The sequence below is a fragment of the Ziziphus jujuba genome, chromosome 3, assembly GCF_031755915.1.
Source record: "Ziziphus jujuba cultivar Dongzao chromosome 3, ASM3175591v1".
In the NCBI taxonomy this organism is placed as follows: Eukaryota; Viridiplantae; Streptophyta; class Magnoliopsida; order Rosales; family Rhamnaceae; genus Ziziphus; species Ziziphus jujuba.
In genome coordinates, this window is record NC_083381.1 from 30,730,852 (window position 1) to 30,801,263 (window position 70,412).

Sequence of the window (70,412 nt, forward strand, 5' to 3'; positions counted from 1 at the left end):
AAAAATTGGACAGAGACCTAAAGAAAAATCTTGTCCGTTTGACCTTAAGGCTTTATGTAAATTTCTCATAAAAAGCTCTACTTATTCTTACAATTATGAATCTAAAATTTCAACTTTTTTTCCTAAGATTAATAAGCTCCAACTTATTTTATAATTTCACTAACATAGTCTCTAAAGTTTTTACAACTTAATTGAAATTCAAATTTCTTTCTCTGAATTTTCTATCCAAATTCAATTTAAAAAAGATTCAAATTCCACAATCCAGCAATTCCAACATAAATCAATCTACATAAAAACCTTATTCCCAAAATCATTTCTTGCAGCAATTTCAAAACGAGAAACCATGTTGAGTTCAACCTGAAGACAGAGTTTTCTTCTCCAACAATTATATAGCAAATATCAAGTTGTTTCCATTCAATCCCAACAAAATTTTAGATAAATATATCAAAGAATTACTATATTAACTCTAAAGAATACAAACTTCATATAGAGCTGTGAGAAAACTCATGTTTCAATCAAAGACAATGAAAACACAAAAAATAATGATTCATATGAACCAAAAAAGTAGGAAAAGCATATAGAACAGAATGAAAAAAATAAAAATAAATAAAACCTATGCCATTTGCTGTCTCGAGAAGCACTGAAACCATTTTAATAGCTACCAATACAATCGAAAATACCCAGAAAGCAGCATTGAATCTCTTAAGCTGATGAAAGAAGCTCGACCCAGAACACAACTTGTCGAAACAAGTGGGTTATTGATAATTTCCTAATAATTCCTTTGACTTTCTTGCAATCTTCATTATTATTATTATTTTTCATGGCAAAGAATGGAAATTTTGAAAGTAACATAAAACCCAACAATGATATGCTAGAATATGATGGAAAAAATAAAATAAAATAAATAGAGGCAAGACAGCTAGAATAGATTAAATTAATTCATCACATCCACCATTTGCCTAGTTTCATAACCACAATAACCTACCATAAGACCTCTGCCCTTTGAATTGAATTTAACTCTACTTTAATTGAGAAAGGAAATTTTAGTGCCAAGCAAATCCACAACACAGAGCTGTTCCTAATTCATATTTATTGATTTTTTTTCCCCCACAGAGGAGTAACAAAAATGACTTTTTTCATATTTTGAAAAAAAAAAAAAAAGAGTGTGACTTTTTTAACCATGCAGCAATCAAACTTAGCATATTATATGTGTAAGATGTGCATAGGAGAGGCCACAGAATATTGCTTACCTAGCTAATGATAAGATGGAGCCTAGAGGCTCAAATAGGTAAATGTCTCCTTGTATATTCTTTCTTTGATTTCTATTCAAATGAACCAGAGCATATGCAAAATTTGGAAATTTTGCACCAACAGAAATAAACCACAAGAACTACTAACAACTAAATAACTACAAAAATATACAAATAATAAAAAAAATAAATTAAGGACAAAATCATTGCGTAAAATTCCCGAATGTTCTCACTTTTTATATATTTCAAAAGGCAATATAAAAGACTCTGATAGCTACAAGGAATTTATTTATTCCTTCTGGGGACATATACAGCAAGCTAGCTCAAGTATATCCCGTAAATCTAATCAAACTAGTACTACTGCTACATATTTTCTGAGCTCTGCCTAGTCAATGGCCAGTCAAAAGTGCGTGTTCTAAATACATTTCTTTTAACAAGATTAGCAAAAGTCACACATGAACAGAGAGGAAAAACTAACCAACAAGGAAAGCCTATTGAAATAACATAATTTCATCAAATAGAATCAAAACCCTATTGAAAAGGAAAGCAGAGAGAGAGAGAGAGAGAGTGAGAGAGATGTATGTTTACTTTAAAGCCTGACGGTGGCAAGAACACTTATGGTGGCGAGAAATGTTTGGGTGTCCTAAGAGGTATCAAAGCCAGTGAAGGGTGTAAAATGGGGTGGATAAAAAGCCTCATATGCCGTATGTAGGACTTTGGGTCTTCTAACCGTAGCAGATCTGCAGGACAGAGGCAAATTCGAAAGCAATCTATCAAAAACGCCGGTGAGGACGATTTTTCTGATGAATGAGATGGTGTTTTTTGGAAGGAAAGTGGAAGGGAAAGCCCTAGGTTTCTTTCAAACGGGAAAGGAAAGGGAAAGGAAAAGGGAAAGAAGAGACAAAAAAATAGAAGAAATAAAAAACCTACGTTTTGGTAGTGAAAAAACATAAAAAAGATTTAAAAAATTTAAAAATAAAAAGGGTATTTTGGTCTGAATGGGTTAAAAGTTGGCTATTTTTTTTAAAAAAAATTTTTTTGCTATTTTTCAAAAATGGAGTTGTACGGTGGCTATTTTTCGAAAAAACCCGACTCAGAATACTTATATCTGTTAAGCTTTAGCCCAGCTGTCATGTGGTAACCTTTTGGGTCAGCTTTTAGGGTTTTTTTGAAAAATAACCATTGTAAAATGTAAACTGGAAAAATAGTAAATGTTTTTTAAAACTAACCCATTTTTAACCAATTTGGACCAAAATACCCTTAATAATGATTTTTTGTTTCTTTTCTTTATTTTCTTTATCAAAATGCATGTGTTTTCTTCTTTTTTTTTTTCATTTTTCTGGTGTTTTTAGCTTTCTTTCTACTTTCTCTTTCGACATCTAGGGATTCTTTCTGCTTTCCCTTTCGAATACCGTCTTTGTGCTCTCAACACCATTGATATCACCTTCTCTATTTCCATAGATTTCCTCCATTTTCGAACACCGCCTTTGCAAAACAAACTATAAAAGAAGCAGCGAAATACGAGGTCATGAAACCATTTGTTTTCACCTTCACACTCGATATAGGTCTCGAATCGCTTTTCTTCGACAGATCTCGGCTCTTGGAGTCAGATTTCCTTCTCTTCTCTTCCTCCTCTTCTCTCCATTTACACCCCTACTCTCTCTTTCTCTCTCTCTCTCTAAAATCCATTTCTTTGGCTTTGTCGTATTCTGATTTTCGTAGAGAAAATTGAAACTGAAGAACAAAAATCATAGAGAAAGAGATAAAGAAAGAGGGGTGGGTCTTGTTTACAGGCCACTAGGTTCTATTTATTTGGATGCCTTTTGATCCGTCAGTTTCACCTTTGATATCATTTTTTTCTCACTTCTGAGGTACTTTCTTCTAATTCTCTTCCTTAACCCACCTTGTAATTTTTATGTTTTTTTAACTTTTTGCTTGAATATTTAATATTGTAAACCAGTAAGTACCAAAAGAAAAAAAGAATGACAAAGTTATAATGGATGGTTTAGGTCATTTAATATATACATATATAAAACTATTAATATCATATGTGGTACTAAAGGGGAACGTAATATCCAAATTGTTGACCAACCTTTTCCTCAGTGATCTTACAATGAACAGGGGTTTTTCCATTGTAAATTCGTACAAAGCAATCAACGAATTCCGACAAAATAGAAGATCTACGTGACCCAATTTTCCTGTTCAAAAGAAGACCTCTCTTCTTCTTTTTTTTCTTTGGCACATTCATGGAAGATGGTACCGGTTCCAATTAGAGCGAGAAGAGATCAATTCTGAGGATGTCCAATCAACTAGGAGGATGGGCCCTCGAAAAGATGTATTGTTTGTTTGTATAACACTCCAAAATTATGGAGGTCTCAATAAGAAAAGGAGAGGGGGAGTGTACTAAAAAATAATATTGAGGGAGGAGGTTAAGATATTCACAAGGTAACAGTGGCAAGGGTCTGAGCAGGTCCATGCTAAGCTCACATGCCCTATGAAACAGTGAGAGCTTTCATGTTCATGTGACTATAAATTCCAACGATTTTTTTTTCCAACTACTCACCTCCTCTTCTATGTGGCTAAGTAGCATGATTTATTTGGCTTTTTTCATTTTTATCTTTTCATGCCTTTTGTATATGCCTAATATCTTTTAAATTGAAAATATATTATCCACTTTGTCTTGCAATTTCATATTACAAAAGATTTCCAAACCTTAAATGGTAAAGTTTCACCATCTGTTTTGAATGCATTTATAGACATGCCCTACACTATGTGACTTTTGTGCAAAATTAGGACATAGAAGGTAGTTAAAACCCCTTGAATTTTTTTTATACCTCTTTTGTACATTGGATGATCATGTGGGGTCTTTAATTGAAATCAGAACTGTAGTTTTTTTTTTTTAATAATTTTTTTACAATTACAAATTTCATATTTTATGTATGTATAAACAAAAACATTAATATCATATCATTCTATGTGTATATATATTGTTGCTTTACTGTGGAAACTTTTGTGTATTTGTATGTGTATTAATTATTATAGACTTGTATTCCCTTCCAAATTACAAAAATCAATCCATATCAGCGAAGTTATTTTGGAGAATGAGGTGGCTATTGGAATTAGGAACCAAATTAGTAGCCATATCAGCGAATTTCAGCAACTTTTTCATGATTTAACACATGAATAGATCGACCATGCAATTTTTTATGGTTGCTAAATGTTTTTGTCCATTGTTTGAATGTAATTGAAAACAAGGTCCTATGAATGCTTTAATCAAGTGATTTACTCTGTTTTTCTATTTGTGTCCATTTATATGCTTTAAACAAATTGTGTCTCTCCCTTGTATTCCATTATTAAATTCCATGTGAATGCTTCCCTCCTTTTAAACATTATTCCCGGCATATAATAAAGGTTCAAAACTAAGCACTAGTGTGTTCCCATTTAAGTTAATCACATTCCAACCCTGGATCTTTAAATAAGATATAAAATTTATTTGCAATGTATCAAACTTTAGATTGAATATATATTTACTCCAGGAATCCCTTATATATCTCGTTATCTCCCACATCGTGCCTTCACTCTTCCTCTTAATATTATGTCTCTATAACAAGAGGCACATGCTACGTTCATTTTGATTCTCCTTCAATAATAGTGGTTTCTATTTCCTTTGTATTTATCTTCATTATTATCATTTTGTTTGCTTTTTAATTTGTTTTTTTTCTTTTGTCATTCCTTTGGCAGAAAAATGAATAACATCTCATAAGCCATAAAATACTGCATAATTCTCCTATGGCGGAATTCGTTTCCAATAGATACATAAATATCGTTTTGTTCTAAACTTTCAAATTGTACTTGTTTGGCGGAATTTTTGCTATATTTTTCTTTTTTCCTATTTAATATGTTTTTGGTCCTTTCGATTTGCTGTCCATATGCAAGCATATCTTAAGATTTGTTAGTTGTATTTGTTTTTCAGATAAATGGATTCAGACTATCAACCAACATTTGTTCAAAGGTTTTGGGACTCGAAGATATCAAGGACAAAGGTTAATTGTAGATCTAACTTCTGGAATGGAAGTCCAATGGATTTAAATCTAAAGATAATGAATGGAAGTCCAATGGATTTAAATGTAAAGATAATGATGGATATTTTGATGTTTATTTATCAAAGATAATGATGGGTTTTGATGTAAAGATATCTAATTAACCGTCTACAAAATATGGCATATTTATTATAATTCCATTTTACACAAACCCCTTATATGCAACTTAATTCAAGCTTTTGGATAATTTTCTGCAGGTTGGAAAATTTTTCCTTCAAGTGGAAATCATTTTCCTCCTGTTGGAAAATGTCAGAAAATATTTACTTTTGTGGGAAACTAATTTCCTTCACTTGGAAAATCAATTTCTAATAAATTATTTAAATTAATATTGGGGTAAAAAAAATTGAGAGTGGAAACAAATATTATATAGATGAAGATGGATTTAACAAAAAATGTATTGACTTTTAACATCAATAACCAATTAAAAGAAAAGAAAAAATTATATATATTTGTTTTTCTTTTCAAAATCATTTGGACATTTCATAAATAGAGATGTAAACTAAAGGTTCAAAATCAACTCCAGAATGCTTTTTTCATTTGGGATTAAATTCTTTAAAAAAAATAAAATTGCTAAATACGTACTATACTATTATCACAAGATACATAAATCATTACTGTCGAGTAGAAAATATAATATCCAAGATATGAAATAATTACCAAAAGATATTAAAGCATAACACTAAATTAAAACTTCCTAATTCGAAGCATAAGACAAAGGATTCGTACATCTTTGTCTATAATGTCCAACACCACCGCATTGGCTACATTCACGTCCAATAACATCTTCACCTTGAGATGGTATGCGTTGCATCCTCGCCCTACCGGCTCGCCTACATGTCCATCTTAGTGGAAGAACAATACAACTTGACACGTCATTCGGAGCATGCCACTGTTTTTCATCTAATACAGGGTAAATGGATTCAATATAAGCTGCACAATATACATCCACAGTGTAGTAATGAGAATACATGCCATAAGGAGTAATTTTGCATTCTCTGCAGGCATCAATACAATGATCACAAGGATATTGATCAAGATAGAAGACTTTGCATAAACATATTTTTGATTGGAGGTTAACTGTGCCCTTCAAACTCTCATCTTCCACAAGAAACTCATGCATATTAACGGCCTTCACACGTAGTCAATAAACTCCAAATTGCAGAGTTTGAGTTGCTCTTCCATATGGTCAATCACAATATCATCATCTTCTATTTTACTACAAAATTAAATGAATAACATTAAACTAAATCAATAAATATATAAAAATATGAATAATACTAAGCAAACATATAATCTGTCTTAAAAAAGTTGCTTCTATTTTTTTTCTGCTACCGTTTTTCTACTGGCTGAAAATTAGCTGAAACTGACGGAAAACTAGGGGAAAACTTGTGAGAACTAACAAATTGGAGGAAAATGTCAGAAGTTCATCTTTTTTGCTAATTTTCCTCCGATTTTACTGGTTTTCACGATTTTTCATTTCTACATAATTTTCCCTCCATTGTCACAACATTATCACCTAAGCATCTTTAAACTCAAATATAACAGTTCATAAACTAACACATGTTAAAAAAAAAAAAAATACAAAAGTGAGAAAATATGAGAATAAGAGAAAAAAAGAAAAAAAAAAAGTACCTGGCTTTAGCTTCAAAAATGAGAAAATACAAAAAAGAAAAAAAAAAAGAGTGAGAGCATATAAAATGTACGGGTTATTTGAGAAAAGAAGAAAAAAGAAAGGATAAGAGAAAAGATATTTCATAATTTTCAATTTAATCAAAAACATTTTTATCCATAATTGGCTAATTTTTTTAAAAAAAATTTACTATTTTTCAAAAATAAATTTATAATGCGGTTATTTTTCAAAAAAACCTCAGCTTCTAACCATTTTGCTCATTCATGGAGTTGTGTTTAGCACACACATATAAATATATATATATATATATATATATATTGTTTTTTCCCACTGAATATATACAAAATTTATGAGAATGTTTAAAAGTACAGTTTAGATTTTCTCATAATTGTTTTTCAATAATCAACACTTTCTTTTAAATAATAAACATAAATAGTTAAAAATTGTCATAACAAAAATTATTATATTGAAAAATTTTGGATCTTCGGATTAATCTTACAAATAAACTAACATTTATAGATTATCATACTTAACCAAATGAATAAATATGAACATTTATTTTTTAAAAAAATATGTGTGAACTTTTATTTTGCTAAATAAAAAAGAATGTGAACATTTATTACTTTACAAAATATGTTATTAAGTTTAATATTAAAAAAGTATGTGTTTTTGATATTATTAATACAAAAATTCTTTTACATCGCAGAAGTATATAGCGTTCAAGTCATTACCCAGAAAAAAAGTATATAGCATTCAAGCGTCTTTGGCGCTCTTCATTGCTCTCTCAACATGAAGCAAAGCAATGCGCAACCTCAACATCTCCATTATCGCATTGCTTGAATCCCACCTCAAAAATCGCCGCAATTTCCTTCAGATTCTCAGTTCTGCCATTGTTTCCGGCCACTTCTCCGCCGACCCTTTTGTGTCCAGCAAACTCCTCCTTCACTCTCTCTCCGACGCCGATGATGATGATGATGAAGCTGCTCTCGCATTCTCTAAGGCCCTTTTCTTTCACACACAGAACCCAAATATCTTCGCCTGGAATTTCATGTTCAAGGCCTATTCTCGGAGCTCTTCACCTCAAGAATCGCTCGCTCTTTACAATCTCATGCGACGCCGCGATTCTCCTTTGTTTCCCGACAACTATTCTTTCCCTTTCCTACTCAAAGCTTGTGGGCGTTGCTTGTTTCCTCAAAAGGGTCAAGAGCTTCATTGCTTGAGCTTCAAACTTGGATTTGAGCTCGATGTCTTCGTTCAGAATGGGCTCATTTCCATGTACTCTCTGTGTGGTCTCATGGAGGAAGCTCGAAGAGTTTTCAATTTGCTTCCGGTTTTTGTTCGCGACGTGGTGTCTTGGAATAGCGTCCTTTCTGGGTATTTACAGTGCGAGCGCAATGAGGATGCCTTGAAGGTGTTTGTGGAAATGATGGAGGATGGTTCGGTGCGGCCTGATCAGGTGACTTTTGTGGGTGTTCTGACTGCTTGTGCTAGGATTGGATTTCTTGATTTAGGGAGGAAAATCCATGGATTAGTTTTAGGAAGTGGACTGGAATTGGATGTCTTCTTGGGTTCATCTTTGATCGATATGTATGCTAAGTGCGGGAAGATGGAGGATGCGAGAAAAGTGTTCGACGGTATTTCTGACAGAAATGTGGTCTGTTGGACTTCCATGATAGTGGGTTATGCTCAGTCAGATTCATTCAAGGAGGCGATTGAATTGTTCAGAGAGATGCAATTACATGGGGTTGAAGCAGACGCGGCAACAGTTGCTAGTGTTATATCGGCATGTGGGAATTTGGGGGCATTGAGCCATGGTAGGTGGGTGCATAGCTATTCTGAAAGGTGGGGTTCTTTGATGAGCCTCTCAGTGAAGAATTCCTTGATTGATATGTACGCAAAATGTGGAGATATAGAAAGGGCTCTCCAGATTTTCCATGAATTGTCTAACAGAGATGTTATTTCTTGGACTGCTATGATTACTGGTCTAGCCCTGAATGGGGAGTCCAGCAGGGCTTTGCACTTGTTTTCACAAATGGCAATGTCAAGGGATGTCATGCCAAACGAGGTCACTTTTCTGGGAGTATTGTCGGCTTGTAGCCATGGTGGATTTGTAGAATTGGGTTTTGTCTATTTCAATGCCATGCCTCAAAGTTATAAGCTCACTCCTCGCATAGAACACTATGGTTGTATGGTTGATCTTCTTGGCCGTGCCAATCTATTAATTGAGGCTGAAAAGTTTATCAGGGAAATGCCAATTCAACCTGACACAGTTATATGGAGATCTCTGCTCTTTGCATGTAAGACGCACCAGAATATAGAATTGGCAGAGTTTGCTGCGAAGAAAATTGAGGAATTGAAACCAAGGAGATCGGGGGTGCACGTTTTGTTGTCAAATGTCTATGCTTCAGCATCAAGGTGGAAAGATGTGAATAAGTTGAGAAGATATATGGCTCTTCAGGGAACGCAAAAGCAACCTGGTTGCTCTTTTATAGAATTAGAGGGTCTTGTTCATGAATTCTTTGCTGCAGATTGTTCACATAGCCAAATTGATTCCATATATAAGACAGTTGATGGAATTAATAAAGTTATACGATTTGAAACATTAGACTTTGATATCTTAAATTGTCAGCAATAGTGAGAAGAACTTCAAAATTGAGTTCTTTTGGATCTTTACAATTACTAGATAATTGTTTTGGAACTAGTTTTGTTATCAATTAGATCTTACCTGAAATTGAAGGATGAAATAATTGTTAGTGGAACGTTGACTACAGAAAATCCCCGTGGAATGCAAGTGTCACAGACAGAAAATGGAATTATGATAACCCCAATGGAAACTATGGTCCAGGTCTCATGCTCATATGAGACAAGAACAATGTTTTGGAAATCCGGACAGTCACGGACTGGCTGCATATGTGTGTCTTGAATTGTCGAAGAGGCTGTGGTCTAAACCACTGGAGTTGAAGAGTATTAACAAAGTTTGGCTATGGACTTGGACTGCAGAAATTTGTCATATTGAGTGCTTAAGTGAGATTGGATCAGCTACCAGTTTGGGATTGTTGATGAAGAAACCACAATAAAGAATTTGATATACTAAAGGTATGCATAAAATTTTTCTTCTGTGGAATGGTTATTTAGTTTACAGACATAAAGAACAAAATGACTTACATTGGCCACTGTGATTAGTTTAGAAGTACATGCTTTAGGAGGTACCTAGTGTCAAAATACTTGAAAGAATCATATTTTTGCTCACCAAAGAAAATACAAATAGAGAAACAAATCTAGCAGGTGCCCTGCCTACTACTATTAGTCCAGAAACACTAACAACAACAAAAAAGTGATGGGGTGAGGGGTTATTCAACATTACTGGGATTCGTTTCTCTCTATCATTTACATTGAGCATTTGACATATGGTTAAAGCTTTAACAATAAAAATAAAGGGGAAAGTACGTAAGACTTTAGCGCTTGCTTGACCATGGGCTAAAAATTATATTATGATGTTAAATCTGAAATGGTAAAGTAAACTGAATAAAATAATTGCAGGATAAAAAGTAGAAATTGCAATGACCTTCAATAGATATTATATAAGCTGAAATTTGTACACTAAAAGTAGTAACAAAATTATATTTTAAATTATATTAAAATTGTACACTTTTGAAAGTAAAATATCTGACAGTATATTCTAGGAAAGAAAATCGCAATTATTGTTTTCAAAAAAGAACTTGTGAGTGAGTCTAGCTGTTATTTGTAAATTGAAGATGTATATGGAAAGAAGGAATGTTGAAAATGCAAGGAGTCCAATATAGCAATACCACAGGCCATGTAGTTGAGCTTCATCCAAAAAATGATGATCCTTTGCAAGGTACTTCCTGATGGAATTGCAATATTTGGAATATTTAGACCTCAATTTTTAAATTCATGTTGAAGATGAATATGTTAAATGACTCTTTTATGTATCTAATTTACAGTACTTGGACCTCAGTTCGGTATACCCTTATAGACTATGATTGCCTAGAAGTCATTAATGGGATAAATAGGTTATCCATCTTAAAGTTATTTAATTGTTTTCTTTTCTTACCACTGTCAACTACTGCTCCTTCCCTCATCAATGCTTCTGCAGTATCTCTTGTTATTTGGTTTTTCATCAAAACTATATTAGTGTTTCCACTTCTTCCACACTGTTTCAGAGGCTGCTTAAGTTTAATACCACCCCTGTCTCACTTGATCTCTCATCAAACAATTTATATAGTTTGATGCCTACTCTTTTGGAAATATGATTGTCCTTAAAGACCTCGATCTAAGTGATGTTCTTACTTCAAGGCATGATTCCCGGATGTAGAAGGCTAAGAAAGAAAGTTCCATAGCACGAATTCACATTAAAATTTAAAAAAAAAAAAAATGAAAATGAGAACTAAAATTGAAATAATACCTTTTTTTTCCTTTTTTTTTTTTTTTTTTTTTTTGTTCGTTGATGATGTTGTCATCTAATATATATATATATATATATATACACATATAGTTTAAACCTCCATCAAGAGTTATTATTATTTATTAACTTCTCACCTGTTCTGTTCGTGGTTGCTGTTTGTCCACTTACAACCTCTGTAATCTGGCTGTGTAAAGTGCCAACCACAAGAAGACCCAATCTTTTATTTTGTACAAGAAGAAGAAAGTATGCATGTCTCCAAGTACAGTTGAGAAATAAACCACCGAATATATGCATGTCTCCCAGTACAGTTGAGAAATAAACCACCGAATATTCCCCAAAATCAATAAAGACCCCATCCCCATTCCCAGATAACCGTCTCTTGAATTCATCTTCATCACCTTGAATTTGTTGAGTTTGACTGAGTGTGGCTTCAAGACAGTTTTGTGTAAGTGGAGAACAACAGAGTGCCTGATTCCTAATAAATGATATGGAACATCTTATGGTTTAAACAATGATATTAGGGAAAACAGAAAGGAAAAAAGATACTGTATAAGAATAGGGAAGATATTATTATTATTATTATTATTCTTTTTTTGGGGGTGACTGGGAAGATATTACTAATTGATCACACCATGTTTAGTGGTTGTCGCTTGTCTTGAACCTCCTTTGTAATCTTGCAGTTGAGAGTGCCAACATCAACAAGAGTCAGTCTTTTAATCTGAACAACGACAAGAAATATGCATGTCTAATATCACACGAATATTAACGCTCAGAAAATAATATTCTATAGCAAAATTATATTTATATATATATATATATATATATATTCTACCTTAACTAACCTTCTGGTTCATTCTTATTTCTTTGAGATTGACTGGAAAATAACTAAGTTCGCGGAATTGGACCTGGTTATTATTTTATACTTGAAATGTAAATGGATGGAGGGCTTTTAATAATGTACTGGTAATATATAATAATGAACTAATAAGAAAAATTGAAATTGTGCAAACAGTTTTAGAATATATTAGTATATATAATGATGCCAACTTTTCAATTTTAAGTTATCCTTAATTAAGAAATTCATAGTTTAATTTTTGTTATTTTTATTGTTTTTGGATTGAAATTTTCAATATATGTTTCATTAAAAAAAATGGAGGAAGGGATCACTTTTTGGATCAGATCGGGCCAGGCTGGGAACTTTTACATATGAGCCTGTTGATTAGGATCCAGAAGTCTACAATTGAGATACAAAAGCCGAAAAAAGTTATTTTAACGATCAAGATCAATTTTCGGTGTCAAATTACAAAGACGTCCTTGAATCTGTCCTGCTTATTTTATTTTCAAGTTCTTTTTCTTATAAATTTTAGCAACCATTTTTTCAATTAGTTACAACAGTTTCTAAGATATTTTGGCTTCTGTTGTAATTTTGTCCCTGTCGTTTTTCTTCTCCTTTTTTTTTTTTTTAAATGTTAAATCTATTATATTGTTATGCTTTTTATGTATTTATTTATTTTTGATAAAATATTGTCATGCTTTGGACAGCCTAGTCTAGTTTTATAATTGATAGCCTATGTAAATAGTAATTGTTTAAATCAAAATCAAAACCATTTTAGGTAAGGGAATTGACAACAAAATGAAATTAAATAGATTTACAATCAAATCTCCCATCAAATACAAACAATCAAAGAAAGTTAATCCTCTGTTCCGTCAATAGTCTCACATCAATTTCTTGGAAGTTGGAACCAAATAAAAAATGATCTTTTTCTTAGTCGTCAGCAAATCGGTAGCTAAGCCTACTTCCAAACTAAACTGCCCTTTGTCAAAGGGCAATGTACGATCATATAGAAGCCAAATGCCACACTTATGATCAAAATGGTTAATTATATATGGATTGCTTAAAATTATACTTATTAATTTAGTTGCACTTTGATACATATAAGGATTTTGCAATTTAGTTCTTCAATTTTCAAAAGTACTAGTTTAAATTTTTAACTTTTTAAATTTATCACATATTGATCAAACTCATAATTAAACCAAACAAATTAATAACAGTTTCATTCAAGAACTGAAAGCTATAATGGATTGGAAATAGTCAAGTGATGAGGAAAGAAATTAGAGTATTTATTATGGATGAAACTACTACCAATTAGTTTGAACAAACTGAGAATTGTATTAATATGTGAAATTGAAAAAATTGAAAGCCTAAATTGTTATTTTTTAAAGTTAAAAGGCGTAATTTGCAAAATTCTGAAGGTCAATGGTATCAAAGTGCAAATTAACCATTAATTCTATTAGCAAATTATTCAAATCCGCCAAAGTAATGAATATATATTTGATAGTTTTGATACAGTAAAGATGTAATAAAAACCTTATAGTAAGAATAATCTATATGATAAGACCATACTATTTAAATATTATTTTTTATAATAATACTTAATAAAGGGAAGTAACAACTCTGTTAGATATGTATAAGAGCCACTTAAATTGTTATAAAAAGTTAATTGGATTTTTTAAAAATTTGATTGATAAATATTTTTTCAATGTGGCAATCAAAATGGATGATATACTTCTCACATAAGATCTCATTATTGTAAGGTCCTTAAAGTGTCTTTGCTATATCAAAATTCATATAGACATTGCATATTTAAATTGAGCAAATTTCATTTACACCCCTTAAATTTTGGCATAATGTCATTAGACCTCATGTTTTTGAAAAATTATCATTTATCTCCTTTTAGTTTTATAAATATATCAAAAAAGATTTATCTATTAGATTTTATTAATAAATTTTAACCAGTAAATATCAAAATTTTATTTTTACATTATTATTCATTCAATCATAAAGTACTGATTTTTAATTTTTTTTTTATCTTTAATTGTTAAAATTAATTGATAAAAATTGAAAGATGGATATATTTTAATAAATATAAAAAAACTAAAAGAAGTTAACAATAAATTTTCAAAAACATGAGTTCTAAGTGGCATTATGGCAAAATCTAAAAAATATAAATAAAATTTTGCCAAATTTAAATTTATCATAAAATAAAAGTCCGCAAAGTACTATATATATAATTCTCTTAAATAATTAAATTCTTGTATTAAAATGTATCTGTTTAGCCATTAATTTATGAGGAAATAAATTTAAGGGTACCTTTTATTGCATGCTAAAAATATAATTAAAATTATTACAAACAAAATGTTGATGTAAACTTTGATTTCTATGAAAACAATCTCTATAGCCAGCAAGCAGAATCGCCAAAAGTTTATTGTAAATTACTTAAATCAAGTACTGCTACACGGAATAAGCCAAGTCAAGGTTTTGAATCAGGGCTTTCGCTATTACCACATTAGTACAGACCTGACTTCGTCACCCGAAGAAAGAAGTGTTGTGGGGATTATCATTGGATCTGATGAGACATGACGAAAGAGTAAAACTAAAGTCTGCAAGTTATTTGTTAAATCAATAATAATGAAGATTACCAAACTATTGGCCAAAATTATATACGAAATGATATAATATTTAATTATTATTTTTTTTTTTTTACTTATCTATTTTGATGCAAAAATTCATATGATAAAATATTATATGTTTCGTTATTTTATTAATTCATATTTAATTATATTTATTTTTTTAAAAATTTATTTATTAATATTTAAATTATATTAATATGTTAACTAATTAAATAATAATACATATAGATAGATATTTCAACAAAATAGATAATAACTCTAATATTATTATTATTATTATTTATTACTAACATACACAAGGGTTTTCATGGAAATTTAAACTTCAAATTTGAACATTTATTTTTGAAGGGTTTTACCATTAAACTGAAATTATGGATAAATTGACGACTCTACTATTAAGGATTATGATTGATTTGACTGCCTCTTTGGGGAGATGGAGGTGCAGGTGTCCTGGAATGATCTCCAAGTTTCCTTATCTTTAAATCTGCATTACAATAATTAAAGTTAGTGCAACTTGACAATTTTCATCCCATATATAGGATGTTGCAGCGAGTTTCACATTCAAAAATTAAATGCAAAGTCTCGTATCATAAATAAGACTTCAAAGCAGGATTTACATAAGAACCTTAAAGATAGAACTTTTCTCTTAAAATTTAAAATTGAACTTAATTGTATATAATTTTTTTAAGATATTAAAAAAAAAAGAATTTATTTAACTATATATACTAGGAAAATAATTTTAAGGCAAAATTGTTTCCTTAAATAATATTTTAGGAAAGAAGCCAGAAGATAAATATTAATTAATTGATTCAAGACAGAAACTTTAGTTTCCTTTCTTTTTTTTCTTTTTTCTTTGTTTTTGTTTTTGTGATTGTTTCTCTTCCTAATCAATTAATGTTGATTACCACTAAGGGTTTTTGCAAACTGAAATCGAATTCATAAAAGTACCTTCTCAATTCATCTCAAATTCATAAGCATAAAAAATTGTACAAACCTGCATAAACCAAATGATGATGGAAAGTGATGAGGAGGAGAATTAACATTAGATAACGAAAAGCATTAAAGATACCCATGCCTTCTCCTGCAAAAACAATCTTGCATATGATTTCTCTCCTTTTGTTTTCCCATTATATATAGGCAAAAAATAAGTATAAAATATATGCCATTTTGTTGAAAAATAAGTCATATAAATATATTAATTAATCAAAAGCAAGTCAAGTCATCGAAAGTAAAAGTGCCTTATAATTAATTATGAAATTGGGTTTTAATTAGTGGTGGACTAAGTCATACATGTATGTCCATTCCAACGTTGATCGACTTTTTTTACATCTATTTAAGAAAGTCACAATTATTGACTTTAGCTTGTTTGTTTTGCGTCTATTGAGTTGATATTTAACTAATCTATTTTGAAAATTGAATAATAAAATATCTTAATAGTTGCAAAATATATACAATTTTTTTTTCTTTTATTGTTGAATTAAAAAAAAAAAAAGAAGATATTTAAATCCATGATCGTTGTGGGTGGGCCGTGTCTTTGGAGTTGCTTTCGAATATCTACTTTTGAATTATGGTAGAATTTTTCATTAAATTTAGTGTTTGGTAAATTTATAGATTTTAGATTATTGAATAAATTAATGTCTCCAAAAGCTATAATATAAGAGGTATCTAGGGTAACTTTTCATATTCTCCTTCTAATATAATAAAATTAAAATTAAAATTACTATTATATTCTTTAACAAATAATAAAATTTATTTGTATATATTTAAATCTAGTAATAATTAATATATACAAAGAAATAATCATTTATATCTATTTTAATAATTATATACAATTAAAATAATTAAGAAGATTTTTATTAAATAATTAAATTTTAATTTTATAACTTTTAACAATTTTAAATAATAATTTATCAAATGTTGATCAAATTATCAGAAAAACTAATTGTTACTGTAACAAAAACTTTCTATTGTTTATTTTGTAATCTACCACAATTCCAGACTAAACTCATATGTCATATTTAATAACATTAATGGTTGTCATTACAAGTACTTGAGAGGGTTATAAATGGTAACTCATTATCATTTTTCTTTTCCTTAATAGGAGAGGATTTTATAACCATAAGAACAAAACCATTATTATATTTTAAAACAAAACTATTGTGGTTGTTAACGTGTCAAAATCGTTCCTTCTCGTTAGTCTTCTTTTTATATTGATCTCTTGATCATGTGAATTTCTGTTTGTTCCCATTAATTCAATTTTTCTCGTTTGTCTTATATGAGCCCCTTGGCTCATAAACTCCTTTTCCTTTCAAAAGATGCCTGTCCAGCCCTTAAGCTACCCTTTTATCTTACAGAAGGCGCCCTTTTTTTTTTTTTTTCCTTTGATTAAAATGTTTTGTTACAGAACATTTTTATATAAAATTACAAAAGGATCCTTTGATATTTTCTCCATGCCTTTCAAAAATTTAAATATTTTTTATTTTATTTTATTCCTAGCGATTGACTCCTTTCCATCAATCATCAACATTACAGATGAAGGAAACAATGGTCGGCCACGAACGAATACCAACTGTTTGGAGCCAGATATTAATTTTTTAATTAATATTTTAGTTTATTAAAATATTATTTTTTAAAAGATTAATTTATTGACAATAGTTTTTGACTGAAGATGAAAAAAAACATAACTTTCATGTGTATAAATTAGGATTTTAAAATCTCATATCGAAATTATATAAAGTAATTCGAAATTTTCTACATATATAAATAAAAACTTCATTGGCTTTGAGGACCAGATCCTACACACTTCTACATACAACTACAAGATGCTAGACAATTTAGTTTATTCTTTTCTTAGAATTTACTTCAATTAATCTATTGTCTTAGTTTTATTTTTTTTAGTTGAAATTTTATTTTTTAAAATCCTTTAATCATTAAGGTAATTGGATCTTATAGATTATTTTTGTTCTCCAATAATTTATATAACTGTTTGAGGAGTTTGATTCAATTGGGACATATTTTTTTCTTTCTTTGAATTGTTACACGTTTAAAATAGCACGTCCACATATTTAGGAGATGACAGATTGTGAGAAAGTTATCCAATATTATTTCAACATATCTTTTTGGCATGTCCAGTGGGATCCAAGATTTCAACTGAAGAAAATAGTTTAGACTCTATCAATGTCTCAGGAGTCCGACATATGTGACAACAATAAAGAGGAAGGAGGTAGCAAGTCTCTCGACTCGACCGAGATGTCTACATAGGAGTTGATCTGTAAGCTATTTCGAGATCTGAAGGAGGGTCAACAGAAAATGGAAGAGTTTCAGGTGATCCAACAACGAATGATGAAAGGCATTATGAATTTGTTGCGTCAATAATTATAGGTTACTTAATCCTCGCTGAATGGCACAAAGCCGTTTATTAGCCAAGAAGAATAGGTGTAGGCCTTTTCGGCCATGCTTGAAGGTAACACGTCAAGGATTAATGCATCAATTGTTCCGGCAAGAACGAATGGAAATGAAGGAAGGATCGTAAAGCCAGAACGACAACCTTATATTCACCAACCAGTTCGGAACCTAATTCATGGTGGATGACCAATTGAGAATCAAGGCCAAAATATCAAAAATAGCCGAGAAGAGCATAATGTACAGGCCCCTAAGATTGTACCTCATGCAATGCGGGTTTTTCAAGTTGCAACTTATGGCATGTAGGCCCCTCAGGTTGCAAATAATGTACATAGAGGAAGGATAGATTTTCAGCCCCATATTTTCCCACTTGTCCTAAATCAAGGTCATGGTAGGGGGCATGTTGAACAGTATAGCCAAAACTTTCCATATGGTTAAAATGAAGACCATCACTATCAGGTCGACTACCATTGTCTGGCATGGAGACACGAACATAATGTTCGGAACTAAATGAACAATGGCAAGAAGGTCTTATCCCGAGGCCATTCATCGGATAGAATTTCCAAGGAGATTTAGGTCTCATGAATTTACTTTGTTTTTGGATAAAGAGAATCAGTCCACTGTGGAGCATATAAGTGGCTTTACTATCCAGTGTAGAGAAGCTGCAACCAATGACCTTTTGAAGTTCCATTTGTTTGCTAACTCTTTGACAGGTTGAGGGATGCTTTTTGAGGGGGAAGGAAGAAAGCCAAGGGTAAAAATGAAAGGGCAGAAAGCAAAGAGTTTTTGTTTTGAATGCAACGGTTTGTAAAAAAGATGAAAATGTGCCTTAGTGGAATGGGATTGCACTTTGGATGAAGTGAAAAAAAAAAGATATTCACCTCATTTTCAACTTTTATTAAGGTTAGAATAAGTATAAAAGGGTAAAACAAAAACGACTGAAATGGGATGGATAGATTTCATTAAGGTCCTTCAAACATGGGTATTGGGTCAAATTTCCCTTGCTTTTAACACATACATTGCCCTCCCGATAGCAAAAAAACTGGATTTCAGACCCTTTTCTGACCCGACTGGTTCTACCATCTCCAGCCACCTCTTTTGGCCAAACCAGTCCTATTTTTTTCATCTTTTCATTCTTGACTAATACTCGATATCAATTTTGCTAATAGCAAATTTATAATAACTTCATTAAAAAAGCATAATTTAACATATATTTATCAAATTTTCATGTTTTAACCAATTTTCAAACTAAATAAATCGAATCAAAGTTTAAATTTATCACACAATACTCAGAAAATATTATGTTCCAACAAAATTTAAAGCACACTACATAAATTTCAAGTCTACAATATACACAGTAATAATACCCATACATATTTGTTTTTGCATATAACCTCATTAAAAAATAATAAATAGATAACACTTACCTAAGGGATGCTTTTTGTGCGAGAAGGAAGAAAAGCTGAGGGTAAAAATGAAGGGGAATAAAGCAAGGGGTTTTTTTATTGAATGGAACGGTTTGCAAGAAAGATGAAATGATGAGATAGTGGAATGGGATTGCACTTTGGACGAAGGGGAGCAAAAGGAAAAAAGGATATTCATGTCATTTTTAATTTTTATTAATGTTAGAATAGGTATATGAGGTTAAAACAAAAAAGATTGAAATCGAGTGGGTAGATTTCACTGTTGAAATGTGGTGATCTTGCCACAATGTGCAAGGTAGTTCGGTTACACTTGCACTCTTTATTTTGCAACATCAAAGACCAAACATTATTTATGTTTATCAATTTTATTTTATCTTGTAATGTTTAAGAACAATATCCTTTTTGTAATACCCTAAGCTCATTATCTAGCTTAAGGCCTTTTTTGTCTAGTTGTTGGAATTGTATTTCCAGCAACATAAGTCCACTTCCTTGGATGCCGTTTGAAGTAGGTTTTGTATTTGGACCTGAATTTTGGATATGATAAACTAGATATGCAGAGGAAGCATCAGAAAAAAGAATGGCCCAATTTGGAGCTGGGAAGGCTGAGTTAAGCCCAAAACAATCTGACCCTTGTGCAGTGTTGTTGCCCAGAAAACTGGGCAAAACTGCCTTGGGTTTGATTACTTTTGAATGGGTAAATGGAATTTTTTTTATCTGGTTTTTGGATAGAACATAGTTTAATATTGGAAAAGGCTTCCCTCCAATTTTCAAGTCAAATGGAGCTGGTTTTCAAATTCAAATGCCTTAGACAAGCTGAACTGCCCATTAAAGAAGGTTTCTTGCATGCCCAGCACATTGATTAGAGTTAGTTGAGGTAGTTTGGCTTGGTTGGTTACTTTTAATGCTTTTGTATTTATTGCTCAATATGGCAGCATGCCTTATTGTCTTTTTGATGTATTTAAAAGTATGAAAATTGTAATGAAAAATGTTGAGAAAGAAAATATTCAAAAACAGATTTTGAAAAACAACATTTTTGGTTCTCTTTCTCTCATCTACTACATTTTGGTTTCTTCTTCTTCCCAAAAGCTAACAACCTTCTCAAGAACCCTAAACCTCCATTAAAACCAGAAACAAAACCTAAACAAACCAAAAAAAAAAAAAAAACAAAATCAAGAACCAAGAACCAAGAACCAACAACAATCATTCTTGACTAACACCTTGAATGATTGTGCTCTAGGGTACAACAACATAAACCTACACCAAATTCCATCATGGTATCAGAGCATAGTGTAATTTCTTAGGACCTTGTGAGCTTTCAACCTAGACCATTTTATTTGTGAGAGGATCCCCCACCTAAAGCCTTCCAACCGAAACCAAAACCTCCCAAAAAGACTATTTGAAACTCACCAAAACACCACCACCCGAGAGCTTGTTCTTGTGTCCATTTTGCAAAACTTTTCAAAAACCATTTTTTCAAATGGCTTCACAATCCTTTGCTACCCCAACACCACCTAAGTTTGAAGGCCAAAACTATTCCATTTGGAGTATAAAAATGAAAGCCTACCTTCAAGCCTTTGGTTTATGGGAAGTCATAGAAGAAGGTTATGTAGTGGAGGAGTTGAGAGCTAATGCAACCCAAGCACAAAGAAATGCACATGAGGCCGAAGTTGCCAAGGGGTTCAAGGCCTTCACTGCCTTGCACTCCTCCATGAGTGATTCCATTTTTACAAGGATAATGTCATGCACAAGTGTTAGAGAGGTTTGGATAAAGCTTCAAGAGGAGTTCCATGGAAATACTAGAACTCGGCAAATGCAAGTTTTAAACCTAAGAAGAGAGTTTGAGACCTTGAAGATGAAGGAGAATGAGCTTGTCAAGGATTTCATGGAAAGGATGCTCAAAGTGGTAAATCAAATTCGGGTCCTTGGTGAGCAATTGACCGATCAAAGGGTAGTAGAGAAAGTATTGGTGAGCTTACCCGAAAGGTTTGAAGCTAAGATTTTCTCCCTTGAAGAATCTAGAAATCTTAGTGAAATAACCTTGAGTGAGCTCATCAATGCTCTTCAAGCAACCGAACAAAGGAGAGCCATTAGAAAGGAGGAGACCATAGAGAGTGCATTCTATGGTGGCCACGGCAACAAAAAGAAGAATAAAGGAAGGAAGAGCAACAATACTAACCAAACTGGTTTTACAACCAACAACAACACAAACAACAACAAAAATGGATGGAATCAACAACAACAACAACAAAGCCATCAAAACCGAGGAGGGCATCCACCTTGCCCTCATTGCAAGAAGCTTGGACATCCACCATCCAAGTGTTTTTGGAGGCCGGATGCATCTTGTGAAAGATGTGGAGAAAAAGGCCACATTGCCAAAGTATGCAAGCAAAGGAGACAACAAGCCACTATAGTTAATGAAGAAGCCGAGAACTTATTTGTGGCCACATGCCTTAAAGCCACAAGTAGTTGTCTTGGTTGGCTTGTGGATAGTGGTTGCTCACACCACATGAGTTTCCAAAAGGATGGCTTTGTGGAGCTTGACCGAAACTACAAAACCAAAGTGAAGATTGGTGATGGCCGGTTCATGAAAGTAGAAGGCAAAGGAGATGTGTGCTTGAACACCAAGGAAGGTACCAAAATTATAAAAGATGTGCTATATGTTCCTAGTTTATGTGAAAACTTGCTTAGTGTAGCACAATTGGTAGAAAGAGACTTTGCTTTAAATTTTGCAAAAGATGGATGTATCATATATGATGCTTGTGGTAATGAGCTGTTTAAAGTACCATTGAAGGACAAAAGCTATAGATTAGACCTAGTTAAGAATGAACAAGCCTTAAAAACCAAAGTGGAGTCCATTTCTCAACTTTGGCATAAAAGGCTTGGGCATTTTAGCTATGGTGCCATGAAAAACACCAATGCCATTGTGAAGGACATGCCAAAGATTGATGAAGATGCTGTTTGGGATTGGACAAAGGAGGAGCTTCTTGTCCATGAAGATAATGCTCGGTTGGATGATGGAGAAGAAGAAACCAATGACAATGACAATGAAGAAAGTGAAGATGATGAGGAGGATGCACTTGAGACCATTGGAGCCGAATTGGAGATTGGAGATGGTGTTAGAGGAGAAAGGCCATTGCTTGAAATATATGAAAGGTGCAATGTTGCCTTGAGTGATCCTATCAATGCTCAAGAAGCTATGCAAAAGAAAGAGTGGATGGAGGCCATGCAAACCGAAATGGATATGATAGAAAAGAATGAAACTTGGTCTTTGGTTTCTAAACCTAAAAACAAGAAACCAATTGGTGTAAAGTGGATATTTAGGACCAAGTTCAACCCGGATGGAACAATATGCAAGCACAAGGCAAGGCTTGTGGCAAAAGGCTATGCACAACAAGCGGGTGTAGATTATGGAGAAACGTTTGCACCGGTTGCAAGAATGGAGACCATAAGGCTCATCCTATCCATCTCGGCCTCAATGTCATGGAAGGTGTACCACCTTGATGTAAAGTCGGCTTTCTTGAATGGTGTGCTTCAAGAGGAGGTTTATGTCAAGCAACCCGAGGGTTTCATTGTTCAAGGACATGAGGACAAAGTCTACCATCTACACAAGGCACTTTACGGGTTAAAGCAAGCACCTAGGGTTTGGTATGGCAAGATTGATGGTTACTTGACCTACCAAGGCTTTAGGAGGAGTACAAATGAGCCAACACTATACATAAGGAATGAAGAAGGCATGATTGTTATCTCACTCTATGTGGATGATTTGTTGGTCACGGGTGAAAATGAAAAGAATGTGGAAGTTTTGAAAAATGAACTTGAAAAGGAGTTTGACATGTCAAGCCTTGGTGAAATGAATTACTTCCTTGGAGTGGAAGTGATGCAATGCTCTAGGGGTATTTTCATATCTCAAGAGAAATACATCAAAGATCTTTTGAAAAAGTTCAACCTTGATGAATGCAAGCCAATTTCAACATCAATGAGCTAAGGAGACAAATACAAGAAGGAGGATGGCACACTAAAGGTAAACCCGACCCTATATAAAAGCATGATAGGAAGTTTGCTCTATGTATGTTCATCAAGACCGGATATTATGCATGCCACATGTGTTTTGTCTAAATATATGCAAGCACCATCCCAAAACCATTTTGTAGGTGACAAAAGAATTCTTAGATACTTAAAAGGAACACAAGACTTTGGAGTTTGGTATGATAGGCAAAATGTGATGAGATTAAGGGCCTACTTGGATAGTGATTGGGCTGGATGCTTGGATGATATGAAGAGCATTTCGGGGTATCTTTTCTCACTTGGTAGTGGACCATTCTCATGGAATGCAAATAAGCAAGCAACAACCGCTCAAAGCACCGCCGAAGCCGAGTACATTGCTTGCTCTTCATGTGCAAATCAATGCATTTGGCTTAGAAAATTATTGGAGGACCTTGGTTATCCTCAAGAGGATTCAACCATCATCAAATGTGACAACACTTCAGCCATATCAATAGCCAAGAACCCCGTTCAACATGGAAGGACAAAACACATACCGGTGAAGTATCACTCTTTGAGGGAGTTTGAAGAAAATGGAGAAGTAAGCTTGGAATATATCAAGACCGAAGATAACCTTGCAAATTTCTTCACCAAGCCACTTCCAAAAGCAATATTTGAGACCTTGAGGAAGCTTCTAAATATTTCAAACAAGAACACCAAGGAGGAGTGTTGAAATGTGGTGATCTTGCCACAATGTGCAAGGTAGTTCGGTTACACTTGCACTCTTTGTTTTGCAACATCAAAGACCAAACATTATTTATGTTTATCAATTTTATTTTATCTTGTAATGTTTAAGAACAATATCCTTTTTGTAATACCCTAAGCTCATTATCTAGCTTAAGGCCTTTTTTGTCTAGTTGCTGGAATTGTATTTCCAGCAACATAAGTCCACTTCCTTGGATACCGTTTAAAGTAGGTTTGGTATTTGGACCTGAATTTTGGATATGATAAACTAGATATGCAGAGGAAGCAGCAGCAAAATGAATGGCCCAATTTGGAGCTGGGAAGGCTGAGTTAAGCCCAAAACAATCTGACCCTTGTGCAGTGTTGTTGCCCAGAAAACTGGGCAAAACTGCCTTGGGTTTGATTACTTTTGAATGGGTAATGGAATTTGTTTTATCTGGTTTTTGGATAGAACATAGTTTAATATTGAAAAAGGCTTCCCTCCAATTTTCAAGTCAAATGGAGCTGGTTTTCAAATTCAAATGCCTTAGACAAGCTGAACTGCCCATTAAAGAAGGTTTCTTGCATGCCCAGCACATTAATTAGAGTTAGTTGAGGTAGTTTGGCTTGGTTGGTTAATTTTAATGCTTTTGTATTTATTGCTCAATATGGCAGCATGCCTTATTGTCTTTTGGATGTATTTAAAAGTATGAAAATTGTAATGAAAAACGTTGAGAAAGAAAATATTCAAAAACAGATTTTGAAAAACAACATTTTTGGCTCTCTTTCTCTCATCTACTACATTTTGGTTTCTTCTTCTTCCCAAAAGCTAACAACCTTCTCAAGAACCCTAAACCTCCATTAAAATCAGAAACAAAACCTAAACAAACCAAAAAAAAAAAAACAAAATCAAGAACCAAGAACCAAGAACCAACAACAATCATTCTTGACTAACACCTTGAATGATTGTGCTCTAGGGTACAACAACATAAACCTACACCAAATTCCATCATTCACTAAGGCCCTTCAAACATGAGTATTGAGCCAAATTTCCCTTTCTTTTAGCACATACATTGCCCTCGCAATCCCAGAAAAACTGCATTTCGAACCCCTTTTCCGACGCGACAGGATCTACCATCTTTAGCCACCTTTTCTGGCCATATTAGTCTTATTTTTTTTTAGTCTCTTCATTTTCGACTGATATCCAATATCAATTTTGCCTAAAAGCACGTTTATAATAACTTCCATTAAAAAAACTCAATTTAACATTTATTTACAAAATTTTCAATTTTTATCTAGTTTTAAACAAAATAAATCGAATCAAAGTTCTAAATTTATTATGAATACTAAGAAAACGTTATATACTAGCTAAATTGAAAGCACATTATCTATACTTCAAACCTAAAATATGCACAATGATAACATCCATATGCATCTGTTTTTGAAATAGCCCAATTGAAAAAAAAAAAGAAAAAAAGATGATACTTACTTGAGGGATGCTTTTTGAGGGAGAAGGAAGAAAACCAAGGGTAAAAATGAGAGGGAAGGAAGCAAAGGGTTTTTTATTTGACCAGAACGGGTTGTAAGAAAGACGAAATGGTGAGATAGTGGAATGGGATTATACTCTGGACGAAGGAAAAAAAAAAAAAGGATGTTCATGTCATTTTCAATTTTTATTAAGGTTAGAATAGGTATACGAGGGTAAAACAAAAATGATTGAAATGAAAAGGGTTGATTACATTAAGGCCCTTCAAACATTGGTATTGGGTCAAATTACCCTTACTTTTAGCACATACATTGCCCTCCCAATTGCAGGAAAAAAGGGTTTCAGACCCGTTTTCCAAATCGATAGGATTTCCCACCTCTGTCCACCTTTTCCAACCAAACAAGTTGCCTTTTTTTTTGTCTCATCAATTCCGACTGATATCCGATATCAATTTCTACTAAAAGCTAGTTTATAATAACTTCCATTTAAAAAACTTGATTTAATATATATTTATCAAATTTGCAATTTTTAACGAGTTTTCAACCCAAATAAATCAAATCAAAGTCCAAAATTTATCACAACATACTTAAAAATGTTATATACAGCTAAATTTAAAGCACATTACCTAAAAATAAAATTTATAATATACACAGTAATAATATCTGCATGTATCTGTTTATGCAAATAACCTAATAAAAAAAGTAGATGATACTTACCTAAGGGATGCTTTTTGAGGGAGAAGGAAATAAGCCGATGGTTAAAAGAAGGGGCAGAAAACAAATGGTATTTGTTTTGAATGGAACGATTTGCAAGAAAGATGAAATGGTGCCTTAATGGAATGAGATTGCACTCTATATGAAGCGAAACCAAAAAAAAAAAAAAAAAAAAAAAAAAAGGATATATATTAAGGTTAGAATAGATATAAAAAGGTAAAACAAAAACAATTGAAATGAGTGGGTAGATTTCATTAAGACCCTTCAAACATGAGCATTGGTCCAAATTTCCCTTGCTTTTAGCATATATATTGCCCTCCCGATTGCAGGAAAATCGGATTTTAGACTCCTTTTCCGATCCGACCAAATCTACCACCTTTGGCCACCTTTTACGGCCAAACCGGTCCTATTTTTTTCATCTTTTCATTTCAGATTGATACCTGATATCAATTTCACCCAAAAGCAAGTTTATAACAACTCCCATTAAAAAAGCTTAATTTAACATATGTTTACCAAGTTTTCAATTTTTAACCCGTTTTCAACCTAAATAAATTAAATCAAAATCCTAAATTTATCACAAAATACTCAGAAAATGTTATATACCAGCTAAATTAAAAGTACAATACCTAAAAATCAAATCTACAGTAATAACATCCACACAAAAACCATTGAAATGGGGTGGATAGATTTCATTAAGGCCATTCAAACATGGCTATTGGGCCAAATTTTCCTTGCTTTTAGCACATACATTGCTCTCCCAATCGTAGGAAAATTGAGTTTTGGATCCGTTTTCCAACCGGATCGGATCTCCAGCCACCTTTTTCGGCCAAACTGATCCCTTTTTTTTCATCTCTTCATTTCCTATTGATATCAAATATCAATTTCTCATAAAATCTAGTTTATAATAGCTACCATTAAAGAAAATTGATTTAACTAATATTCACCAAATTTTCAATCTTTAACCAATTTTTATCCCAAATAAATTGAATCAAAGTTCTAGATTTGTCACAAAATACTTAGAAAATATTATATAGCAGCTAAATTGAAAGTACACTACCTAAAAATAAAATCTATAATATACATAGTAATGACATCCACACATTCTATTTTTACAAATAACTCGATGAAAAAAAAAAAAAAAGATGATACATACTTAAGGGATGCTTTTTAAAGGAGAAAGAAGAAAGCCGAGGGTAAAAATGAAAGGGAAGAAGGCAAAAAGTTTTTGTTCTGAATGGAACGATTTGCAAGAAAGATGAAATAGTGAGATAGTGGAATGGGATTGCACTCTGGATGAAGGAAAACAAAAAAATTAGGATATTCACGTCATTTTCAATTTTTATTAAGGCTAGAATAAGTATACGAGACAAAAAAAGATTGAAATAGAATGGATAGATTGCATTAATGCCTATCAAACATTAACGCCTTTGCTTTTAGCACATACATTGCCATCCTGATCATAGGAAAATCGGATTTTGGACCTGCTTTTCAACTTGACCAGATCTCCCACGTCGAGCCACCTTTTCTAGTAAGTCGGTCTTTTTTTTTTGTCTCTTCATTACTGGCTGATATCTGATATTCATTTCGCCTAAAAACAAGTTTATAATAACTTCCATTAAAAAGCGTAATTTAACATATATTTATCAAATTTTCAATTTTTAACCAATTTTCAACCCAAATAAATAAAATCAAATTCCTAAATTTCTCACAAAAAACTCAGAAAACATTATATACCAACTAAATTGAAAGCACACTACTTAAAAATCAAATCTAAAAGATACATAGTAATAATATCTACACGTATATATTTTTGCAAATAACCTAATTAAAAAAAATAAACAGATGATATTTATCTAAGGGATGCTTTTTAAGGGAAAAAGAAGAAAGACGAGGGTTAAAAATGAGAGGGAAGAAAGTAAATGGTTTTTCTTTTGAATGGAAGAGTTTGCAAGAAAGATGAAACAATACTTAGTGGAATGGGCTTGTACTTTGGATGAAAGAAAACAAAAAAGAAAAAAAAAAGAATATTCACCTCATTTTCAAATTTTATTATGAGGGTAAAACAAAAAAGAGTGAAATGCGGTGGGTAGATTTTATAAAGGCCCTTCAAATATAAGTATTGGGCCAAATTTTCCTTTATTTTAGGACATACATTGCCCTCCCGATCACAGAAAAACCGGGCCTTTGACCCATTTTTTGACACGACTGGATCTCCCACATCCAATGTCAATTTTGCCTAAAAGCAAGATTATAATAACTTCAAAAAAAAAGTTAATTTAACATATATTTACCAAATTTTCAATTTTTAGCTAGTTTCTAATACAAATAAATCAAATCAAAGTTTTAAATTTATCACAAAATACTTAGAAACTATCAGCTTAATTTAAAGCACACAACTTAAAATTCAAATCTATAATATATGTAGTAATAATATCCATACGTATCTGTTTTTCCAAATAACCCAGTTAAAAAAAATAAATAGATGATACTTACCTGAGGGAGACTATTTGAGGGAGAAGGATGAAAGTCGAGGGTAAAAATGAGAGGGAAGAAAACAAAGGGTTTTTTTTTACTTGAATGGAATGGTTTGCAAGAAAGATGAAACGGTGAGATAAGGGGAAAAGGAATTGTACTCTGGAAGCAGGGAAACCAAAAAAAAAAAAGAAAAAAATGATATTCACATCATTTTTTATTTTTATTAAGGTTAGAATAGGTATATGAATGTAAAACAAAAAAGATTGAAATGGGGTGGGTAGATTTCATTGATGCCCTTCAAACATGGATATTGGGCCAAATTTTTCTTGACTGGGTTTCAAACCCCTTTTTCGACCAGACTGGATCTCCCATTTTGGCCACCTTTTTCAACCAAATTGGTTTCATTTTTTTCGTCCCTTCTTTTCGATCTAATATCCAATATCCATTTTGTCCTAAAAGCTAGTTTATAATAACATCCATTAAAAAAACATATTTTAACATATATTTACCAAATTTTCAATTTTTAACCAGTTTCAACCCAAATAAATCAAATCAAAGTCCTAAATTTTTCACAAAATACTCATAAAATATTATATACCAGCTAAATTGAAAGCACACTACCTAAAAATCAAATCTACAAGATACACAGTAGTAATATTCACACGATATGTTTTTGCAAATAACCCAATGAAAAAAAAAAATAAACAGGTGATACTTATCTAATAGATGCTTTTTGAGGAAGAAGGAAGAAAGCTAAGGGTTAAAAATGAGAGGGAAGAAAGCAAATTTTTCTTTATTTATTTATTTTTTTTTAAATGGAAGAGTTTCCAAGAAAAATGAAATAGTGCCTTAAGGGAATGGGTTTGTACTCTGGATGAAAGGAAAAAAAAAAGTATATCCACATCATTCTCAAATTTTATTAAAGTTAGAATATGTATAAAGGGTAAAACAAAAAAGATTGAAATGGGATGGGTAGATTTCATAAAGGCCCATCAAATATGGGTATTGTGACAAATTTTTCCTAATTTTAGGACATACATTGCCCTCTCGATCATAGGAAAATGGGGTTTCAGATCCCTTTTTTTGACTCGACGGGATCTCCCACCTACGACCACCTTTTCCGGCTAAACCATTTCCTTTTTTTTTTGTCTCTTCATTTCCGAATGATATCAATTTCTCCTAAAAGCTAGTTTATAATAACTTTCATTAAAAAAAGTAAATTTAACCTATATTTACCAAGTTTTAAATTTTTAACTAGTTCTCAATCCAAACAAATCGAATCAAATTCCTAAATTTATCACAAAATACTCAGAAAATGTTATGTAACAGCTAAATTGAAAGCACACTACCTAAAATTCAAATCTACAATATACACAGTAATAATATCCACACACATATGCTTTTGTAAATAACCTAGTTAAAAAAATAAACAGATGATTGTTACCTGAGTGATGCATTTTTAGGGAGAATGAAGAAAGTCGAGGGTAAAAATGTGGGGGCAGAAAGCAAAGGGTTTTTGTGTTAAATGGAACGATTTGCAAGAAAGATGAAACGATGCCTTAGTGAAATGGGATTGCACTCTAGACAAAGTGGAAAAAAAAAAAAAAGGATATTTAAGTCATTTCAATTTTTATTAAGGTTAGAATAGGTGTAAGAAGGTAAAACAATACAATTGAAATGGGATAGGTAGATTTCATTAAGGCCCTTCAAATAAGGAAATTAGGCATTTGGCAAAATTTTCCTTGTTTTTAGCACACATATTTCCCTCCCAGTCGTAAAAAAGCTAAGTTTTCAACCCCTCTTTCAACCCGACCAAATCTACTATGTTTGGCCACATTTTCCAGACAACTGGTCCTATTTTTTTCCTCTTTTCATTTCCGACTGATATCCAATATCAATTTCGCCTAGAAGTAAGTTTATAATAAGTTCCATTAAAAAAGCGTAATTTAACATTTATTTACCAAATTTTCAATTTTTATCTAGTTTTCAACCCAAATAGATCGAATCAAAGTCCAAAATTTATCATAAAATACTTAGAAAACGTTATATACCAGCTAAATTGAAAACATATTACCTAAAATTCAAACCTACAATATACACAGTAATAATATCCATATCTATCTATTTTTGCAAGTAAGCCAGTTAAAAAAAAAATAAACAGATCATACTTACCTAAGGGATGCTTTTTGAGGGAGAAGGAAGAAAGCCAAAGGTAAAAATGAAGGGAAGAAAGCAAAGGGTTTTTTATTTGAATGGAATGGTTTGCAAAAAAGATGAAATGGTGCCTTAGTGGAATGAGATTGTACTCTGGATGAAAGGAAAACCAAAAAATAAAAAAGAAAAAAAAAGAAAAAGGAAATTTCATGTGATTTTCAGTTTTTATTAAGGTTAGAATAAGTATAAGAGGGTAAAATAAGAAAGATTGAGTTGGGGTGGGTAGCTTTTATTAAGGCCCTTCAAACATGGATAGTGTGCCAAATTTCCCTTGCATTTTGCACATGTATTGCCCTCCTGATTGCAAGAAAATAGGGTTTCGGATCCATTTTCCAACCCGATCGGATCTCCCACCTCTGACCACCATTTCCGACCACCATTTCCGACCACGCTGGTTCCTTTTTTTCGTCTCTTCATTTTCGACTGATGCCTTATATGAATTTCTCCTAAAAACTGGTTTATAATAACTTTCATTAAAAAAATATAATTTAGCATATATTTACCAAATTTTCAATTTTTATCTAGTTTTCAACCAAGTATATCGAATCAAAGTCGTAAATTTATCGTAAAATACTCAAAACAAGTTATATACCTGCTAAATTGAAAGCACACTATTTAAAAATCAAATCTACAATGTACACAGTAATAATATCTACACATTTCTATTTTTGCAAATAACCTCGTTAAAAAAAAATAATAAATAGATGATACTTTTTGAGGGAGAAGGAAGAAAACCGAGGGTAAAAATGAAAGTGGGTACATTGCAGGAAAACCGAGTTTCAGACCTATTTTTTGACCCAACTGAATTTCCACCTTTGGCCACCCTTTCCGGTCAAACCGATCCTATTTTTTTTTGTCTCTTCATTTCCAACCTTGACATCAATTTCTCCTAAAAGCTAGTTATTAATAACTTCCATTAAAAAAAACTTAATTTAACATATATTTACTAAATTTTAATTTTTTAACCAGTTCTCAACCCGAATAAATCAAATCAAAATTCTAAATTTATCCTAAAATGCTTAGAAAATGTTATATAGCAGATAAATTGAAAGCACATTACCCGAATATCAAATCTACAATATACACACTAATAATACCCACACGTATCTATTTTTGCAAATAATAAACAGATGAGGGATGCTTTTTGAGGGAGAAGGAAGAAAGCGGAGGGTTAAAAATGAAAGGGAAGGCAAATGATTTTTGTTTTGAATGAAATGGTTTGCATAGATGAAATGGTGCCTTAGTGGAATGAGACTGTACTCTACTAAAAAAAATAGAGAAAAAAAAAATTCATATTATTTTCAATTTTTATTAAGATTAAAATATGTATAAGAGGGTAAAACATAAAATATTGAAATGGAGTGGATATATTTCATTAAGCCCTTCGGTCATTGATATTGTGCCAAATTTCGATTGTTTTTTAGCATATACATTACCCTTCCCTGCCTCCCCCTGCCCCCAAAAAGAGAATATGTACAAAGTTTATAAGAATGTTTAAAAGTACAATTTAGATTTTCTCGTAATTATTTTTCAATAATCAACACTTTCTTATAAATAATAAATATAATTATTCAAACTTTATCATAACAAAAATTATTATATTAAAAAAATTGGATCTTAGGATTAATCGTCCAAATAAACTAACATTTATTGATAGATTATCGTAACTAACTAAATGAACAAATATGAACATTTATTATTTAAAGAAAATATATGAACCTTTATTTTGCTATATAAGAAAGAATATGAACATTTATTACTTTACAAAATATGTTTTCAAGTTTAATATTAAAAAAGTATATGTTTTTCATATTATTAATAACAAAATTCTTTTACGTCGCAGAAAAGTATATAACATTCAAGTCATTACCAAAAAAACGTACATACCAGTGTCTGGCGCCTTTCTCAACATGAAGCAAAGCAATGCGCAACTTCAACATCTCCATTATCGCATTGCTTGAATCCCACCACAAAAGTCGCCGCAATATCCTTCAGATTCTCAGTTCTGCCATTGTTTCCGGCCATTTCTCCGGCGAACCCTTTGTGTCTAGCAAACTCCTCCTTCACTCTCACTCCGACGCCGATGATGATGATGATGAAGCTGCTTTCGCATTCTCTAAGGCCCTTTTCTTTCACATACAGAACCCAAATATCTTCGCCTGGAATTTCATAGTCAAGGCCTATTCTCGGAGCTCTTCACCTCAAGAATCGCTCTCTCTTTACAATCTCATGCGACGCCGCGATTCTCCTTTGTTTGGGCGTTGCTTGTTTCCACAAAAGGGTCAAGAGCTTCATTGCTTGAGCTTCAAACTTGGATTTGAGCTCGATCTCTTCGTTCAGAATGGGCTCATTTCCATGTACTCTCTGTGTGGTCTCATGGAGGAAGCTCGAAGAGTTTTCAATTTGCTTCCGGTTTTTGTTCGCGACGTGGTGTCTTGGAATAGCGTCCTTTCTGGGTATTTACAGTGCTAGCGCAATGAGGATTCCTTGAAGGTGTTTGTGGAAATGATGGAGGATGGTTCGGTGTGGCCTGCTCAGGTGACTTTTGTGGGTGTTCTGACTGCTTGTGCTAGGATTGGATTTCTTGATTTAGGGTGGAAAATCCATGGATTAGTTTTAGGAAGTGGACTGGAATTGAATGTCTTCTTGGGTTCATCTTTGATCGATATGTATGCTAAGTGCGGGAAGATGGAGGATGCGAGAAAAGTTTTCGACGGTATTTCTGACAGAAATGTGGTCTGTTGGATTTCCATGATAGTGGGTTATGCTCAGTCAGATTCATTCAAGGAGGCGATTGAATTGTTCAGAGAGATGCAATTACGTGGGGTTGAAGCAGATGCGGCAACATTTGGCAGTGTTGTATCGGCATGCGGGAATTTGGGGGCATTAAGCCATGGTAGATGGGTGCATAGCTATTCTGAAAGGTGGGGTTCTTTGATGACCCTCTCAGTGAAGACTTCTTTGATTGATATGCACTCAAAATGTGGAGATATAGAAAGGGCCCTCCAGATTTTCCATGAATTGTCTAACAGAGATGTTATTTCTTGGACTGCTGTGGTTACTGGTCTAACCCTGAATGGGGAGTCCAGGAGGGCTTTGCACTTGTTTTCACAAATGGCAATGTCAAGGGATGTCATGCCAAACGAGGTCACTTTTCTGGGAGTATTGTCGGCTTGTAGCCATCGTGGATTTGTAGCATTGGGTTTTGTCTATTTCAATGCCATGTCTCAAAGTTATGAGCTCACTCCTCGCATAGAACACTATGGTTGTATGGTTGATCTTCTTGGCCGTGCCAATCTTTTAATCGAGGCAGAAAAGTTTATCAGGGAAATGCCAATTCAACCTGACACAGTTATATGGAGATCCCTGCTCTTTGCATGTAAGACTCACCAGAATATAGAATTGGCAGAGTTTGCTATGAAGAAAATAGAGGAATTGGAACCAAGGAGATCGGGGGTGCATATTTTGTTGTCAAATATCTATGCTTCAGCATCAAGGTGGAAAGATGTGAATAAGTTGAGGAGAGATATGGCTCTCCATGGAAAGCCAAAGCAACCTGGTTGCTCATTTATAGAATTAGAGGGTCTTGTTCATGAATTCTTTGCCGCAGATTGTTCACATTGCCAAATTGATTCCATATACAAGACAGTTTATGGAATTAGTAAAGTTATACGATTTGAAACATTAGACTTTGATATCTTAAATTGTCAGCAATAGTGAGATGATCTTCAAAATTGAGTTCTATTGGATCTTTACAATTACTAGATGATTGTTTTGGAACTAATTATGTTATCAATATGATCTCACTTGAAATTGAAGGATGAAATAATTGTTAGTGGAAAGTTGAGTACAGAAAATCCCCATGGAATGCAAGTGTCACTGGTAGAAAATGGAATTATGATAACCCCAGTGGAAACTATGGTTCATGTCTCATGCTCATATGAGACGAGAACAATGTTCTGGAAGTCCAGAGAGACATTGACTGGCCATATATGTGTGTCTTGTATTGTAGCTGTGGTCTAAAGCACTGGAGCTGAAGGGAATAGCAAAGTTTGGCTATGGCCTTGGACTGCAGAAATTTGTCATATTGAGTGCTCAAGTGAGATTGGATTGGCTAGCAGTTTGGGATGATTGATCAAGAAACCAGAATAAAGAATTTGATATACTAAAGGTATGTATAAAAATTTTACTTCTGTGGAATGGTTATTTAGTTTACAGACATAAAGAACAAAATAAGTTACATTGGCCAGTGTGATTAGTTTAGAAGTACTTGCTTTAGGAGGTACAAAGACTTGAAAGAATCATATTTTTGTTCACCAAAGAATATACAAATAGAGAACAAACACCAATCCAGCAGGTGCCCTGCCTGCCGCTCACTATTAGTCCATAAACATTAACAACAACAAAGAAGTGATGGGGTGAGGGGTTATTCAAGGGTTTCTGTTCTTACTAACATTTTCATTAAGCATTTGACATATGGCAAAAGCTTTAACAGTAAAAATAAAGGGCAAAATACATACGACTTTAGTCCTTGCTTGACCATGAGCTAAAAAATTGTATTATGATGTTAATCTATTAGAAGTCAGAAATAGTGATATAAACTGAATAAAATAATTGCAGGATGAAAAATAGAAATTGCAATGACCTTCAATAGATAAGCTGAAATTTGTACAATAGAAGTAGTAAAAAAAATTATATTAAAATTGTAAACTTTTGAAAGTAAAATATCTGAAATAATATAATTCTACGAAAGAAAATCGCGCTTCTTGCTTTCATAAAAGGACTTGTGGGTGAGTCTAACTGTTATTTGTAAATTGAAGATGAAGATGGAAAGAAGAAATGTTGAAAATGCAAGGAGTCCAATATAGCAACACCACAGGCCATGTAGTTAGGCTTCATCCAAAAACTGACGATCCTTTGCAAGGTAAGATCAATGCTTCCTGATGGAATTGCAATATTTGGAATATTTAGACCTCAATTTTAACATTCATTTTGCAGATGGATATGTTAAATGACTCTTATGTGTCTAATTTACAATACTTGGGACCTCAGTTGGGTATACCTTTATAGACTATGATTGTCTAAAATCATTAACAGCATAAATAGGTTATTCATCTTAAAGTTATTTAATTGTTTCTTCTCTCTACGACTGTCAACTACTACTCTTTCCCTCATCAATGCTTCTGCAGTATCTCTTGTTATTTTTGGTTTTTCATCAAAACTATATGAGTGTTTCCACTTCTTCCACATTGTTTCAGAGGTTGCTTCAGTTTAATACCACCGCTCTCACTTGATCTCTCTTCAAACAATTTATATAGTTTGATGCCTACTCTTTTGGACATTGGTCTAAGTGATAATCTTACTTCAAGGCATGATTCCTGAATGTAGAAGTCTAAGAAAGAAAGTTCCATTGCAAGATTTCACATTTTTTAAAAAAAAAAAATGAAAATGAAAACTAAAATTGAAATAATACTATTTTTTTATTCGTTGATGATGTTATCATCAAATATATATATATACATATAGTCGAAACTTCCATCAATAGATATTATTATTTATTAACTTCTCGCCTGTTCTGTTTGTGGTTCCCGTTTGTCCACTTGCAACCTTTGTAATCTGGCTGTGTAAAGTGTCAACCACAACAAGACCCAATCTTTTATTTTGTACAAGAAGAAGAAAGTATGTATGTCTCCAAGTACAGTTGAGAAATAAACTACCGTATATTCCCCAAAATCAATAAAGAACCCTATCCACATTCCCAGATAACCATCTCTTGAAATTCATCTTTGTCACCTTGAATTTGTTGAGTTTGACTGACTATGGCTTCAAGAGGACAGTTTTGTTTAAGTGGAGAACAACAGGGTGCCTGATTCCTAATAAATGATGTGGAATATCTTATGGAGTAAACAATGATATTAGGGAAAACAGAAAGGAAAAAAGATACCATATAAGAGTAGGGAAGATATTATTAATTTTTTTCTTTTTTGGTCAATGAAAGATATTATTAATTGCTCACCGTGTTTAGCGGTTGTTGTCTGTGTTGAACCTCCTTTGTAGTTTTGCAGTTGAGAGTGCCAACTTCAACAAGAGCCGGTCTTTTAATCTGAACAACAACAGGAAATGTGTATGTCTCCAAGTACGGTTGAGACGCAAACTACCAAATATTCCCCAAAATCTAACAGGGAACCCCACTAGCATACCCATATAAAACCACTTCATAAATTCATTTCCATGATGTGTAGAGTCCATGGTTCCCAGTATATGGATCAGCAGAAAAGCTTTGTAGTATAGCACTTGATGGAATTCTACCAGACAAGAAGTTAAATGAGAGGTTTAGGTGTTTAAGAAGAGTAAGATTAGACAGGCTCATTGGAATTCCTCCTGAAAATAGATTTTCAGACAAATCGAGCGACTCCAAATATATCATCTTGCCGATGTTTTTGGGAATTTCTCCAGACAAGTCGTTTCTTGACAAGTCTAATGCAATCAGACCAGAAAGAATTGATGTTTCGCCAGGTAATTTTCCAGTCAATTTGTTGCCTGAAAGGTTTAAACTCAGTCATACAGTACAGTAAGTCCGTTGAGGCATAGTGATATGTTTTGAAACATATTGTTTTGCGTTAGATTTAAGATTTGTAGATTTTGCAATCCACATAATTTCCATGGAACACTTCCGTAAAAATCATTTGATTGCAGGAGTAGAATCTCTGAAGAGAATAGGCTTTCCCGAATCCATAATTGTACTTTTCCAGAGAATTTGTGGTCACTAAGATCTATAAATGTCAAATTTTTGCAATCTCTCAAGGACAATGGTAATTCTCCAAAGAAACTATTCTTTTGTAGACTCAGTCTTGTCCTGACAAAGTTTACCTATCGAACTGGGGATCTTTCTGAAGAAATTATTGTTGGCCCAATTTAGGATTTTAGGCTAGTCCACCTTGGAACACAGTAGTCTGGCAGCAGTCCAGATGATTGGTTATTTGAGATGTCAAGGTAAAGCAAAGTGGTGGTGTTAGATAAGGACAAATTGAGCCAGAAATGAAATTATTAGATAAATTTAACAGTGAAGGAAGTCGGGAGCACTGGCAATGGACCCTTAAAGCTGTCGGAACTCAGATCTACAAGAAGGCTGAGAAATTTTGTCGATAAATTTGGCAGCCTGCCATGAATTTGATTACCTGAAAGATTTAAAATAATGCATGTTAGGGGTAGAGTCCCCAAGCCACTTAGGAATGGTATCCGAAATTTCGTTAGAAGAGATAACAAGGTAGTATAGGTTCCTTTGAGTTGCCAACCAGTTGGGGAAATCTGCTCCTGAATTGCATGATCTCAGATTTAAGAATTCCAAATGGAATGAACCCAGTTATAGCTAGCTGATTTTCAGTGTTAATGAGTTAGACGACAAGTCCAAATTCCTCGAGTTAGGGAGATTTGATATGTGGGGTTGAGATATCTCACCTTCGAAATGATTGAAAGATACATCCAATGTTTCCACCTCATTTAAGTTTCCTGTGCTTCTGGTCACAGTCCCTTTCAATTCATTGCTACCAAGATCTATTTCTTTCAACAATGGGAATACATTTGGCTTTCCAACATGTTACGTGAACAACTAGAGAATTGTTGCAAAAAAAGTAAGTGATACGTGGAGTAGGCATATGATTTTTATTTTTATTCATTTTGTTTTATTTGTTATTATTATTATTATTTATTTTTCTTTTCATTTTTATGCCTTCCTCAATTGGATAGGTGGGATGCACACCCCCTTGGCAGAAACCTATAATATATACTGTCTTTATATATGTATGTATATGAAGTTTGCTATAAAAAGCAGGGGCGCAAAAATTTTTTTACATGTATCCTTAAAAGGACTGCATGCAATTTTTTTTTTACCGGATATGCATGTGAATGTTTAGGCGCATATATTATAAAATGGACAGACTTTTTATAGTATTACTTAAATACATATATACATCTAGGCTTCTATCAGATCGATCTATGGGAAAACTATCAAAACTTTTTTTTAGAATTTTTAAATCGTTCCAAATGTTGAAATTTAAGAACAAATTTATGATTTATTAGTTTTCAATAGGTTCATTTTCTCCAAATAGAATTTAAATATGTCAATATATTTATATTTGATTATTAATTAAATTTTAAATACAAAATTTCGTTGTGATTATAGGGTTAATAAAGAAAAATCTGAGTCTAATAATTAGGATAAATATATATATATATATATATAATCATGTTCAAGTGAGGATGTTAATTTAAGGATATAGTGAAAATGCACATTTTATAACATGTTGCGAGACAAGTATGCTTATGCAACATGTTGCATGATGTTGTAAAAGTTGAATCTTTAAGATGTTCTTAACTTAGAATCCTCATTGAAGTTTGATTATATATATATATATATATATATATAGAGAGAGAGAGAGAGAGAGAGAGAGTAAAGGATTATTTATATAGTAAATGATTCAAAATCCTTGAAAAAGCAAGTTATGGTTCAAGTCTCCTTTTAACCAAGATGTGCATTCTCACAATATTCTTAATTTTAGAGTTCTCATTGGACCAGACTGATTATATATATATATGTATATATATATATACATACATATATATAGGTTACCAACTATGCGGTGTAGCATATATTTATAAGTAACGAATACACATGATGTGAAGGAAATACGGTAACATAAACCTTCTATTTTATTAATGTTAATCATTATTATTATTATTATTGTTTAATATTGTACCCCATGTTTTAGTTCTTGCATAGTATTAATATTGTTAGCATTGAATAATTTTTGGCTGATTTAATATTACAAATTTCATTTCAATTAGTAATTAGATATCTTTTATAAGTCAATGTATTGCGGTGCCTGTCAATATATATATATATATATATATTATAAATTTCATTTTAATTGGTTCATATATTGTGATTAGGTGTTTTTTATTGTGTGACGTGGTGCCAATCAAAATTGAAAGAATGAAGTTTGTGGGGGTCCAACCTTTTATCTTCTAAGGTTCTAGTCCATTAGGATTTCAACCCTAGAAACCTTAAAAAGAGCATTATAAATAGATGCTTATTTTTTAGTTTTGTATCACATAACACACAATATAGACAATATAGGTTTTTTGAAAAAGTTTGAGAGAAGTTTTTTGTATATAAATTTTATAATTATAATACATTTTTTTCTTCTCAATTTTCATACTTTTGTCTCTCTTTATTTTTCTGTATTAGTTTTATGTCTTTCATTATCAAAATATCACAACAAGTAGTATCAGAGCCAAGATGCAGGTATAGGACCGTCCAAAAGCTCAAACAAAGTATTTGGGCATACCAGGAGGTAGATCTCGCCGAGATGAAGAAAACGAGCCCAACTGGATCTCCATCTGCCATTACACGTGCCCCCACAAGCTGGCCAAACTTCTGTGCAGGTTTTTTACGCGCTAGTCAATGCACACGCACCACACACGCGCCACTCAAGATGAGCCGAGTTGCGAGGCGCGCCTTCGAGCCGAGCCAAGTCGCGACACATCATCCTACCACATCATCCGATAGCTCGCTGCAACATGGTGCCACATCATCCGATCTACCATGTCATCAGCCACGTCAACACCGATTTCAAACTTGTTTAAAATTGTAGAAATACTCCTATATTTTTGGTATTTGCAGGTTTTCCTAGAAGTTTTAATATTTGCAGTTTGATCTAGAACTTTTAAAAATTGCACTTTGATCCTAAATTTTGAAGATTCAAATTTTGACCCGAGAATGGTCAACATAATGTTTTTTACCATTCCGGACGCATTGGTGGATTCTATTTTGCCAAATTCAGCTTCGATTTTTGTAGGCCAAAATGTCAATGGACGAGTCATATTCGAGAGTTATGATCAAGCTTACTGCCAGCAACTATGCACTTTCAAGACCTCGGATGGAAGATATTCTAAATTGTAAGGATTTGTTTGACCCCTTGGATATCAAAAAGAGGAATCCTGATCCCACCAAAGAGCAGAATGGGAGAAGATGAACAGGAAAACAATCGGTCAAATCCAACAATGCATCGACTACAGTGTCTTCCATCATTTTGCACAGGAAATAGAAGCATATATGCTTTGGAAGAAGCTAGAGGACATGTACTAAGCTAAGACTGCTCGGAATAAAGCCTTATTGAGGAGGTGCTTGGTAAATTTAAAGTTGAAAAATAAAATTTCTATAGCCGAGCATACTAGTATGTTTCAGAACTTGGTAAACCAATTGTCTGCGGTGAAGTTATAATTAGGGGGTAAGCATTTTTACTTCTTAGCTCTTTTCCAGATAGCTGGGAGACACTAGTCGTCTCTCTCAGCAATTCGGCTCCGAATGACAAACTTACCATGGCTATGGTAATAGATTCCTTATATAAGGAGGAGGTCAGAAGAAAAGACATTGACAATGATCAAACACATGCTTTTGTCACAGAGAAATGGGGAAGACAGCAAGAAGGTACTTATGACAGGGGTAGAGGCAGGAGCCAGAATAGAGGCAGATCCACAGCTGGAAGGAGGCCAACATATAAGTGTCATTATTGTGGCCGAGAAGGACACTTGAAGAAGTATTGCAGGAAGATGTTGTGAAAGTAGGGGCAAAAAAGCAATCAGCTGAAGAAGGATGGTGAAACTTTAGTCACTGTCAGAGGAGAAGTGGCATATTGTTCCACACATAAGGAATCATGCTTTCAACTTCAAGCCAAGAAGTTGAGTGGATAGTTAATACTGCAGCATCCTACCACATTACTACGCATGTAGAGTTTTTCAAAACATACAAGGGTGGAGACTTTGGCATAGTGAAGATGGAAAATAACAGCTTCCCTAAGATCGTCGGAACTGGTGATATTCAAATAAAGGCCAATATTAGACATATAATTACTTTGAAGAATGTCCGACATGTTCCAGACCTTCAGCTCAATCTGCTCTCGGGAATAGCTTTTGACAAGGAAGGGTTCAGTAACGACTTTTACAATAGCACATGGAAAATGACAAAATGTGCTATGGTTGTCGCTCGAGAACATATTTATGGAACACTTTACAAGACTCATATGAAGATTTGTGCAAATAACCTCAATATTACAGAAGGAGAGGTATCTCAAAATCTGTGGTACCAGAGATTCGGTTACATGAGTGAGAAATGATTGTCTACTTTGATGAATAAGAAGCTTATCATTATTTCTAAGGACGCTGTGCTAGATTCTTGTAATCATGTTTGTATGGTAAGCAACACAGAGTTTCATTTAAGTCCTCTTTAACAAGAATATCAGAGTTACTTAGTTTGATGCACTCTGATGTTTGTGGTCCTTTGGAAGAGGAATCTCTAGGTGACAATAGATATTTCCTGACCTTTATAGATGATGCTTCTTGGAAGGTATGTGTTTATTTTCTGAAGATGAAGGATTAAGTTTTATATCATTTCAAATAGTTCCAGGCCATGGTAGAGCATGAGACATGAAAGAAGTTGAAGTGTTTTCGCTCAGACAATGGAGGTGAATATACTTTTCGAGAGTTTGATGCCTACGATAGAGGACAAGGCATTCGGCATGATAAAACAATCTCTCGTACCCCACAACATAATGGTGTAGCCGAGAGAATGAATTGGATGATTATGGAGAAGGTAAGAAGTATGATCAGTATGACTAAGCTGACAAAGTCATTCTGGGGAGAAGCTGTTTGTGCCACATGCTATTTGCTTAACAGATCGCCATCAGTACCATTGAATTTTAAAATTCCAGAGAAAGTGTGGTCTGGTAAGAATCCCTCATACTCTCATTTAAGAGTATTTGGATGTTTAGTCTTTGCACATGTATCCAAGAAGCTTAAACAGAAGCTTGACACAAGAGCTACTCCATGCATCTTGATTGGATATAGAGATGAAGAATTCGGATACAAATTATGGGATCCAAAGGCAAAGAAGGTTATCAGAAGCAATGATACAGCATTATAAGAAAACTAGACTATAGAAGACATTGAAAAGCCAATGGAATCTTCTAATACCAGTGCTCATGATTCTGTTCCTGAAGCAGCACCTGCATAATCCGCCACAGATGATGATGAGGTGCATAAAGAACTACCAGAAGCAAAATAGGTGAGAGAAAAGGATATTGAACAGGAAGATGCTCAAACACCGAAAGCTACAGGACCATCACAACAGTCAAATGATGAAACACCTAGGGGTGGGCATGGATTGGGTTGGTTCGGTTTTGGACCGAAATACAACCCAATCAATACATATCAGTTTTTCTAATTTACAATCCAAATCAAACCATTAAAACATTAAATCCAAACCAAACCAAATCATTGATGATCGGTTTGGTTTGGATTAGTTGATCGGTTTGAAACTTACTAATTTATAAATATATAATACAAATAAAAAGGTTTGAAACTTACTAATTTATAAATATATAATACAAATAAAAAATTTTCCACATATAAAATATAAATAATAAATTATAATTATCCAAACATAAAATACAATTAGAATAATACAACATAATCTACAATGGAAAATAAAGAAGAAAATGTAGCAAATAATACACATCATGCACTTATTAAATAGCAAACATTAATATCATCATCTCACTCCTATAAAATCAAATTAAAATTGTTAGAACAAATAATGTAAAATAATACATTTGTCAAAATTCATTCACTCAAGAATCAATACATAATTCCTTTTTTTTTTTTTTAAATCTTAAAATTTTGGTAAATCATAAGTCAATCAACGTTGAAAGGTTCATTAATTTTAGTTGATTCTGTAAGATCTACAAAGATCAAAACAATAAAATTAGCAATAAATTATATTTAAACATTTATATATATATATATATATATCAGTAACAATTGGATACAATATATGTAGATATATATATATATCTATATGATGGGGATGTAAAAAAAATATATATATTGTGGTGATGGTGATGGACTAGTGGTGGGCGGCAACAAAGGTAAATGTTTACTTTAGAATTACAACTTACAATTTGATTTGAGATTTGGGATATGAAGATGTAAAAGAAAATATATATATATATATATATTAAAAATCAATATATAAAAATGGAAAAATAATTAAAAATTTATATATAAAAATAAAAAAATATGAAAATTAATATATAAAAATAAAAAAAATAAAAAATATATAATTTTTTAGTTATATAATATATTATTTGGATTGGATTGGATTTATACTTCCAATCCATAACCAATCCAATCCATACAATTTATAATATTTTGAACCCAATCCAATCCAATTGATGAAAAAATCCAATCCAAACCGTTAAAAATGGATTGGATTGGACGGGTTGAACAGGTTGGATTGGATTTTGCCCACCCCTAGATACACCTCTCTAAAGATCTGAACGAGGACATGTTCCATCAAAGAGATATCTAGAATCTCAATATATTCTGCTTACTGAAGAAGGGGAGCCAAAGAATTTTTAGGAAGCTAATTCTCACTAAGACAAAGAAAAATGGTTGTATGCAATGTAAGATGAGATGAAATCTTTGCAGAAAAACCATACCTATTAGTTGGTTGAGCTTCCAAAAGAAAAGAAGGCACTGAAGAACAAATGGATATTCAAACTCAGGAAAGATGGCAACGGATGGGTGGTAAAGCATAAAGCCCGATTGGTAGTCAAAGGTTTTCTTCAGAAGAAAGGAATTGACTTTGATGAGATTTTCTCACCAATAGTGAAGATGACTTCGATAGGAGTTATTTTTGGTTTAGTAGCCTGTTTAGACCTAGATCTTGAACAAATGGATGTGAAAAAAATGTTCCTTCATGGTAATCTATATGAGGAGATCTATATGGTTGTCAAAGGTTTCTTTCAAAAGAAATGAATTGACTTTGATGAAATTTCTCATCAGTAGTGAAGATGACATCGATACGAGTTATTCTTGATCTAGTAGGCCTATCTAGACCTAGAGCTTGAACAGATGGATATGAAAACAACATTCTTTCATGGTGATCTACATGAGGAGATCTATATGGAGCAGCCAAAAGGTTTTGAGGTTTCAGAGAAAAAGAACCTTATTTGCAAGCTAAAGAAAAGCTTATATGGTCTCAAGTAAGCACCTAGGCAATGGTACAAGAAATTTGACTCTTTTATGATGAGTATGGATACAAGAAGACAGACGCAGACCAGTGTGTTTATATTCAGAGGTTTCCAGATGGGAAATTCATTGCACTTTTCCTGTATATCGACGATATATTGATCGTTGGACAAGATGCAATGAAAATTACTTAGCTGAAGAAGGAACTTACCAAGTCATTTGATATGAAGGACTTGGGACCAGTCAACAGATTTTAGGAATGCAAATAGTTCAAGATAGGAGGAATCACAAGTTATGGCATCTTAGTAGAAGCACGTCGAAAGAGTGATAAAGAGATTTGGCATTGAGAAGGCCAGACCAGTCAGCATTCCATTAGCAAACGATTTCAAGTTGAGCAAGAGATCATGCCTCTTATCCAAAGTAGAGATAGAAGAAATGAAAGTAGAGATAGAAGAAATGGCTTCAGAGTCTTATTTTTCAGTGGTAGGAAGTCTAATGTATGCAATGGTGTGTACTAGACCAGACATTGCTCATGCAGTTGGTACTGTGAGCAGATTTCTTTCAAATCCTAAAACGAAATACTGGGAAGCAGTCAAGTGAATTCTCAAGTATCTTAAGGATACATCAAAAGTATGCTTGTGTTACGGGGGAGGTGATCCAGTTCTACAAGGCTATATAGATGCAAATATGGCCAGAGACCTTGATAGTAGGAAATCTACTTCAGATTATATTTACATTTTTGCTGGAGGAGCTGTGTCATCACAGTCAAGATTGCAAAAGTGTGTATCTTTATCCACAACAGATGCAGAGTATATTGCCGCAGCGGAAGCCGGTAAGGAGATAATGTGGTCAAAACGTTTACTCCATGAACTGGGCATCAAGCAGAATGACTACAAAATACATTGCGACAGCCAGAGTGCTATAGATTTGAGCAAGAACTCAATTTATCATTCTCGGACAAAGAATATTGATATTCACTATTATTGGATACGTGATGTGACTGAACATAAATTGTTCAGATTTGTGAAGATTCACATAAAGAAGAATCCAGCAGATATGTTTACAAAGGTTGTCACATCAGAGAAGTTGAAGCTGTGTAGAGACATAACTGGTTTAGATGGTGGGTGACCATCAAGTTTTTGAAATGTGGGTGGAGGGAGAGAATTGTGGGGGTCTAGCCTTTTATCTCTTAAAGCCCAAGCTCATTAGGGTTTCAACCCTAGAAACCCTAAAGAGAGCATTATAAATAGATATTTGTTTTTCAGTCTTGTATCACATAACACACAGTATAGACAATATAAGTTTTTTGAGAGAGTTTGAGAAAAGTTTTTTTGTATATAAATTTTATAGTTATAATACATCTTTTTCTTCTTAATTTTCGTGTTCTTGTCTCTTTTTATTTTTCTGTATTAGTTTTGTGTGTCTTTCGTGATCAAAGGATCACAACAAAGTTTGATTGGGTTTTTTTGTTTTGGGGGGGGGGGGGGGGGAGACCGATGGTGGGGAAGCCTGAAATTTGGTTTATACTCATAGATACAAAATCAAATGGGGTAACATAGAACCTCTTAATTACAAGGCTCTGATGTCATTTGAAGTTGTTATCTATTTCAAAAATTAAATATTAAGCTTGTTTTTGGGTAAGTAATTTAGATCCTGACTGTTTAGGCTAAGCTAATTTATCTTTCCATTGATGAATTGACATTTTATTATAGAAATAATAAAAGCTTATCAATCACATATTTTGCATATTAGTTGGGGAGTAATATCCAGGCAAGTGCAAAAGATAATGCAGCTCGCATTCCTCTTCTGTTGTTGCTGTTGCTGTTGTTGTTTTTCCTTTTTTCCTTTATTTTTTCTTTTTTTGGTAATATAGCAATAATCGGATTAATTTATTTTAAATTTTTAATACGAGCTGGTATTTCATAGTAAAATAGCCACATTACAGCATATAAAAAATTCAAGAAATAAGTTAAAACCTATAAGGTATCTTATGATATATCTGTAAGCATATTAACTCGTTTACTTGATTTTTAAATACAACTAATTTGACAATATATTTTAAGAAACCACACACACAAGGGGTGTCCCCCGAAAAAAAAAAAAAAAAAAAAAAAGGTCTCAACTATATATGAAAAACAAGTAGTCGAAAAACATACAAAAAAGTAAATAGGATGTGCAATCTGGTTTGTGCAAAAACTGACTAGAAAGACCAGCCAATAAAGTAAGAAATTTATGAGGAAACGGGCATATTGAATATAGCAGACGTTAAGAACGAAAATGACTTCCGTAGTCCATAACCATATGCTAGTGTGATTTCCAACGGAAGGACTTGCTTCCGGCTCTACTATTAGTCTCCTGATACTTGAAAAGAATCAGATTTCTGTTCACCGAAGAAAATAGCAGTCCAGGCCCAGCAGGTAACCCTGCACAACTACGTACAGTTTATGGGCAAACAACAAAAACAACAATAATCAACTAAGTGACAGGGTCATTCAACTCTATGATTTTAACCATTTCTTTTTCTTTAAAAAAAATAAAAATAAATAAATACATTAAAAGAGTAGGGAGATATAATTAATTGCGCATCATATGTTAATTATTGGTTGTTGTTTCTCTAGAACCTCGTCTGCAATCTTGCGGTATAGAGTGCCAACCTCAACAAGACCCAATCTTTTACTTTGTACAAGAACAAGAAGTATGCATGTCTCCAAGTACGGTTGAGACACAAACTACCAAATATTCCCCAAAATCCAATAAAGAATCCCATCCCCATACCCACTTTAAACCATCTCTTGAATTCATCATCTCCATGTCGAGTTCGATTAGATGTGGCTTCAATCGGGCAGTTCTCTGTAAGTGGAGGACCACAGAGTGCCTGATTTCCAATGTACGCAGAGGCCTCAAAGGTAGCAAATTGACCGCCTAATGGAATTCTACCATACAAGTTGTTATATGAGAGGTTCAGATATTCCAAACAAAAAATATTCAACATGCTCATTGGAATTCTACCTGAAAGTCTATTTTGACATAAATCAAGTGATTCTAACTTTCCCATCTCACCCATGTCTTGGGGGAGTTCTCCAGACAAGTCGTTTCTTGATAAGATTAGTACAACCAATTCCGAAAGACTGGATAATTCCTCAGGAATTTTTCCGGTCAACTTGTTGCCTGAAAGGTCCATGATCTTTACGAATGGAGAAATATAACGTAACTTCATTACGAAACCTTTATTTGCAATTTCTGCCTTGTTCGCATAAGTGCTCAAATATGTGCCGCTACCATTGATCATATTGTTTGGAACTCGATTAATGAAAATGTAGAAAAGTCCATCAACATCACCTTTTGTGCCTTGAGGACTTTCTAAGTGCATAGAAGTGAGTTTGCTGAGACACTGCGGTATGTTTCCAAAAATACTGTTCTGCGATAGATCCAAGATTTGTAGACTTGTCAGTCCACATAAGCTCAATGGAATACTTCCATTGAACTTATTTGATCGCATTATTAGTATCCTTAAGGCTAATAGACTTTCTCCGATCCATGCTGGTACTTTTCCTAAAAACTTGTTGTTACCAAGATCCATAAATATCAACTTCTGACTGCTCAGGTGACTTTTTTGGGTGTTCTGACTGCTTGTGCTAGGATTGTATTTCTTGATTTAGGGAGGAAAATCCATGGATTAGTTTTAGGAAGTGGACTGCTATTGGATGTCTTCTTGGGTTCATCTTTGATCGATATGTATGCTAAGTGCGGGAAGATGGAGGATGCAAGAAAAGTGTTCGACGGTGTTTCTGAGAGAAATGTGGTCTGTTGGACTTCCATGATAGTGGGTTATGCTCAGTCAGATTCATTCAAGGAGGCGATTGAATTGTTCAGAGAGATGCAATTACATAGGGTTGAAGCAGATGCGGCAACAGTTGCTAGTGTTATATCGGCATGCGGGAATTTGGGGGCATTGAACCATGGTAGGTGGGTGCATAGCTATTCTGAAAGGTGGGGGGCTTTGATGACCCTCTCAGTGAAGAATTCCTTGATTGATATGTACTCAAAATGTGTAGATATAGAAAGGGCTCCAGATTTTCTCTGAATTGATTAACAGAGATGTTATTTCTTGGACTGCTATGATTACTGGTCTAGCCATGAATGGGGAGTCCAGGAGGGCTTTGCACTTGTTTTCACAAATGGCAATGTCAAGGGATATCATGCCAAATGAGGTCACTTTTCTGGGGGTATTGTCGGCTTGTAACCATGGTGGATTTGTAGAATTGGGTTTTGTCTATTTCAATGCCATGTCTCAAAGTTATAAGCTCACTCCTCGCATAGAACACTATGGTTGTATGGTTGATCTTCTTGGCCGTGCCCATCTTTTAATTGAGGCTGAAAATTTTATCAGGGAAATGCCAATTCAACCTGACACGGTTATATGGAGATCCCTGCTCTTTGCATGTAAGACGCACCAAAATATGGAATTGGCAGAGTTTGCTGCGAAGAAAATTGAGGAATTGGAACCGCGGAGATCGGGGGTGCATATTTTGTTGTCAAATATCTATGCTTCAGCATCAAGGTGGAAAGATGTGAATAAGTTGAGAAGAGATATGGCTCTCCAGGGAACGCAAAAGCAACCTGGTTGCTCTTTTATAGAATTAGAGGATCTTGTTCATGAATTCTTTGCTGCAGATTGTTCACATTGCCAAATTGATTCCATATATAAGACAGTTGATGGAATTAATAAAGTTATACGATTTGAAACATTAGACTTTGATATCTTAAATTGTCAGCAATAGTGAGAAGAACTTCAAAATTGAGTTCTTTTGGATCTTTACAATTACTAGATGATTGTTTTGGAACTAATTTTGTTATCAATTAGATCTTACTTGAAATTGAAGGATGAAATAATTGTTAGTGGAAAGTTGACTACAGAAAATCCCCATGGAATGCAAGTGTCACAGGTAGAAAATGGAATTACGATAACCCCAGTGGAAACTATGGTCCAGGTCTCATGCTCATATGAGAAGAGAACACTGTTTTGGAAGTCCAGACAGTCACGGACTCGCCGCACACGTCTTGAATTGTCGAAAGGGCTGTGGTCTAAAGCATTGGAGTTGAAGGGTATTAACAAAGTTTGGCTATGGACTTGGACTGCAGAAATTTGTCATATTGAGTGCTTAAGTGAGATTGGATTGGCTAGCAGTTTGGGATGATTGATAAAGAAACCAGAATAAAGAATTTGATACACTAAATGTATGTGTAAAAATTTTACTTCTGTGGAATGGTTATTTTAGTTTACAGACATAAAGAACAAAATGACTTACATCGGCCAGTGTGATTATTTTGGAAGTACTTGCTTTCGGAGGTACCTAGTGTCAAAAGACTTGAAAGAATCATATTTTTTTTCTCTTTTTTTTTTTTTTTAAGGGAATTATGAGCTTCATACCTTATTGTATGGAAGTGGTGGAAAGATACAACTTTATAAAAATTTCAACAATGATGTATGGTTATAGATTTAATATTTTCTAATGGTTATGTTGGATTTTCAATGTTGATTTGGTTTGTAATTTTTGAATATTTTAAACGGAAAATACATGTTCTTTAGCCATGGTGAATGTTTAGTATATGTTTGATTTATAATATTTTTAATTGATAATTATTAATGCATTTAGAATTTTAGTATGTGAATGCTTTTCTTTTTATTTCTGTTCTTTTCTTTTTTTTTCATTTTTTTTTTTTGGGGAGATGTTTAGCTTATTAACAAACATGTTCATTTGATTTTTTTCAAAAAGAAAAAAGGAGTTTGTTTTATCATTTTGGTACCTAATTAAAATTTGACGTTTATGCTTAACGGATTAATGGATTGGTTGACGGATTATACAAAAATTTAATGAATAGGTTCGGATTTATATATCTCAACACAAAAATTTAATGGGTCGTGTTCGAGTCAAAAATATTTAACATGAACACGATATATGATAACATGAACATGGTTAAACACGACACGTTGTCAGGCCTAGTTTATCCATATCCCCTCACAGTCATTACAAACATAGTCACTCTCATATTCATCCTCATTATCATTTTCATCGATACTTGGCAACTATATGACAAATGAATTGTGATCCATCGTAGTATCTCCAAGAACAACTTTTTCAACAAAAGTACGATGTTGTGGTGAAGTTAAAACAACAGATCATCTCGAATCAAGTTGATCTTCAACATAAAATACTTGGTGAACTTAGCAAAACGTATCACTTCACAGTCATCACAAACATAGCCACTCTCACATTCATCCTCATTATCATTTTCATTTATACTTGGCAACTAGATGACAACAGATCATCTTGAATCAAGTTGATTTTCAACATAAAATACTTGTTGAACTTAGCAAAACAATGTCAAGCAATATCACAAACAAAATATCTACAAAAGTAAGATCAATAAAGATCCTAACATGCGGTTAAAACCAAAAAAAAAAAAAAAAAAAAAAACCAACCCACCAAATGTCTCCTCCAACCATAAAGAAAAAATAAACTCACCTAAACGATGGAGATGGAGAAAGAAAAAACCCAGAAAATCACGATGGCAATACAGAAAAACCCAGCTTCCCGACGTCAATGTAGGCAAATGAAAAATGAAAACCAAAATATCCCACTCTTCAAGTCTCTCTTAGATTGTTTGCAAATCTAATATCTATTAGGTAGTGTACTTGATGTAGTTTTTTTAAAAAAAAGAAAATCAAAGGTGCACATAAAAATTTTAAAACGAGCCAAAAAATTTTAGAAAATGGCAAAAAGGTTACTCTTTTGAATTCCTTCTTCTTCTTTTTTTTTTTTAAATTAAGAGAACAGGCTATGCATTTACATCTTAAAGCGTCGCCTATTTCATCAATATCATTAATTTTTTTAATTAGCTTTTTATTCTTCATCTAAAAATAAATACTAAAAATATTTCTTATATATGTGAAACAAAATTACCAAAGTGAGAGTTTAATTATTTTGTTTACCAACTACAGTTTATTTACTTTAAAATCTTGTAAATTTCAATTTTTTTTTTTTTTAAAAAGGGAATAAGCGATGCATTTACAACAGATAGCATTGCCTGTTTTAAGTGTGATGGAACAGGCAATGCATAAAAAGCAAAAAAAGTTGCCAGATACTTTTTATTTTTTCCTTTTTCAATAGTTATTAATTTACTTTTGAAGTACAGTTTATTTGCTACTAAAAGTTGCAAGTATTAAAATGTTTTTTTTTTTTAATTAAGAGAACAGACGATATATTTACAATTAAAAGTATCGCCTTTTCTCTCAATTTCATTTTGTTTTCATTGATTAATTTTTTATTTTTCACCTACAAATAAACACTGAAAATATTTTTAAAAAATGCGAAGCAAAATATCGAAGATTGCTGTTTATTTTTCTATTTTTCAAGTACACCTTTATTCTTTATAAAATTTGCATGTCTTTTAAAATTTTTGTTTTTTTTAATTGAGATAATAGCCGACACATTTTCTTCAAGAAGGGTCACCTGTTCTTGAATTGTGGGATCAAGTGATCATTATGGTCGAAAAAAGCATCGCCTATTCCATTTTTTAAATTTTCTTTATAATCTTTAAATAGTTTTTTAATTGTTTATCTACAAATATATTCATGTAGCAATTCAACGAACATAAATTCCATTGATCTAAAAACAGAAAATAGTTTTGTCAATGCTCTTCTCAATTATTCACATATATGTGTATCGACAAGATACAAAATATCTTAAGACCTAATTTGAAATAGGATATCGAATATAGAATTTTAATTCAACAAGCATTTATTGACCAATTTATCTACATAAGTATGTTAAATGAGCTTAACTTTCATGTATTTGTGTTCAATGATAATTTACTTGTTTTTAAAAATTGAAAGTCTATTAAATTGCTTTTTTTTTAAAAAAATAAAAATAAAAAAATTGAAGGAATAGGTGATGCAATTCCATTAAAATGCGTCGTCTATTCCATGTTTTATTTTTTTAATCTTTAATTAGTTTTTTTTGTTGCTCATCTACAAATTAAAAAAAAACATATTTGCAAAATTAAAAAATTACTAAAAACAACTTTCAAATTAAAAAAAAAAAAGGTAAAAATTGGTTGGGTGATCGCATTTTCGTCTATTTGGTGACTCTTTTTTAAAACAATACATCATCTAAAACTATATTAGCTAGTTCTAGTTGTATTATTACATCCAAGTCATTTGGTCTGGGGGTGTGATGATTCCTTAAAAGTGTAAGAGTTTCTGGATTCAATTCTTGGCATGACCCTATCTAATTTTATTTTTTTATGGGTTTGTACATGTGTAAATAAAAAAATTGAAAAAAAAAAGAAAAGGAAACTATGTTGCCTTTTCCTCTATTTGGCGGCTCTTTGTCAAAACAATGCGTCGCTTGTTCCTTTTATCTTTAAATATTTTCACTGGTTATTTGAAGTTGAAAGAAAATTAAATTGATTAAAAAAAAAAAAAACCACCTCAGTTATATTGCTTAAATATTTTCACTAATTATTTGAAGTTGAAAGAAAATTAAATTGATTAAGAAAAAAAAAAAAAAAAAAGAGATATGCCCACCCAAAATGAAGTAGTACCCAAGATGAAGTAGTTGTGTCGCATGTTCCTTATATCTTTAAAAACCAAAAAAAAAAAAAAAAAAGCAAAAAACCACCTCAGTTATATTGATTAAATATTTTAGCTGGTTATTTGAAGTTAAAAGAAAATCAAATTGATTAAAAAAAAAAAAAGGAACAGGCGTTGTGGAATGACGCAATTGCATGGCCTGTTCCCTTTATCTTAGAAAAAAAAAAAACAAAAAAACAATCTCAGTTATATTGATTAAATATTTTCATTGGTTATTTGAAGTTGAAAAAAAATCACATTGATTAAAAAACAAAAAAAGGGGAACAGGCGACGTGGAATGAATCCGTTGAGTCGCCTATTTAATTTATCCTAAAAATTAAAATAAAAAATACAAGAGATGTGTAAGTTTAATTAACAAAAAATAAACTGTACATAAAAAATTAAATAATTAAACAACAACCTTAGTTATATTGCTTAAAGGTCGCCTATTTTCATCTATTTTTTTAGTATTCATATAATTAAATTTTATTATTATGTAAACATAGATAAGTGGTTGGTTAATCGTTTTGCATGAGTCTAGCATTTAAATAATACAATTCAAAAAAAATATAAACACAGTATTAAAGGCGATTCTGTTCAGCGACGCTTAAAGGCAGAATCGCGTATTGTTGTTTTTAGCGACCGTTTGATTTCAACAGTTTTTTAATGCGTCATTTATTTATAGAATTTTAATGGACGCATTAGCCTCAGCATCTCGGTTTTGTTTTTTCAGACGTGTTTGTTTTGTAGCATCGCTAAATTAGTGTCACTAGAACTCAATTTTTGTGTAGTGATTATTAATATTTTAAGAAAGGTATGTCTATTTAAAATTTATTTAAATAAAAATTGATGATATATAGTTGAGTACAACCATAAAAAGTAAAAAATCTTATACTTTTTCAATTTATAATAATAAAAATATATATTTTTTAATACAACTAATAAAGGTAAAAAATTTTATATTTTTAAATAGTTATTTGATTTGGTATTGATTAATATTTTAATAGAATCATAAATAATTAAAAAAAAAAGATAATTTTTTTATTAATGATTTTGGAGGGGATTTGAATTGAAAATATGATGACATGCGGCACAGATTTTTTTTCTTTTATATATTATATAGATATAATGCGGTGCCCGTCAATAAATATATATATATATATATATTATAAATTTCATTTTAATTAGTCCATATATTGTGGTAAGATGTTTTTTATTGTGTGGCATGGTGCCTGTCAAAATTGAAAGAGTAGAAGTTTGATGGATATGATGCACAAAAAAAAAAAAAAAACAAAAATGAAAAGAAAGTCTGAAATTTGGTTTATACTCACAAATACAAATTCAAAAGGGATAACATAAAACCTCTTAATTACAAAACTCTGATATCATTTTAATTTGTTGTTTATTTCAAAAATGAAGTATTACGCTTATTTTGCAGTAAGTAATTTAGAACCTTACCCGTTTGGCTAAGCTAATTTATCTTTCCATTGATAAATAGACATTTTATCATAGAAATATTAAAAGCTTACTCAATCACATATTTTGGATGTCTGTCAGGGAGTAATATCCAGGCAAGCGCATGAGATAGTGCAGCTCGCATTCCTCTTGTTGTTGTTGTTTCTTTCTTTTCTTTTTTCTTTTTTTTTTTTCCCCTTTTTTGGTAATATAGTAATAATTTTTAATTTATTTTAAATTTTTAATACTAGCTGGTATTTCATAGTAAGCCACATTAAACTTCCACTAATTTATTAATGTAAACTCCATTGATAATGTATAAAAAAATTCAAGAAATAAGTTAAAACCTATAAGGTTATAACTTATGATATATCTGTAACTCGTTTACTTGATTTTTAGATACAAACTAATTTGACAATATATTTTAAGAAACCACACACAGCAAGGGTGTCCCCAAAAAAACAAAAAACAAAAAATCCCCAAGTATATATGAAAAACAAATAGTCGAAAAACATACATAAAAGTAAATAGGATTTGCAATCTGGTTGTGCAAAAACTGACTAGAAAGACCAGCAAATAAAGTAAGAAATTTATGAGGAAACGGGGATATTGAATATAGCAGACGTTAAGAACAAAAATGACTTCCGTAGTCCATAGCCACAAGCTAGTGTGATTTCCATCAGAAGGACTTGCTTCCGGTTCTACTATTAGTCTCTTGATACTTGAAAAGAATCGGATTTCTGTTCACCGAAGAAAATAGCAGTCCAGGGCCAGCAGGTAACGCTGACAACTACGTACAGTTTATGGGCAAACAACAAAAACAACAATAATTAACAAAGTGACAGGGTCATTCAACTGTATGATTTTAACCATTTCTTTTTCTTGGGAAAAAAAAAATGCAAAAAAAAAATATATATATATATATATATATATATAACTAAAAGAGTAGGGAGATATAATTAATTGCGCACCATGTTAATCAATGGTTGTTGTTTCTCTTGAACCTCGTCTGTAATCTTGCAATATAGAGTGCCAACCTTAACAAGACCCAATCTTTTACTTTGTACAAGAACAAGAAGTATGCATGTCTCCAAGTACGGTTGAGACACAAACTACCAAATATTCCCCAAAATCCAATGAAGAACCCCATCCCCATACCCACTTTAAACCATCTCTTGAATTCATCTCCATGTCGAGTTCGATTAGATGTGGCTTCAATCGGGCAGTTCTCTGTAAGTGGAGGACCACAGAGTGCCTGATTTCCAATGAACGCAGAGGCGGAAAAGGTAGAAAGAGAACGGCTAAAAGGAATTCTACCGTGCAAGTTGTTATATGAGAGGTCCAGATAGTCCAAAAAAGAAAAATTACACATGCTCATTGGAATTCTACCTGAAAGTCTATTTTGAGATAAATCAAGTGAATTTAACTCTTCAATCTCATCCATGTTTTGGGGGATTTCTCCAGACAAATCGTTTCTTGATAAGTTTAGTGAAGTCAATCCCGAAAGACTGGATAATTCCCCAGGAATTTTTCCAGTCAACTTGTTACCTGAAAGGTCTATAAGCCTTAGGAATGGAAGAGTACTAGAATGAATCACCAATACCCCACCTTTAATTACAACTGCTGCGCTGTTCGCATGAGTGTTCAAGTATGTGCAGCTACCATAGACCCAATTGTTTGGAACTCGATTAATGAAAATATAGGAAAATCCATCAACATCTTTTGTGCCATTGGAACTTCCCAAGTACATAGAAGTGAGTTTGCTGAGACAGTGCGGTATGTTTCCAAAAATACTGTTCTGCGATAGATCCAAGATACATAGACGTGTCAGTCCACATAAGCTCGATGGAATACTTCCATTGAACTTATTTGATCGCATGATTAGTACCCTTAAGGCTAATAGACTTTCTCCGATCCATGCTGGTACTTTTCCTAAAAACTTGTTGTTACCAAGATCCATAAATATCAACTTCTCACAATATCTCAAGGACAAAGGTAGTTCTCCAAAGAAACTATTGCCTCGTAGCTTCAGAGTTTGGATCTGACGAAGAGAACCTACAGAACTGGGTATCTCTCCGGAGAAATTATTGTCCGCCAGATTCAGGATTTGTAGGCTAGTCCACTTTGAAACACAGTAGTCAGGAAGCACTCCAGATAATTGGTTATTTGAGAGATCAAGGTACATCAAAAGTGAAGGTGAAGTGATGGTCTTACAAGAAGACAAAATTGAGCCAGAAATGATATTTTTAGATAGATTTAATATAGTCAAGTTAGCTGGGAAGGATGGCAATCGACCTTCAAAGAAGTTGAAACTCATATCTAGTACGGCAAGACTTGGAAACTTTTTTGATAAATTTGGCAGCCTTCCATGGATTTGATTCCACGAGAGATTTAGATAATGCATGTTAGGAGTCGAATCTTCAAACCACTTAGGAATGGTGTCGGAAATTTCGTTACAAGAGATATCAAGAAGTGAAAGGTTGTTTTGAGTTGCCAACCAATTCGGAAACTTTGGCCCCAACTTGCATGATCTCAGATTTAAGAATTCCAAATTAAACGGAGGAACCCAGTTTGAGCCAAGGTTCAGTGAAATATTTGAGTTAGAGGACAAGTCTAAACTCCTCAATTTAGAGAGATTTGATAGATGGAGTTCAGATATCACATCTTCCAAATAATTATAAGATACATCGAAAGTTTCCAGCTCAAACAGGTTTCTGATGCTTGTGGTCAGACTTCCGTTTAATTTATTGTTGTGAAGATCTATTTCCTTCAACAATGGAAATACAGAAAAGTCGGGAAGTGAGCCAGAAAAACTGTTGGAATGTAGTACTAGACTCTCCAACATTGAGTTATTTGCACAACTGGAGAAGTTATGCAAAAAAACAAGTGATCCATTAAGCTGGTAATTTCTTGATAGATTCAATGCCTTCAAACTAAATAAATTCCCAAAAGATTTCGGAATCATGCCTTGAAGTTGATTATCACTTAGATCAAGCTCTCTAAGGACCATCATTTTTCCAAAAGCACTGGGAATCAGACCATAGAAATGGTTTGAAGAGAGGTCAAGAGAAACAAGGGTGGTGTTAAATTTAAACAACCACTGAAACAGTATGGAAGAAGTGGGAACATATAAATAGTTTTGACCCAGATCCAGGGTAACAAGTGGAGAAGCATTGATGAGGTAAAGGGAAGTGTTGAGAGTGGGAGGCGGAAGATGACAAGTAGATAACTTTAAGGTGGATAACTTACGAAGCCCACTGACAACTGTTAGCCAATCATTGGCTGTGGAAAGATATACTGAACTGAGATCCAAGTATTGTAAATCAGACAGATGAGAGAGCCATTTGAGGTTTTGATCTTCATGAAGAGAGTTAGAACTGAGGTCTAGATATTCCAAATACTGTAATTCCATGAGAGAAGGATAGATCTTACCATGCAGACTGTGAGCTTTCAGATCGAGCTTAACAACACGGCCAGCGGAGTTGCTACATTTGACTCCTTGCCATTTGCAACATTCTTTCTTTTCATCTTCGTCTCCCCACGAAGAAAGCCATTTAGACTCAAAATCAAGGCTGTTTTTGAAATCAACCAGTGCTCGTCTCTCCCTCTCGCTACACCCTATATCGGTGTAATCGCCAGCACCAAAATACATATGTAGTAGGACTAGGAACACGACAATAGCATTGACATATTTTAAGGAAATTCCTCCTTTATCAATCATTATCGTGCCAAAATGCTGATAACAGTGTTTAATATTGGAAAGCTCTGCAACTTTTGTTAATTGCTAGCAGCAATTTGCTTTGGTTATATTGATATCAGGCCGGCCAAAAGAATATATATACAGCAGAGGAAAAGCAAGTCAATGGTGTAAGTCTTCGTTTGGCAAGAAACTCCAACAGCCATAATTGTATGCAATTTTCGTCGAAAATGACTTTGCTAACGCTATACCTAAAGCCAAATATGTATATACAATGCTTCAAAATATATAGATAATGCAAGAAGTAAATTTTTATTTTTTTTCTCTGAAAACACATGAAATAAAAAATTGGAATCAAAGTAAGTTACTAATACTAGTGGACATATAAGCAATATGCGAAATTTTAGTATTATAAAACCCACCTATTTAATTATAAACTAATTATTTTTATGATATCAGATATTATAAACCTGAATTTTTTTTTTTTTCCCCTCTTCTTTTTACGTTCTTGCATAGCAATCAGAGTTCTTTTTCCAAGTAATTAAAATAATATGTCATGTCGGTCAAAGTTGAAGGAACTGAAGTTTGACTTTGAGAGGCGAAGGCTGACCCAGGTCGGGCCAACGTGCCCCTCAAATTTTCCACTTTTTATTTTTTATTTTTTTATTTTTATATTTTCAATTTTGCAACGTAAAAGTCAGATGTGCCCCCTCTCATTGTTGTTAAGCCGCCTCAATTTTTGCTATTTATTTTTTTATTTTATTTTTGTTCAATGTCAGTCACTCTTTTTTATTTTTATTTTTTATATGCTTCTTTTCCATCGAGTCTGCTAAAAGTGATATTAAAATATTAAAATTTTAATTTCCATTTTTTATTTGAATATGGTTTATTATTGTAGTTTAATTTTTTATTTTTGTTGAAAAATATGTGTTAAAGAGGTAGAAATATCTGTTAAATAAAGTATAGACAACATAAGATATTAAAACTGTATCGAGGCCTGTAATTGGTATAACGTCCCTTTGATCTTGTTTGGAGGACAGGTTAGGATTAGGACTATTCATTTATTTATTTATTTATTGAGCAGACGATTAGGACTATTCGATTCCCATATCTAATGCAACAGTCCATACAACTAAAAAATTATAAGTTTATGGATTTATCCCCTCCAATAAGATAAAATTATCCCACCTTAATCTTGATCTAAAATCATGTCTTATCAAATAATTTCTCTTTTTTTAGGGATTAAAAAAAAATTTAGATTCCAAATAGAAACGAATATAATTTTTATAATATTCATCAAAATTTTTAAAATTTAACCAAATTTTCCATAAAAAATTCCGTCAAAAATATTCTCATCAAATCCTTAACAATTTAATTTAAAAATTCATAATATCTATTGAAATTTTAAAATTTTTTATGTAAAATTCTGAAATTTCTATAAAAATTTTAAAAATATCTATAAAATTTTTTATAAAAAATTCAAAAATATTATTGATATTTAGTAAATTATATTACCAATTTAACTGTAATGATATTTTTTTTTTAACCTTTTGATTGTCTTTTAAGTATTTAATGATATAGATAAAATGGAATGAATTAAATTTAATAACTTCAATAGGTTTTATTCATTGATAAAAAAAAATATATATATATATATATATATATATCTATGCTATGCATTTTGTATAAGATGCATTCATCAAAATCCCATAACTATAAGCTAATAATTAATTATATAAGAATAAAAAATAATAATATAAAATAATAATATGAAAATATAATATTATATAAAATTGGTATTTATAACATTTAAATTAATAATATTGAGCAAATAAAAAAATAGAATATATTATATTAAACATCAAGAACCACTATATTTAATACAAAATCTTATAGTTGATATATTAACAATTATATGAAAAATTATTGAGGAAACACATCATTTAATAATTGCTTTGCATATTTCATATCTTGAAATGAGAACAAGAAAGAGACCAATAATTTTCAGTTATCTAAGAGTTTTATGAGTATTGAGATGATATTTATAAAATATAATGTAATTATAATAATTGTTTTATCTCAATTAATAAACAATTTTATCAAATATCTATATACATATATATGGCATATTTTTATTAATAATAGTTTATTTATAATTGTTACCGTTTACTATAAATTAAATTGATTGAGAAAAACATAATATTTATTGAATATTTTTGTAATTTTCAGAATAAATTTGATAATTAATTATGCTAATGCTGAAATTTCAACAGAAATTTCTCTTTTTTAAAATAAATTTTTATTTTTATTTTTTTGTGAATTTTCATTAATATTGGATACTTTCAGATATCTCCATCAAAATTTTCATATTTTAAACTTTTAATATTTCTATCAATACTGAAATTTTGAACCTTAATTAAAACAACACATCTTTTTCTTTTTTGGATCGAAATACAACCCAATCCATACTTATCGATTTTCCTAATATGAAATTCAAACTAAACCATTAAAATGTTAAATCCAAACCAAACCATTTATGATTGGTTTGGTTGATCGGTTTAAAACTTACTAATTTATAAATATATAATATAAATAAAAAAAATTTCAAATATAAATTATAAATAATAAATTATAATTATCCAAACATAAAATACAATTAGAATAATACAACATAATTTATAATGAAAAATAAAGAAGAAAATGTAGCAAATAATACATATCATGCACTTATCAAATAGCAAGCATTAATGTTATCATCCTACTCCTACAAAATTAAATTAAAATTGTTAGAACAAATAATGTAAAATAATACATTCACTCAAGAATCAATTTGGGATTTGGAAATGTAAAATATATATATATATATATATTAAAAATTAATATATAAAAATAAAAAAAATAAAAAATATATAATTTTTTAATTATATAATATATTATTTGGATTGGGATTGGATTTGATTTATATTTCCAATCCATAACCGATCCAATTCATCCAATTTATAATATTTTAAATTCAATCCAATTCAATTGATGTAAAAATCAAATCCAAACCGTTAAAACGGATTTGATTGGATGAATTGAACGGGTTGGATTGGATTATACCCAACCCTAGTTACAATAATAGTCTTTTGCTATAATAATTAATTAATTAATTTGCACACTTTCTTTCTCTCTAAACCAAGGTTCTGAAAAGCATAAAATGTGGTAAGGGGTGATGTCGAACTTGAAGCCCTATGATGTAGGTGTGCTTGGGCAAAGCCTTTACGTAGTAATAAGACATTTGGCTATTTTTATTATTATTTTAATTACATAAAATTACTAAATAAATAAAATAATTAATGTTTTAAAAGTTTAAATATATATATATATATATATATATATATGTGTGTGTGTGTGTAAGTTTATATCATTATAATATATGCAATTAACATAAATTAGCAAACATTTATTCATAATAGGTTTAAAAAAACTTTATACATTCTAAGTTTTTCCCACAAAAATGAAATAACATCTATTCATAATAGATTTATTTGCTTTCTAAGTTTCCAACCAAAAAAAAAAAAAAAAAAAGTCTAATATTTGATACAAGTCTATTAATTACTTAGTAATTCCAACAACATAGAACTTAGATATTACAGTAGTCTCACCAATTTTTTTTTTTTTTTTTTTTTGAGATTGTCTCACCAACTTTTGTTTATCTACTTTATCACATTCCAATTTATTCCCTTCTAAAATTGTATAAACTAATGTTTATAATTTAATAATTTTTTCCCTTTTAATAAATGAACCATACAATAGAGGTGCCTGAAGATTTTGCCCTTTTTTTATGCGTTTTAACACCAATTTTTCTTTTTTTCTCGTTTCAAATTTCTTTTAATTTCCTTTCTAAGTCTTTTTTTCTTTATAAAAAAAAAAAGCTTAACTTAAAAAAAATTATGAAAAAGGCTCCAGGGGCACATTATGTAGTCAACATAACATTGACAATCTTTTTCTAAACCTTGTACCAAAGCGAGGCATTTTCTCCTAGCCTGAAGCCTAGACATGCCACGGTGAGGCCGAAACCGACCTTTTAGAACATTGCTCTAAACACAGTTGAGGGCGATGTTGGTTTTTCCATGGTTATCAAACATTAATTACGTGTCCTACACCTCGACTAACTTTTTCCTTCAGTCCCTTTTATTTAAAAGTGATAGCATACGACTTACGCTCACCATATTGGACCCTTAATGTTTACACATGACTCATTGGCAAAGGACATAGGACAAACTATTGTGGTCCTTAATGTTTACACATGATTCATTGGCAAAGGACATAGGACATAGGACAAACACTCATTGGCAAAGGACATAGGACAAACATAAAGGACAGTTGGACCCTTAATGTTTACACATGACTCATTGGCAAAGGACATAGGACATAGGACAAACACTCATTGGCAAAGGACATAGGACAAACATAAAGGACTATGTGACATAGGACAAACACTCATTGGCAAAGGACATAGGACAAACATAAAGGGCAAAGGATACGACTTACGCTCAATATTATTTTTTTATACATAATATTTTAATTCATCTATTCAATATTTTATTTTGTAAATGTAATTAATTTTTTATACTACCAACCGTTAACTAAATTTAATTTTGTGTATGATTATCTTGATTTTAATATTTTTTTTACATAATTTTTATTATTATTTTTATATGTTTAAAAATAAATTTTATAATTATTCTGATACAAAATAAATTTTATAATTATTCTGATACAAATTTCTTGGTCATATATTTTTGATTAAATCAAACTTTCTTGGTCTTTCCTTCTCTCTAAACGTAGTTGAAGGCAATGTTGGCTTTTCTATGGCCATCGAATATTAATTACACATCCTACATCTTGACTAACATTTTTCTTCCGGTCTTCCATCAAAAGTCTTTTTCTTCCCGACCCTCTTATTTAAAAGTGACAGGAAATAGCTAAAGCTCAACGTATTTAACCCATTGATGTTTATATGTGCATTATTGGAAAAGAACAAAGGGAAAATACAAGAAGAAGATAACCAAAAGGTCTTTCATAATTTTTCTTTGTGTTGCAATAATAGTCTTTTGCTATAATAATTTATTAGTTTATTTGCACACATTCTTTCTCTCTAAGCCAAGGTGTGGCAAAGCGGTGAGATCAAACTTGAATCCCTATAAGCGTAAGCATGCTTGGGCAAAACCTTTGCGTAATAAGATATTTCTCTATTTTTATTATTATCATGATTACATAAAACCACTTAATATGTAAAATAATTTATATTTTAAAAATTTAAAAATATATATATATATATATATATAAGTTTATATCATCATAATACAGGCAATTAATATAACTTAGCAAACATATATTCACAATAAGTTCATAAAAACTTTGTGCATTCAAAATTTTTCAACAAAAATAAAATAACATTTATTCATAATAGATTTATGAAACTTCATATTTTCTAAAATTCCAAAAAAATAAAAAAATAAAAAAACCTCAGTCTCATATATGCTACAAATCTTTTAATTACTTAGTATAGAACTTAGATATTACTGTAGTCTAACCAAATTTTGTCTACCTATTTATTACATTCCAATTTATTGCCTTTTGAAATTGTATAGCTTAATGTTTACAATTTAATAATTGTATCTCTTTTGAATAAATGAACCATAAAATACAGGTGCCTAAGGATTTTGCCAAATGTTTTTTATGCTTTTTTTAACGCCGATTTTTCTTTTTCTTCCTTTAAAATTTTCAAATTTCTTATAAATTTTTTTTAAGTCTTTTTTTTTTTTTAATGCAGTCAACATAGCATTGACTATCTTTTGCCAAACTTTACTTTTCTCCTAGTCTGGAGCCTAGGCATGCCGAGCCAGGGCCTAAACTTATACCTGGCAATTCGGGTTGGTGGGTCGTGTTCGTGTCAACCCGTTTAATAATCGTGTCAAAAATGCCTAACCCGAACACGACCCATTTATTAATCGTGTCAGGTACCTAAAACACTAACCCGACCTGTTTATAAACAGGTCAACACGACACGACCCGTTTAACACGATTATTTTAACGGGTCGTGTTGACCTATTAACCCGTTAACCTGAAATTGACCTATTAACCCGAAAACTAACCTATTAACCCGTTAACCCGAAAATTAACCTATTAACCCGAAATTTTTTTTTATTTTATTTTTATTTTTATGTTTTTGTTTTATTAAAGATGTATTTTTTGTTTTTAAAAAATTAGTAATAGAAAATTATTTTTATAAAATTTTTAATTTATAATATTTTTTAGTTATTAAATATTATATTAGTGATAAAATATTAATTTAAAATTAAATTAAATGGGTTGTAATAGGTATATAATCGTGTCGGGTTGAAACTGACACGTTTAATAAATGGGTCGTAACGGGTCAATTTCGAGTTAAACAGGTCAACCCGAAAATGACACGATTAATAATCGTGTTAAACGGGTTGACCCGATTATGACCCGAACCCATTTATAATAAACCCAAACCCATTTATTCCATGTCGTTTTCGAGTCGTATCGCTGTGTCATGATCCAAATTGCCAGGTCTACCTAAACATACCTTTTAGGACACTGCTTTAAACCCGGTTGAGGGCGATGTCAACTTTTCAATGGTTAGCGAACAGCCGAACATTAATTACGTATCCTATACCTTAACTAAAATTTTTCCTGCAGTCCCTCTTATTTAAAAGTGACAGCAAACGACCTAAGCTCACCATATTGGACCTGTTAATGTTTACATATGTATTATTGGCAAAGGACATAGGACAAAGATGATAAGAAAATAATCATAAAGTATTTCATAATTTATCCCAGTGTTTTAAAAGGCCTATTTAGGCCTTGCCTTAGCACTCCTCGTCTTCAAATATGGATTTTAGTGCAAGGTTTAGAAAAAATGCAGTCAATGCTATACTATCTGCCTAATATGCACCTTGGCATCATAAAGCACTAGCCTTTTTCATAATTTTTTAAAGATTAAGCTTTTTTTTTTTTTTTTCAAACAAACATTTAAAAAATAATTTATAAGAAATTAGAAAAAAAAATAAAAAAAGGAAAAAGAAAAATTGGTGTTAATGAAAGCATAAAAAATATTTGGCAAAATTCTTAGTCACCTATATTGCATGGTGACTCGTTGAGAACGAATAACAATAATAATAATAATAAATTATAAACATTAAGCTGCACATTTTTAAGAGGAAGTGAATTAAAATTTGATAAAGAGATAGACAAAAATTAATAAGACTGTCAGAAATATCTAAATTTTATTTTCCTTTTTATTATGAATGATTTTACAATCCATATGATGTCAAATTATATATCAGTTTTTCTAATTTACAATCCAAATCAAACCATTAAAACATTAAATCCAAACCAAACCAAATCATTGATGATCGGTTTGGTTTGGATTAGTTGATCGGTTTGAAACTTACTAATTTATAAATATATAATACAAATAAAAAGGTTTGAAACTTACTAATTTATAAATATATAATACAAATAAAAAATTTTCCACATATAAAATATAAATAATAAATTATAATTATCCAAACATAAAATACAATTAGAATAATACAACATAATCTACAATGGAAAATAAAGAAGAAAATGTAGCAAATAATACACATCATGCACTTATTAAATAGCAAACATTAATATCATCATCTCACTCCTATAAAATCAAATTAAAATTGTTAGAACAAATAATGTAAAATAATACATTTGTCAAAATTCATTCACTCAAGAATCAATACATAATTCCTTTTTTTTTTTTTTAAATCTTAAAATTTTGGTAAATCATAAGTCAATCAACGTTGAAAGGTTCATTAATTTTAGTTGATTCTGTAAGATCTACAAAGATCAAAACAATAAAATTAGCAATAAATTATATTTAAACATTTATATATATATATATATATATCAGTAACAATTGGATACAATATATGTAGATATATATATATATCTATATGATGGGGATGTAAAAAAAATATATATATTGTGGTGATGGTGATGGACTAGTGGTGGGCGGCAACAAAGGTAAATGTTTACTTTAGAATTACAACTTACAATTTGATTTGAGATTTGGGATATGAAGATGTAAAAGAAAATATATATATATATATATATTAAAAATCAATATATAAAAATGGAAAAATAATTAAAAATTTATATATAAAAATAAAAAAATATGAAAATTAATATATAAAAATAAAAAAAATAAAAAATATATAATTTTTTAGTTATATAATATATTATTTGGATTGGATTGGATTTATACTTCCAATCCATAACCAATCCAATCCATACAATTTATAATATTTTGAACCCAATCCAATCCAATTGATGAAAAAATCCAATCCAAACCGTTAAAAATGGATTGGATTGGACGGGTTGAACAGGTTGGATTGGATTTTGCCCACCCCTAGATACACCTCTCTAAAGATCTGAACGAGGACATGTTCCATCAAAGAGATATCTAGAATCTCAATATATTCTGCTTACTGAAGAAGGGGAGCCAAAGAATTTTTAGGAAGCTAATTCTCACTAAGACAAAGAAAAATGGTTGTATGCAATGTAAGATGAGATGAAATCTTTGCAGAAAAACCATACCTATTAGTTGGTTGAGCTTCCAAAAGAAAAGAAGGCACTGAAGAACAAATGGATATTCAAACTCAGGAAAGATGGCAACGGATGGGTGGTAAAGCATAAAGCCCGATTGGTAGTCAAAGGTTTTCTTCAGAAGAAAGGAATTGACTTTGATGAGATTTTCTCACCAATAGTGAAGATGACTTCGATAGGAGTTATTTTTGGTTTAGTAGCCTGTTTAGACCTAGATCTTGAACAAATGGATGTGAAAAAAATGTTCCTTCATGGTAATCTATATGAGGAGATCTATATGGTTGTCAAAGGTTTCTTTCAAAAGAAATGAATTGACTTTGATGAAATTTCTCATCAGTAGTGAAGATGACATCGATACGAGTTATTCTTGATCTAGTAGGCCTATCTAGACCTAGAGCTTGAACAGATGGATATGAAAACAACATTCTTTCATGGTGATCTACATGAGGAGATCTATATGGAGCAGCCAAAAGGTTTTGAGGTTTCAGAGAAAAAGAACCTTATTTGCAAGCTAAAGAAAAGCTTATATGGTCTCAAGTAAGCACCTAGGCAATGGTACAAGAAATTTGACTCTTTTATGATGAGTATGGATACAAGAAGACAGACGCAGACCAGTGTGTTTATATTCAGAGGTTTCCAGATGGGAAATTCATTGCACTTTTCCTGTATATCGACGATATATTGATCGTTGGACAAGATGCAATGAAAATTACTTAGCTGAAGAAGGAACTTACCAAGTCATTTGATATGAAGGACTTGGGACCAGTCAACAGATTTTAGGAATGCAAATAGTTCAAGATAGGAGGAATCACAAGTTATGGCATCTTAGTAGAAGCACGTCGAAAGAGTGATAAAGAGATTTGGCATTGAGAAGGCCAGACCAGTCAGCATTCCATTAGCAAACGATTTCAAGTTGAGCAAGAGATCATGCCTCTTATCCAAAGTAGAGATAGAAGAAATGAAAGTAGAGATAGAAGAAATGGCTTCAGAGTCTTATTTTTCAGTGGTAGGAAGTCTAATGTATGCAATGGTGTGTACTAGACCAGACATTGCTCATGCAGTTGGTACTGTGAGCAGATTTCTTTCAAATCCTAAAACGAAATACTGGGAAGCAGTCAAGTGAATTCTCAAGTATCTTAAGGATACATCAAAAGTATGCTTGTGTTACGGGGGAGGTGATCCAGTTCTACAAGGCTATATAGATGCAAATATGGCCAGAGACCTTGATAGTAGGAAATCTACTTCAGATTATATTTACATTTTTGCTGGAGGAGCTGTGTCATCACAGTCAAGATTGCAAAAGTGTGTATCTTTATCCACAACAGATGCAGAGTATATTGCCGCAGCGGAAGCCGGTAAGGAGATAATGTGGTCAAAACGTTTACTCCATGAACTGGGCATCAAGCAGAATGACTACAAAATACATTGCGACAGCCAGAGTGCTATAGATTTGAGCAAGAACTCAATTTATCATTCTCGGACAAAGAATATTGATATTCACTATTATTGGATACGTGATGTGACTGAACATAAATTGTTCAGATTTGTGAAGATTCACATAAAGAAGAATCCAGCAGATATGTTTACAAAGGTTGTCACATCAGAGAAGTTGAAGCTGTGTAGAGACATAACTGGTTTAGATGGTGGGTGACCATCAAGTTTTTGAAATGTGGGTGGAGGGAGAGAATTGTGGGGGTCTAGCCTTTTATCTCTTAAAGCCCAAGCTCATTAGGGTTTCAACCCTAGAAACCCTAAAGAGAGCATTATAAATAGATATTTGTTTTTCAGTCTTGTATCACATAACACACAGTATAGACAATATAAGTTTTTTGAGAGAGTTTGAGAAAAGTTTTTTTGTATATAAATTTTATAGTTATAATACATCTTTTTCTTCTTAATTTTCGTGTTCTTGTCTCTTTTTATTTTTCTGTATTAGTTTTGTGTGTCTTTCGTGATCAAAGGATCACAACAAAGTTTGATTGGGTTTTTTTGTTTTGGGGGGGGGGGGGGGGGAGACCGATGGTGGGGAAGCCTGAAATTTGGTTTATACTCATAGATACAAAATCAAATGGGGTAACATAGAACCTCTTAATTACAAGGCTCTGATGTCATTTGAAGTTGTTATCTATTTCAAAAATTAAATATTAAGCTTGTTTTTGGGTAAGTAATTTAGATCCTGACTGTTTAGGCTAAGCTAATTTATCTTTCCATTGATGAATTGACATTTTATTATAGAAATAATAAAAGCTTATCAATCACATATTTTGCATATTAGTTGGGGAGTAATATCCAGGCAAGTGCAAAAGATAATGCAGCTCGCATTCCTCTTCTGTTGTTGCTGTTGCTGTTGTTGTTTTTCCTTTTTTCCTTTATTTTTTCTTTTTTTGGTAATATAGCAATAATCGGATTAATTTATTTTAAATTTTTAATACGAGCTGGTATTTCATAGTAAAATAGCCACATTACAGCATATAAAAAATTCAAGAAATAAGTTAAAACCTATAAGGTATCTTATGATATATCTGTAAGCATATTAACTCGTTTACTTGATTTTTAAATACAACTAATTTGACAATATATTTTAAGA

General features: G+C 32.1%; 4 protein-coding genes, 1 long non-coding RNA gene and 1 pseudogene across 7 annotated transcripts; 3 read left to right on the top strand and 3 right to left on the bottom strand.

Moving 5' to 3' along the window:
* The first annotated feature begins 7,682 nt into the window (after window positions 1–7,682).
* LOC107423494 (pentatricopeptide repeat-containing protein At2g22410, mitochondrial) lies at window positions 7,683–12,243 on the top strand. 2 transcript variants are annotated; one of them, XM_025075409.3, is made up of 2 exons: window positions 7,683–10,076; window positions 11,601–12,243. In XM_025075409.3, the coding sequence occupies exon 1, from the start codon at window positions 7,783–7,785 to the stop codon at window positions 9,613–9,615; it is 1,833 nt and encodes a 610-aa protein (XP_024931177.2). In that variant the 5' UTR covers window positions 7,683–7,782; the 3' UTR covers window positions 9,616–10,076; window positions 11,601–12,243. The 2 variants fall into 2 exon arrangements, with proteins under 2 accessions (XP_024931177.2, XP_060671984.1); XM_060816001.1 differs by lacking the exon at window positions 11,601–12,243 and adding an exon at window positions 10,736–10,984.
* A 2,294-nt stretch (window positions 12,244–14,537) lies between these two features.
* On the bottom strand, window positions 14,538–16,027 carry LOC107423499 (uncharacterized). 2 transcript variants are annotated; one of them, XR_009638448.1, is made up of 3 exons: window positions 15,872–16,022; window positions 15,234–15,361; window positions 14,538–14,813 (listed from the first exon to the last, which is right to left on the bottom strand). It is a non-coding gene; the product is annotated as an uncharacterized LOC107423499 (long non-coding RNA). The 2 variants fall into 2 exon arrangements; XR_001581962.4 differs by lacking the exon at window positions 14,538–14,813 and having other exon boundaries at window positions 15,124–15,361; window positions 15,872–16,027.
* A 17,191-nt stretch (window positions 16,028–33,218) lies between these two features.
* LOC107423495 (pentatricopeptide repeat-containing protein At3g12770-like) lies at window positions 33,219–35,075 on the top strand. The gene has a single exon (XM_060815501.1). It carries the CDS (start codon window positions 33,219–33,221, stop codon window positions 33,765–33,767), a length of 549 nt encoding a protein of 182 aa, XP_060671484.1. The 3' UTR covers window positions 33,768–35,075.
* Window positions 35,076–47,687: 12,612 nt separating this feature from the next.
* On the bottom strand, window positions 47,688–48,882 carry LOC107423496 (receptor-like protein EIX2). Its single transcript, XM_016033063.2, has 2 exons — window positions 48,005–48,882; window positions 47,688–47,814 (listed from the first exon to the last, which is right to left on the bottom strand). The coding sequence occupies exons 1-2, from the start codon at window positions 48,880–48,882 to the stop codon at window positions 47,688–47,690; spliced, it is 1,005 nt and encodes a 334-aa protein (XP_015888549.2).
* Window positions 48,883–48,939: 57 nt separating this feature from the next.
* On the top strand, window positions 48,940–50,853 carry LOC125423289 (pentatricopeptide repeat-containing protein At4g21065-like; annotated as a pseudogene).
* Window positions 50,854–55,858: 5,005 nt separating this feature from the next.
* Window positions 55,859–59,273, bottom strand: LOC107423497 (receptor-like protein EIX1). Its single transcript, XM_060815566.1, has 2 exons — window positions 56,445–59,273; window positions 55,859–56,263 (listed from the first exon to the last, which is right to left on the bottom strand). Exon 1 carries the CDS (start codon window positions 59,192–59,194, stop codon window positions 56,453–56,455), a length of 2,742 nt encoding a protein of 913 aa, XP_060671549.1. The 5' UTR covers window positions 59,195–59,273; the 3' UTR covers window positions 55,859–56,263; window positions 56,445–56,452.
* Between the last annotated feature and the right edge of the window lie 11,139 nt (window positions 59,274–70,412).

Bases quoted from the DNA above. Each gene is read 5' to 3' on its own strand.
- LOC107423494 (XM_025075409.3), top strand. From the start codon at position 7,783: ATGCGCAACCTCAACATCTCCATTATCGCATTGCTTGAATCCCACCTC.
- LOC107423495 (XM_060815501.1), top strand. From the start codon at position 33,219: ATGCGCAACTTCAACATCTCCATTATCGCATTGCTTGAATCCCACCAC.
- LOC107423496 (XM_016033063.2), bottom strand. From the start codon at position 48,882: ATGCGATCAAATAAGTTCAATGGAAGTATTCCATTGAGCTTATGTGGA. The intron at 47,815-48,004 runs GTTCTAGAGAAA...AACTGTACGTAG, and splicing joins ACCGCAAGATTGCAGACGAG to TTGTGCAGGGTTACCTGCTG.
- LOC107423497 (XM_060815566.1), bottom strand. From the start codon at position 59,194: ATGATTGATAAAGGAGGAATTTCCTTAAAATATGTCAATGCTATTGTC.